This window comes from Quercus lobata, chromosome 8, assembly GCF_001633185.2.
Source record: "Quercus lobata isolate SW786 chromosome 8, ValleyOak3.0 Primary Assembly, whole genome shotgun sequence".
Taxonomy (NCBI): Eukaryota; Viridiplantae; Streptophyta; class Magnoliopsida; order Fagales; family Fagaceae; genus Quercus; species Quercus lobata.
In genome coordinates, this window is record NC_044911.1 from 62252539 (window position 1) to 62324627 (window position 72089).

The following is a 72089-nucleotide window of genomic DNA, read 5'->3' on the forward strand; positions in this document are numbered from 1 at the left end:
AAAAAAAAATTGTCACCACATTTATTACCATAAAAATTTGAATAGTATCATCTTTCTTAATTTGCAATTACAAGGGAAAACCACCTGGTACTAGAATTCTAAACAATAACAACTCAAGAAATGATATAACATATTATTTGGTTGTAGTCATGCTCACTAACCATATATCCTTAATCAAATGGTCCAAATTACAGTAAGAAAGCCCACCTTTAGTCACACTTTCTTTGGCCAACCTAGCCTTCTCAACAGTTGATTTCATGAAAATCTCTGCCCGCTCCTCCATTAGATGATTCACCATTTTTTCTACTATAACTCTATCACTTCCAGACCTCACTCACAAACCTACTATTTACTTGTTGATCAGCAAAGTAAGGCCAACAAATCATGGGCACCCCAACCACTATGCTCTCTAAGGTAGAGTTCCATTCACTATGAGTCAAAAACCCACCTATAGCTTGGTGGGCCAAAACCTCCTCTTGTGGAACCCAACCCACCATATACCCTCAATCCTTTGTCCCTTCAACAAGTTCATGTGGAATTTGACATTTGCCATCTTTTTGGTTCACCAAGTTAGCCTTATAGCCCATAAAAAGCGTTTCTTGCTATTAACCAAACCATACCAAAACTCCATGAGCTCTTCCTTTGTCATGATTGTAATGCTTCCAAAGCTTACATAGATTACAAATTTCAAAGGTTGAGCATCAAGCCATACCATGCAACTTTTGTTCACTTTGAAGAGGCTATTTGGAGACCGAAATAGCAACAATGTCATTTTGGATTCAAGTTTAGATTTGAGAATTGCATGGAGGGGTCCAATAGTATAAGTTTTGGGACATTTTGTGCGTATGTAAGAGAGTACAGGTCCTTCTAAATCTTCAAACGTGTTGAGTATAAGCGCATGGGCTTGAGGGGATTGCCTAGTCATATTTTTAACGTATTGGAGATTTGGGTCTACTAGGTTGCTTGCTTGGCAAAAACTAGGTAAGTCTTGGATTTGGAGAAAATTTCCCATGCCTGGCACACTTTTTATTAAGCAATCCATATCTTCATTTTCTAGAGTAATTACGATACTTCTCATTAGTAAGAAATTTGACATAAACATTTCTTTGTTGAGAAACAAAACAAATGTTAGTAACAAATTTCACTAATATTTATAATTTGTGTAAAAAAAAAAATCATAGAATTATTTATAATTTTTATCGGGACACAATTTGTAGCCCAAGTCCAAGATGTATGAGATCCAGGCCCAATGAGCCCAGTACAATAAATTTGTAGAGAGTGGGTCGAAGAACTAGGCCCTAATGAATTACACAATGGCTAGTATGGATTTAAAAGATGATCAAGCAAGAACAAAGAGAATAAAAGTGAATGAATTTACTGTCCGAGGAGGTATTTTGTCATACAAATCAATAACATTGCGATAAAAAATATAATTTTGATTGCTACAGTATTCTTTCTTTCTTTTTTCCGATCATTCCCTCATGGAAGGTTCCTTACATTATATAGTTCCCTTTGGATCATCTTAACCCTCTACTTGTTGGTCATCTGAGCCCTTACTTGAGTACCTGTCCCATCGACACCTTTTTTGGCTTTCTGTGAGTTGTGGTGGCCGAGACAGCACTGTTCAAGGGTCTTCTTCACATAAATGCGGCCAGAAAAGTAGATGCAGTGCATTTAATGTGGTAGTAGTAGCTTTTCCTTAGATATTTTTGGGTTCCCCTCCTTTTCGTATGTTCATGATGCACGTCCCTATTAATGTTTCTTGAAAGGTCACCCCGATTATTGGAATACATATTTGAGTTGTATTTATTGTATCCGAGGAGTTACTCCTCCTTGGACCGACTTCCCATTTGTGTCTTGCTCATTAAATCCTGAACCTGAATCATTCATTACCATTTGTTCCTCCTCGATCTACTCATGCTCTCGGGTAAGACCCAAGGCCCAATATATAATTTGGGCCCTTAACCCTACACTTTCAAATTGAGGAAATTATAGCTATGTTAAAATAAATAAATAAACAGATATATATATATATATATATATATATAATTGTTTTGTGCAAACAAGTGATCATCTGCAATAGCGACAATACCAAGAAATGAAGGAATGGAAAATTAAAAGAAAGATATTGAATATACTATGAAAATCAAAGGTCAACAATGGAGTTTATAGAGAGTTTGTGAAGAAAGATACTTTTTGATTAGATTGATAAGATTATAAGGCTCTTGATAATAGCTTGAAAGTACAATATTATCTTAGTTTTGGTAGGTATTATCACAACTATTTTGTATTTATTCCCACACTCACATGTAAATATGAGAGTTTGTAATTTTTCTTTAAAATATACTTATTATGTGTATTTTTCTCTTGTAAGAGATTTAAACTAATGAGCTAAACATGCAGACATGAAGTCAAGAGAATCCAAGGGTAATGATCAATTGAGAAGTGGCTTTTGAAAAATTTAGTGAGTCAAAGTGGAAACATAAAAGTAAAGAGAGAAATTCGTTTGAGCCAAAGAGGACTGAATTTTTACTCTAATATCTTTTTACTCCAATATCAAATTAACTTGATTCTTGTGGCCACAAAAAGAGGACTTAAAGATCTAAAACTTTGTAGTTTACCAAAATTTTAGAATCTGCCGCATTAAAGGCCAAAACCAACCTGGAAGTTGACCCACTATTGAAAAATGGGAATGACATTTTTATGTTTTTTTTTTTTGGGAAGCATGTGTTTTAGGGTTTTGAATGTTATAAATATTATAGGGATTCAAGAGCAGCCATGTTTTTGGCTACTGAGAAACCTTATTTTTCATCAATTTTTAAGAGTTTGTTTTCTATGGAAACTTAAGAACCTAAGCTAGGGTTAGGGGTGAGTCCCCAATGTTGTAAGTTGTCCACTATTCAATCCAAGCATGTTTTTCACGTTTTGATTATTGAAACCGATTGTTCTCGTTTAGAATTGTTTTATTAGATTGATATTTGATTTCTATTTCTTTTATAAGTCTATTCTTGAATTTTCTTATTGTTAGAATAGGGTCTTATAATCTCTTTAGTAAAACGTGATAATTTTGTTAGATATTACTTTTGCCATAGTATTGCCTTTAGGGTATGTGATGTTCTTAAGTTTTTCTAGCAAAGTTATTATTTTCTAGACTAAAATTTTGGAACAATTGATGAATATAATCAATCAAAGAGAGTTTTATTAATAAAGCTTATTTCTAAATCTTCCAATCGAATAGTTTGTGTTTACTTACCCGATTGTGTACTAAATTGGATTAGTAGTAAATGCTTAACAATATTGGTGGACAAACCCTAACGCCCTAGTGATATTAATTTATTGAATTTTGCTAAACTCTATTTTTCCTAAGTTTCAATCATATTTTTCTATATATTATTGGTGCTTTTGACAAGTTCTTATTTTCCTTTTCTTGGTGAAACGACAACCTTAACTACACTACAATTTTCATTACAAAATTGGACATCAACTCTGCATATTAATACTATAGCAGAGAGGCGGGAAAGTCTAACTAACCAACTAATAAACTGCCAAACTATAAGGATCAATAAAAGATTGACATCTGTCACCTAAAACTGTAACTAAGCAACTATAAAATACAGCTTATACGACAAATAGTTTTACATATACAATCATAAAACGATTAGTAGTTCCAGTTGTATTATATACTTTCACTGCTTGTCTTTAACAAAAGAAACTATCATGAATTGATTTCTCGATAGGATCAAATATTTCCATGAGTGTTTCTAAAAAAATTATATCCATGAGCTTTCTTTTTCACTGCTGATGTACGCAGTGACGTAGCTCATCAATTTTATTTTTTTGGGTTGGACAATGACCATCTTCTTAATTAACAGCAAGACTGTAAAAGGGTAGCTCGAGACAAATAAAAGAGGTCGCTGTCTTGAACCATGACAACCTACCTAATTCTTAGAAGGGATTTATTATTGTGTGGGTATTTATTAATAAATTATTTTATAAAATATTTTATAAAAAAAAAAACAAAAAAATAATCAACTGCTTTGACAATTTCTTTTAATTTTTCATAAAAATTTCCTTAAAATAGATGATTAATGTATGCCAACCCTACTTAGAATAATAAAATTGTGGTGGTCCGTTGTAGTCCTATAATATTATATTTTTTATGAAATTATTAATAACATAATATTTTTTATACACCAATAACACTTGTGGGGGCCAATTAATTAGGAATTACTGTTAAGACATTGTTAACTGGGCCTATGGCCCGATCCGAGGACGTTAGACCATCCGAGGTAGTCTAGATAAGATCATAAGGAGAACAGAATGAAGAGCGAAGTAGAGATGATATGAGATAGGTCAAACAAGTGTCCGAGGACAAAAGCCCTTTCGGCAACATATGTCCGAGGTCGATCTGAGTGCCACATCATCACAGACTTACTTCGGAGTTACATCATCACTAAGGGTTAGACGTCAAACAAAGGATAAGAAAGGAGAAGGGCAACAAATATCTTCAAAAAGATGCTACCTCTGCATTAAATGACTCCCAACCAACTCTCTGGCCACATTAATGTGGAAGTGACGCCTGAACAGTGACTAAGCAGCCTTACAGCTACTAGTTGATGGTTTTAGGAAGTGCTAGATGGGACAAGAACGTGTTCTTCGAATCTAACCTATATGTGTGTGGTAGGGACAGCACCAAGGCTGGAATATATAACATGAAAAGATGTCCCAAAGAAAGGGGAGCATAAAAAAAAACAAGTAAAAGACTGGAACTCTTGTACAATTGGATTATTCAACAAAACCATATGATACGTACTATTGGGACTATTCCGAGGATAGATTTTCTAATCTGAATTACGTCTTACAGTCCGAAACCACTAAATCTAATCGTTTTTCTTCTGGGATAGATCTAGTTCTTCCATCCACTCTCTACAAATTTATTGTTGGGTCTCTTGGGTTTGAGCCCAATCCTGTTTTGGGACCAATCCAATTTTAGTCCCTACAACACTAATATTCATTTCAATAATTATGAAAAAGATTTTAAAAAAATTTATGTGAACAAGAATGCAAATACGAATTTGGCTAGAGTGAGAAATGAGAAAGATTACCTCTAATGGGAGCCAGCACTGATTGTACGGAAAAGAATGACTGGAATGCCAATCTCATTGCCAACATCAATAGGAAAGCTCAAGATTCCATCTGCTATGATGCAAGTCACCGACTGTCCAGTAGCTGAATTTAATTGACTAGAACACAGCATTTCTCTAAATATTGGCTTAGTTACCAATTCTAAGGAATCAAACAATTCCATGAAATGGTCACCAGCTCGTGGGTGATCAACTAGAAGGCCATCTGGGATGGTCTTGAATTGGAATCCAGGAAAGCATGCAAAACAATGTAGAATATTGGTGTGAAGGACAAGGCGATTGTGGTTGTGATCGGTGTTGAGAAAGGTGATGTTGAGGCCAGCAAGTGAAAGAAGCTGAGCTAGATTGAGCATGGAGTTTGCATGTCCTTGTGCTGGAAGTGGAAAGATGAGAACATGTGGAGCTTTTGATTTTGGTTCCATGTGAGCTCGATCTATGGTGCTAATTGCTAAGACGCCAGATCTACTTGGTATCATCTCTTTTCTCGCATATTTGGGATCTGTTTGGATTAAGCTTATTTTTTCTGAAACTAAAAACTGAAAACTGAAAACTGAAAACACTGTAGCAAAATAATTTTTAAATGTGTGAATAGTGTCGTGGGACTCATGAACAGTGTGTGAACAGTACATGAACAATGCGTGAACAGTGTTTTTTGTCCCCTGCACAGTAAAATCATGTGATATTACTGTTCACGCGCAAGGAAAAAAAAAAGTTTGAAAACGCAAAACGTAAACGCCACATTCAGTTGAATCTAAACGGGTACTTGATTTTGCTCTCTCTCAACTCTTAATATCTGCATTTTTTACTGTATCTTACTTTGTTTTATGGGATGGTGGTAAAGATAGTAATTTCAATTGAGTTAGTGTGGTCATGTGAGTGTGTCATGAGTGATGAGTGGTTCTGTGACTGTGTCCATCAATGGGTGTGAGGTGGTATGTTTTTCACAGGTAGATGCAATGTTGTTTCTTCTCGTTGTGGTTAATAATGTTTTCTTCAGGTGCCTTGTTTTCTTCTTTGTTTGTGTCCTGCGCCACTTCTTGTAAGGTAAGTCTTTGACTTTTCAAACTTACTCCCTTTATTCACCTACAGGTAGTTGTAGATTTCCTCTATCCCCACTTGCTGAGCTTCTAGGCCAAGAGCTTCACTCTTTACTTAAGATAAGTGCTAACACGCCACTTTGTTTTGTAACAGCATGCAATATTACTTCACTTGCTTTAAGAATTTCACTTCTTCCCATGGTAAACTTTCAGGAACTTTTTTTTTTTCCCACAATACTTGTGATGGCTATTTGCTTTAGGTGTGGGACCCTATTCTCCTTCAATGGCATTCAACCACTTTGTCTTCTTAGCGATACATCTTTCATATTTTCTTCTATTTTTTGTTATTCGCTTCAAGAGCTATGAATATTTGCTTTGATCCACATTTGTTGAAACCCAAGGGCGGTGAGATGATGGTGGTGAAATGGAGGGCTGGAGGAGATCTTTGTTGGTGGAAAGCATAAATTTGCAGAGCTCAGCACCGTCCACTGTTCAAAATGTGGATTTAGGTGGGACGAAGTGCCATCGCTAAAGGAAGAGGAAACCCGTCGACAAAGAGTAGAGTTGTTCCATCGATGATGTTAGTGGAGGTTTGCGATAGATTGCCGCCCATGGCCGTTGGACCATCTATACCAATTTTGGCTAAACAATGTTGTTGACGAAGAGGCAGGAACCTTCTTCACTAAGGAGTGAGGATTTTGTTGTAAGAGATTGTTCCCAAATGTGGTGACAAGATGTTGAATCTGTTCTTTGTGCAAGCTCGATAAAGTTGGATGCGACGCTCACCTCGGTGAGTTAATTTTTTTTTTTTTTTTTGGTTGATCTCTCGGATGTACTTGGCGACATGATGAATGAATAGTGTCGTTGATTGTGTAGGTTGGCTCTTCCTTAGGAGATCACAAAATTTCTGCGAGGTTCTAACCCATAAGGTTGAGTCATTGTAATTGAGGCTGAATTTCATATTGAAATTGACTCTCCATTGATTCTTATAGTTGCAAAACATGAAGGTCAATTTGTAGTGCGGTTGTGCTTGATCTTGAGTTGGCCATCTAGTTGGAAGTAAATTGTTCCCATTGTTTATTGTAAACTCGAATGAGCGAATTGGGTCCATATGAGGAGATGATGATGAAAGGACAAATTGGGGATGATTCAATATTTTAGTAGCTTTATTGTTGGCCAATTTGGTGAGATCATGTTTGCCAAGATTAATTTCGATGAAGTCGTAGCCATGAGCAATATTATTAGTTGTCTTGGGATAGCTTATTTGAGATAGGATGGAGTTAAGATATCACTGGGCGATGTAGTATAAGGGTGTGATGCAGCTGCTACATTGGTTGGCAGCACCCTGTATTGCATTCTTACAATGAACGCAAGTGAGAATGAGAGTTACTGAGTGGTAGTCGCTTCTTGATTCAACAAGCTTGAAATGAAAGTGTAGGAATAAAACTTGGATGTCTAGTGTAGAGGTGCATGGTGGTTGAGTAAGCCTTTAGCCCCCGGTAATGCCGATGAATGAGTTATCAGGTTGTTTGCATAACCACTTAATCATTGTGAAATACTAGGTGTTAGTATCATTGAGAGTAAGCCATGTGTTCCAGGGCTTTGTGACTAGAAATTGTTGGCGAAGTTGAGATTGATGATTCCATAGAGTGTTTTAATTACAGTGCTATCCATCCATGATAACCCTTGCATCTTGGGCCTTGATAGGGCAAATTAGACCATGATGGCATGAGATGATGTCTTGTAAAATAGCCGTTGTGTATGTTAAAATGATGAATGACCCAACTTGTATGCGAGTAGGAGATTCCTCTTTGCTGGGTGGCTATAAAAGATGTTCAATAAAACATCATTGTATTGAGATGCTTTCGCTTGTGGTGATGTTGCAGCTCCATTTGTTTGAGAATGAAGTCGTAATTTTTTTTTTTTGGGAAAATCAAATTTGTTGTGGCAAGCCAAAGCTCGTTACCACTCTTTCTTGTCATGCCAATAGGAGTTGTTGAGTGTAATGCTTCTCCATTCTACATAGAATAAATGTACTCTGGCAGACTATGTCATCGTTGAACGGGAACTTGCAATTTATTTGGTAAGTCACATATCTTCTTCATTTCCTTTTCTTGGTTTCATATAATAGTATATTGAGTTTGTGAGAGTGCCCTTTTTTAGGATACTCAGGCCCAAGGATCTCGGGCCTAAATAAAAGAGAGGGATTTGGTGGACCGGGCCTTGACTCACCGCAGCTAACGAGCTGTTTAAGAATCAAGTAGGTGCAGAGAGTACTCCTGACAAAAATGACAAACAAGGATATCGTAGAATGCCAAAAATGTTAACAACTTAAATTCAAAAGAAAGACAGGATTAGCAAAACGATAAAGAAAAGGTGCTGTGGGATCCTGGGAGTTATGAAGCAGTATTTCATTAACAAATTATCTGTTTGATTACAGAAAGCTCACTAGGACGTGATACAAGGTCCAATCAAGCTCAAAAATTGCAGTCTTGAATGGCTATTTCAGCCTTCAAAACTTACAAAGTTTGATTCCCGTTGGATCCGAGTATGTGCAATAGTGGCCTTTACAGGATATCGGGAAAAAAGTATTTCGTTCTTTCCTTAGTATTTTCTTTCTGGGTGGATTTTTCTGATGGTTCTTTCTAGAGAGTTTCTTCTTTTTTGTGCTTCTTTCCTTTTTTTCTCGCTGCCTTCTTCACAACCCGTCCCCTCCTTTTATAATGGAGTTTTTCTGGGTGTCCCGGGTTCCACTGTTTTGTTCTTTTGCAAACAGAGCATGTTCTGTCTCTGTCGCCTCGGTAAGTCCCTTTGCCTTTTTCTCTCACTCTTTCCTTCTCTTGGTTCTGATTCCTTCGAAAGCTTCTGGTTGGCCATCCTCTTTGGGACGTACTGAGGTATGCCCTTCTCGGTATCCACATTTCTGGCGTATTCCTTTCTTTCCTATTTGGGCAGAATCCTGTTCTGCCATTTTTGAAAGTCATTCGTTGCCATTCTTTCTTCCCTGTCCTGGTTTCCCGAGGCCCTTTTGCTGTCTGTGCCATGAAAGGTCGCTCGCGTTTCTTGTTTTTTTCTTTTCCTGTCTTCTTTCTACCGATCTGTCCCAGTCTTCCTTTTTTATTTGTGCTTGAAGGGATTTGAGGATCCTTGTTTCTTTATATATATTTTTTGCCGTGGTCTTTTTTGGGATGTTTCTTCTTTTTCTGGGCTGCAGGATCCTCTGGGCCTTCCTTTTATCCCCATGGATCATCCGTGCCTATTATTTTGGGCTTAGCCTGAGATTCTTCCTTTTGGGCTTGACTTGCTCTTCCATTTTTTCTTGGGCTTATTTTTATTATGACCCCTTTTAGACCTCAATAGAGTTCATCATAATATGGTTTCTTGTAGGATGACTTTGGCTTAGGCAATTGTGATGCCATCGTTAGGACTTTCATCCACGAGGCTGATCTCATTACCAATACATTATTTTTTGAGGTTGAAGCTGTTGCGGATAGCAACATAGAACTACAATAGATGGAACCATGGCTGCCATTAGTAACTTTGAACCATTTTGGTTCATCTCTCACTTGCGGCTTTGAAGTAAAGAAGAGAGTGATTGCAAGCCAAAGTCCTAAAGATGGTGACGTTGGATGGGGACTACAACATTGCTTCAACTTTTTCCTTCACCTCCTCTCTTGCTTTCCTTTTTTTTTTTTTTTAATCCAATTGTCTTGTATTGAGCCCCAAGCTTTGAAATTTCGAACTAGTTGAAGTGTGTAATATGGGCTGCTTCCTTGGAAACATTTTCTCTTATATTTCACCATTGTAGACAGCCCACTTATGTATAGAGCAACTCTTGTCTAGTTATATTGGTGCCACTTTGAGTTTGTACTATCATGGTTAGTAGGCACAATTTGTATTTTATACAAAGAAACACATATACAATGTCTCAACATGTAATTTGAATTTTGGAATAAAAATAATGATTTGTACCTCAAGGATGTGAATAGTTTGTATTTTGTATCTTGAGAATGAGTTTCTACCTTTCTTCAATAAGCTATGAGCATGTTTTTGTTGCGAAAACAACTCTTGTATGGTTGTGACCATTTGAATATGTTGAGAAAAGCTTGCTTGGAAGGGTTAAGTGCACCTTGCGATGAAATAGCATAATTTCGATAGATTATATGCACTTAGTCTCTTGAGAATAAGTTGTGGTTGATTGGATAATTTGTGAATATGGCTTTGCCTTTGCAAGGGAAAGTCAATAGACATGTTGCTTGGTTGTCATGTCTTTGCGAACAGGCTTTGACTAAGTACACGTCTCGTTATCTGTGCACCATTTTTCAGTGCTCTATTAATGGGCAGATTTGGTTTCACATACAGTAGCTCATAAATATTGAAGCTTGGCTTGTTGCTTGGTAGTCGACTTATTCTCGACATGTATTAGGTTGCTATTTCATTAGTTTCAAGAAGCCCCCACATATGGGCTGCGTTTTTGCGCATTGCGGCTTATGATGCATTTGTTCGTCACCATTTCATAGGGCAATCGCGTTCTCACATACAATGCATAAGCTTGCTAATTTCTTGTATCCCCATGTATAGCAAATTACCATGTGGCAATGAGATAGTGATTTGTTGTGTCGATTTTCCCATAATTTTTTAGGGATGATTATGTCCACCATGCTTGAATTATAAGATGTTGTGTTGGCTTCAACACCGCTTCATAAGGCCTGCTTTTATGAAAATGTTGGCTTTCCCTACCTTGTTGAAAGTGTTGCACCATCGCAAGTAGGGGTCTTTCCATGTATAAATAATATGACATCTCACTAGCTTCCTAATCATTCGGTAGGACTTACCTTTGAGTATGTTTTGACTTTCCTACCTTGTTGAGGGCTAGTTATGCCCTCGTAAGTAAGGGTATTGCCATAGTAAAACTTCCCATTGGCTTTTCCAAACCATTTGATAGGACTTACCATTGAGAAAATATGTGATTGGCTTTCCCTACCTTATTGAGAGTATTTTCACCCTTGCATGTAAAGACTTTGCCAAAAGAGTAATTTGTTGGCTTTCTTGCCACTTCGTAAGGTTTTTTTATTAGGAGAAAGCATTGGCTTTCCCTACCTTATTGAAGGAATTGCACCTTCACATGTAGGGGTGTTAAGGACATATTGTGTGTAATTGGCTAATCCTTTGACAAAACGCACTTTACTTGTAATTGGGTAGATCTAGGATGTGTTTAATACTTCAAGAAACATGTTGTTCAAGTCTAGTATTAAAACCATGAAGATTAGACCAAGAAACGAGTGAAGAAAAGCTGTTCATTAAAGCTGGACAGATAGCTCGACACCTGCGGACAGATAGCTTGACAGCTGCTCGACATCTTTCGACAGCTGCGAACAGATAGCTTGACGCCTCTCGATAGCTGGTGGATTGATCAAGAAAGCTTCTGTCTCCTCGACAACTCCTCGATAGCTGTATCTATCGAGGTTTAAAGCTCGACACCTTCTCGACACTTGCTATCTATCGAGGTTACGGAAATTAGAATTTTCAGATCTGATTTTTGAGCTAGGCTTTTGTATTTGTATAGGGTTTCTTTTCTCACAACCTTAGACCTATATAAAGCTTATTTTAGAGGCCGTCACATAAGAGAATAATAAGGAGAACATATGCAAAAGGTGACCGAAACCTTATTCTCTCTGAAAGAAGCTACTGGGTCTTTTGCGTCTTAGGGTTTTGTAACCAAGTGCTTCTTGATCTTCATTGTTGATGAAGTGAAGAACTTTGCAGCCAACATTCTTCTTCCTTAAGTTGGTGAGTGAGTCACGTACTGAGATTCGTGCAAAGGAGTTAGTCACGTACTAGGATTCGTGCATCAAAAGGGCGGCGTTCATATATTGAAGAGTTCAAAGGTTCTGAAGCGGTAGAAGGTTTCTGCTGTGAGTTCATCTACGGGGATTGTAGAGTTTAGGGACAAAGGTTTTGTACTAGATCTGAAACTTCTCTTTACTATAGTGAATTGCTTTTTGGGAAGGTTTCCCCCCAAGTTTTTTACTATGAAACTATTTGGTTTCATTGGTTTTCTTGGGTCATCATATCTTGTCTTATTTATTTTTCCACTGCATGATATTGACATGATATTGATGTTTGTTTGTTTTAACAAGTTTTGTTCATAATAAATCTAATTAACAACTTGAGTTTAAAACTTGTTAATTCTATCAACCGGAGTCTAAATTTCCCAACAATACCATGCTTGGGTAATACGATAGTTCGTTGGCTTTCTAACATTTTATAGGGCTTGCCTCCAAAAATTGGCATAAGGGAGATGTATTGTTGTTGCTTATGAGTGAGATGTCAAAGCGACAAATAAGATGCTTCTTGATGAGTTTGGTTATGACCATTGCCGTTGCTTTTATTGAGTGAAATTGCTTCCATCCACTTAGTGAATTACTTAGTGGGGCAAAAACTTGAATGCACTAATTCAAGGGTGGATGGATAAGTCCAATGAGATCAAGCCCCCAAGTATAAAAGGTTATGAGGCGCTCATGTCTTGAATGCTTATAAGGTGTGTGCATACAAGCTTGGAGTGCATTTGGAAGTGCGGCGAATTTTAGTGAATTTGGTAATGTCAAACCAATGGTATGCCATCGCAAAGAGTTATTTGGTGGCATTTCTTCCTCCCTTAGTATTCTCAATACTACTCGAAGATAAGTTCTGAAAATTGGGGTCCTTCCATTTGCTATATAAAGGGCAGAACATGATTTTTCTTTGCTGAAGATATGTTGTGCCGTAGACAAAGACTCCATGCTTTTCTAACTTGGCTTCTAATTTTGAAAGGATGATTGACTAAGCATCGGAGATATCGATATAGGATTGCTTCATTCCCAGCACAACAAATTTTTTTTTTTTTTTTTGGCGCTTTGGTTAGCCACTTTGTTGAAGATATATGTATATGATATCGCAAATAGTGGCTCCATACTTTGATTGCTTGACTTCTTACTTTGAGATAATGATGGGCTAAGCATTAGAGACGTCGGTGTAGGGTTGTGGCATCTCTAGCACAACAATTTCTATCATTAGCCTTTATGCTGCTTATTCTAAGTTTCCACATTGTACTAAGATTCCACTCGAAAATCTTTGGAATGGATTTTCAGCAACTAGCTTGCGATTTTTGAACTGTTTGACATCAATGTTTAGAGCGAGCTCTAGCAAAGCATTTTTTAAAGGTGCGCACGAACTCTCCTTATTAGTTGGCTTGGCCACGGATTTCAATTGCAAGAATTGAGTGACAAGAACAATTTTCTTGATGATGGCACCGTTTGAACTTCCCTCTTGATGTATAATCTCAAATTCAAGAAGGATTAAGGCGTTGTCATGGCTTAGAATGCATGTGCTTATCATGACTCGAGATATATGAACATGCTATGGCTAGGCATGTGCGAATCGACCATGATTTTGGATGTGTGAGCTTTTCATTGCTTAGAATGCATGCACTTGTCATGACTCGGGATATATGAACATGCTATGGCTAGGCATGCGCAGATCGACCATGATTTTGGATGTGTGAGGTTTTTCATGGCTTAGAATGCATGCACTTGTCACGACTTGAGATATATGAACATGCTATGGCTTAGCGTGCACGAATCGACCATGATTTTGGATGTGTGAGCTTGTCATGGCTTAGAGTGCATGAACGTGTCATGGCTTCGATGAGAGGAAATTGAGTTTGGCTTTCCTTCTTTGTTGGATGTTCCGAGAAGGTTTTCGCTTTGTCCCCTAGTGTAGTTATGATTTATATTAGTAAACGATAGTCATGGCTAAGCATTAGCACAAACAACTTGTAGAAAATATTTTGATAAAAAAAAAAACTTGAAGGATTGAAATGGTTCAAGCGATATATATAAAAGATGAATTAGTAAAGAGAAAGTTTGACAGTCTTAGCTTAAGCGTGCTTTGACGATAGCATATCGCTCGTATGACTTCAAGACTTGGCGTATGGAACATCGCTACCTCATGGCTTAGTATATAAAATATCTAGCGACTTATGGTGGGCCATTTAGATATAGCCTTTAGCTATTTGGTGAAGACTTAATTTAGTGGTGATGCCAAAAAAGAAAAAAAAAAACAGCTATGAAGGGTTGCACACAACAACAATTATTGTTGTGCCAAAATGAGTTAATCACCTGTGGTAGCCCCAATATGCTCGGCGCTGACTCAGCAACAATACAACTTGATGTATGGTATGTCGCTACCTCAAGGCTTGGTGTATAGAATGTCTAGCGCCAAAAAATAGTTATGGCCCTTAGCTATTTGGTGAAGACTTCATTTAGCGGTGACTCAAAAAAATATTCAGCTGCGAAGGGTCACACACAATGTCCACTATTCTCGTCCCAAAATGAGTTAATCATCTGCGACGGCCTCCATATGCTTTAGCACTAACCCCGGCAATAATACAAACTCAACAATAAAATATGCTGAGGAGATGTTGACAATGAGCTTTTAGCGTTGTCGTTGGGGCTTCTTGGGTTGGAATTGATGTTTAGAACTTCGATTTGTTGATTATTAGTTGCAGCCTTCCTTCCCTTTGCGGTTAGACTTGCGGCTCACCATTTTTGCATTTTCAAGCTACAACAAAAATATTCATGAATCTTATATAAAGCAAGAGATGTGGGATAATTCCTATATAAGAATGATAGCTAAAAAATAATATAGATGAGTGGAAGAAATTTTTTCCCTTGAATAAGAAAGTTGGTTCTCCCTCCATCCTTCACTTCTTGAATGGCTTCTGGAGGTTGTAGCGATTTCCTCACATGATTTGGAGACCTCCAGCGGCTCAAAGAGCTAAGGATAGAACTTTTTTCAGCCTGACTTCACCATGCTCTTCTTCCGTGGCAAAGCATCATACGATTTCTCTTGGAATGACAAGTTGCTGTGAGAAACATTCTCTTTTTACTGGTTTTGCATCTTCGAATACATGACTTCTCTTGTTTCAGTTGCTTGCCTCCCCAGTGGAGTCGCCAAAATGTCGGGAATGTTTTTGCGACAAGGGCCGAAAATACGAAAACGGCCCAAATCTCCCCTTGGGCTCTTTAGAAGTGTTTATTTGTGGAGAATCAAGCCCAAAATTCACAATGTACAGAACAAAGGCTAATGGTGCTTTGACAAGAGAGAATCAAAATGCTAATAACAAAAGTGCAAAAAACGTATAAAGACATAACATGTTTGAAACTTCGACCTATAATCACCGAGAAGAGGAAATTGAGAGAGGTAGTGAGGAAAAGAGGGAAGGTTCCCCTGTACCCATATTTCCACCCCTAAGGTTCTGAATTGTGAGAATGTTTCTTGGCTCAATGGGTTTTGGCTCTCAAGTTTCAGCTCTATGAGGGAAACATGATTCAACAGGTCTGAAACTTTGACCCACAGTCACCGAAAAGAGGAAATTGAGGGAGGTCATGAGGAAGAGAGAGAAGGTTCCCCTGTACCCATATTTCCACCCCCAAACTTCGAAATTGTGAGATTGTTGACTGGTTAAATGTGTTTTTGCTCTAAAGTTTTAGGTATATGAGTAGAACGTGGTTAGTCCATTTTGTATCTGATTGGGGCCTTTTGTACTAAACTTGGGGTGCTCTAAGTGATTGTTTTTGGTCAATAGAAGAGGCTTTGAACCTTAAGGTATGAATCAAAGAAGTTATAGTCAGATTTGATTTAATTGGGTAAGAGGGATGCCTTACTTTTTGCATAATTTGGGAAATAAAGTAGCCTAAATTCATGGGCTGATGTTTCCTAGACATGGCAGGTTCTTGGAGATTGCATTTGGTTGTTGCAGCAAACCAAGCCAGCCACTTAGGGTTAGCTTTGTGTTTTAGGCAAAAAAATGGTATAACAGAAAAGTTGGGCCACAGTCACCCAAAGCATAAAAGTTGTTTTGGGATGGAAATTTTGGATACAAGACCTCCTCCATGAGCTTGAGGTGCTACTAGTGTCCCTTACCCACTTGGTAGCACGCATGAACTGGGTTCATGCAAAAGGTCCAAAAAGAACCGACCCATACCCTCCAAACAACACTTACTCAATTTCCACCAATAAGTCGCATGGGCTTGGGTCATGCTTAAAAGAATAAAATAAAACATAATACATGAATTGAGCCCACAAGGAAGTTGGGCTTGGTTGAATCGGGCTAGTAAAAACAATGTATCGCGAAAGTGGATATCAACAGTGGGTGATTATTAATAAATGAAAAAATGATGTTAGTGGCAGACCGATATGACAACTATAAAGAATTGGTCAAATTAATAATTTGTAAAAATATTGTAAAATAATTTGTTCTTATAACATTACTCCCCTACCATATTATAGTTATAGAGTTGAGAAACAATTTGTAGTCTAATTTTTTTTTTTTTCATATTATTATCGTTGTATTATTGTATAAGTAGATTTCACATTCAGGAATTTATGGGCATGTTTGGTACATGTGTTTAAATACACATTTTCAGTTTTTAAATAACATTACACGTATTTCTACACATTTTTTCACCTACACATATTTTCAAAAAATACAAACAATATTACTAGAACAATATTATCAAACATACCCTATATATAACTCTTACATAAGCTATATTTATATTTTTTTGTTCAACTACTCCAAATGTGGCGGTCCTGAGTCCACGTGGATCATTTCAACTCTTCAAAAGGAAGAAAGTCTTATAAAAAAAAAAAAAAAATGCTTGGGCAGAACTTTTATGAGGTATTAAAAAATAATAAATAGTGGGTCTAGTTGGTTTAATGAAATAAGGACGACTCAATAGGAGGTGCTATAAATAGGAAGCCTGAATTATATGGTCCTCCAACTATGGGTTAAAGCTAATTTGATCCCACATGTATTATGGTTCTCCAACTGTGGTTAAAGCTAATTTGATCCCTCATGTATTAATTGTTTGAATTTAGTCTTTTTTAGCACCCAAAAAAAAAAAAAAAATAGTCTTTTAAATATTAATTGTGCCAAATTAAATGCTTCAGCTTTCAAAATAAAGACAATTTCATCTTTAGAACCCATCTTCAATTCTTCATATAAACCTTAATAACATAATGTCACATGCCCTTGCATAAGAGCATTTAGCATCTGGTCTCTTTTAAAAAATAAAAAATAAATTAAAAAAAAACCTACTTTAACACCCAAAATATTTAGTTTTTCTACTTTAACGTACGATTTCACAATTAATTTACCCTATCACTCCATCTTCTTCTTTTTATTTTTTATTTTTTTATTTAACTCATTAAAATAATATAAAACAATTAAGAGAGAAAATTTCAAGAGGAGAGAGAGAAATGAATAAAAAAAAATAAGCAATTGCTAGTTGCTGCATAGTGCTAATGCTCATTCCATCAGGTCTATGAGCTATGGCTAATTCCGTGGTTTTAGACCCAAATCCCTGATGCAGTTGCAGCTTGCACTTTCCACTTTTCAAATTCTAGCCTGCTTACTTTTTATAAATACTACCCTCCCCTTAGCACACCTTTTTCTTTTTTCTTTTTTCCTTAACCCAGATCTCTCTTAATTTCTCTCTTTCTCCCTCTTTAATCTCAGTTATCAATGGGTTAGGCAATGGGCGGGTGGGGTTTCTATTCTTGTTCTTAGATGGGGAACGACGAGTTGTTTGTTATTTTAATTTCTGGTTTTTTTTTTTTAATCAATGTTTTTAAAATTAAGAAATAAATAATAAAATAAAAATTAAATATTAAATTAAGGGCAGGTTAACGACAAGAATGGATGAAATGTTAACGGATGACTAAATTGAGGAGGATTGAAACTAAGAGGACTGAAAATGACAGGATGCAAACTTAGAAGACTAAAATGATAAGTGGTGAAATTTAGACGGTAGGTTTTGCATTTAGACCTAAATTTTTTTTATAAAAAGACTAACTTATCCTTTACATGGATTCATTAGTGACACCATTTTTATGATACATTAATTACAATAAACTAGGTAATTAAATATGAAAAAGAAAAAACATTGTCACAACATTTATTACCATAAAAATTTGAATAGTATCATCTTTCTTAATTTGCAATTACAAGGGAAAACCACCTGGTACTAGAATTCTAAACAATAACAACTCGAGAAATGATAGTACATACTATTTGGTTGTAGTGATGCTCATTAACCATATATCCTTAATCAAATGGTCCAAATTACAATAAGAAAGCCCACCATTAGTCACACTTTCTTTGGCCAACCTAGCCTTCTCAACAGTTGATTTCATGAAAATCTCCATCCTCTCCTCCATTAGATAATTCACCATTTTTTCTACTATAACTCTATCACACACATCCTTCATGTCCATTCCCAACTTCCAGACCTCACTCACAAACCTACTATTTACTTGTTGATCAGCAAAGTAAGGCCAACAAATCATGGGTACCCCAGCCACTATGCTCTCTAAGGTAGAGTTCCATCCACTATGAGTCAAAAACCCACCTACGGCCTTGTGGGCCAAAACCTCCTCTTGTGGGACCCAACCCACCGTATACCCTCGATCCTTTGTCCCTTCAACAAGTTCATGTGGAATTTGACCTTCGCCATCTTTTTGGGTCACCAAGTCAGGCCTTATAGCCCATAAAAAGCGTTTCTTGCTATTAACCAAACCATACCAAAACTCCATGAGTTCTTCCTTTGTCATGACTGTAATGCTTCCAAAGCTTACATAGATTACAGATTTCAAAGGTTGAACATCGAGCCACATCATGCAACTTTTGTCCACTTCGAAGAGGCTATTTGGAGACCAATGTTGCAACAATGTCGTTTTGGATTCAAGTTTAGATTTAAGAATTGCATGGAGGGGTCCAATAGTGTAAGTTTTGGGACATTTTGTGCGTATGTAAGAGAGTACAGGTCCTTCTAAATCTTCAAATGTGTTCAGTATAAGCACATGGGCTCGAGGGGATTGCCTAGTCATATTTTTAACATATTGGAGATTCGGGTCTATTAGGTTGCTTGCTCGGCAAAAACTAGGTAAGTCTCGAATTCGAAGGAAATTTTCCATGCCTGGCACGCTTCTTATTAAGCAATCCATGTCTTCATTTTCTAGAGTGATTACCATACTTCTCATTAGTAAGAAATTTGACATAAATGTTTCTTTGTTGAGAAACAAATCAAATGTTAGTAACAAATTTCACTAATATTTATAAATCATAAAAAAGTAATAAAACTATCATAGAATTATTTATACTTTCAAACTGAGATAATTATAGCTATGTTAAAATAAATAAATAAATAAACATATATATATATATATATATATATATATAATTGTTTTGTGCAAACAAGTGATCATCTATGATAGCGACAACAACAAGAAATGAAGGAATGACAACTTAAAAGAAAGATATTGAATATACTATGAAACTCGAAGATCAACAATGGAGTTTATAGAGAGTTTGTGAAGAAAGATAGTATTTTATTAGATTGATAAGATTACAATGCTATTGATAATAGCTTAGAAGTACAATCTTATCTTAGTTTTGATAGGCATTATCACATCTATTTTGGGTTTATTCCCACACTCACACATAAATATGACAGTTTGCAAGTTTTCTCTAAAATATACTTGTGGGGCCAGGGAACTTATGATCCGGCCTACGCTCTACTAGGGCCTAGGGCCCGTGCCGAGAAGGGTATTTGCCGAGGACGAATAGGGAAAGGCCAAAATGCCGGGGGCACAGCCGAGGATGACCCTGTCCTCGGCACTCCAAGACTTCAAAGGGAAGAGCAACATCTCGTTGAAGGCTGCCCCCAAAAAGCCCCCTGAAGAAGAGGCGAGTAGAATGAGACCCACGTGAAGGTACGGTGCAAAACTGGTTCAAGGTAAATATGTCCCCTCCACATTAAATGCACCCGCCAACGTCCTAACCATATTAATGAGAAAAGACGCCTGAACAGGGTGACTTCGATCATCGCAACTAACAAAAAGTAAGGGGAGGCAGCTGATGGGACGGGTGCTGAAGTAGGCACCTGCCTGATTAACAAATGGAGGGCTAAGATCAACCAAGAAGGGCTATATAATGTGAAAGTTGATGCGCCAAAAAAAGGAGGCTAGGAAAAAAGGTCAAGAACCAGAGCCTCCTAGACCGCCTCAAGGAGAAAGACTCTTTGAGCGAACACGGTTTAATTCTGTATAAACACCATGACTAACCACTGTCCGGTGACCAAGGCCTAGTCTTTCAAACCCACACTCTACAAATGATATTGTTTGGGCCTTTTTTACGTGCAAACCCAGTATCATTTTGGGTCGTTACAAATTGAGTCCTTACAATTTAAGATCTAGAGCCTCCCAGACCGTCTCAAGGAGAAAGACTCCTCGAACGAACACGGTTTAATTCTGTATAAACACCATGACTAACCACCGTCCGGTGACCAAGACCTAGTCTTTCAAACCCACGCTCTACAAATGATATTGTTTGGGCCTTTTTTATGTGCAAACCCAGTATCATTTTGGGTCGTTACAAATTGAGTCCTTACAATTGGCGCCGTCTGTGGGAAAGGCTTGTGTGTTGAGACAGTTCCCCCGTCATTTCCAACAGCCGGTTGTAGTGTTCTAGCGTAAAGTTCCACTAGGGGCTACGTTTCTTCACTAGGGGCTGTGCTTCGTAGTGTCAGCAGCACGGATGGTTCTAGGGGCTTAGCCGAGGAGCTAATCCCCCTAAACCAAGGTCCCACGCCATAGCCGAGGGGTTAATTCCCCCAACTACTTAAGAATCAAGTTTTGGACAGAACCAATGTATTGCATGGTCCTCGGACTCAAACTTATGGGGAAATCAACTACTTAAGAATCAAGTTTTGGACAGAACCAAGGTATTGCATGGTCTTCGGACTCAAACCTATGGGGAAACCAACTACTTAAGAATCAAGTTTTGGACAGAACCAAGGTATTGCATGGTCCTGGGACTCAAACCTATGGGGAAACCAACTACTTAAGAATCAAGTTTTGGACAGAACCAATGTATTGCATGGTCCTCGGACTCAAACCTATGGGGAAACCAACTACTTAAGAATCAAGTTTTGGACAGAACCAAGGTATTGCATGGTCCTCGGACTCAAACCTATGGGGAAACCAACTACTTAAGAATCAAGTTTTGGACAGAGCCAAGGTATTGCATGGTCCTCGGACTCAAACCTATGGGGAAACCAATTACTTAAGAATCAAGTTTTGGACAGAATCAAGGTATTGCATGGTCCTCGGACTCAAACCTATGGGAAAACCAACTACTCAAAAATCAAGTTTTGGACAGAACCAAGGTATTACCTGGTCCTCGGACTCAAACCTATGGGGAAACCAACTACTTAAAAATCAAGTTTTGGATAGAACCAAGGTATTGCATGGTCCTCGGACTCAAACCTATGGGGAAACCAACTACTTAAAAATCAAGTTTTGGACAAAACCAAGTTATTGCATGGTCCTCGGACTCAAACCTAAGGGAAAACCAACTACTTAAAAATCAAGTTTTGGATAGAACCAAGGTATTGCCTGGTTCTCGGACTCAAATCTATAAGGAAGCCAACTACTTAAAGGAAATCTGGATACTAAGTTGGACCTAACAATACACGGAACGTCTCGGATGATGCCTACATCCCAATTGAAGGAGGTTCAGACACGAGTTCAAAGCTCTATAGGTGCGGGTAAGCTAACGTTCCGAAACATGATTCTAAATATATCGCATGCACAACCATTCATACATGTTAAGATAATTAGTTCAAAAATCATAAACAATAGTAAGTATCGACGAGGGCAACTAACAAGTAATTAAAAGGAGAGAGGAAGAAAAGAATTTCATATATGTGTTCAACAGGTTCAAACTACCAACAGACTACAAAGTTTTCAAAAAAAAAAGAAAAAACTAGTTAATCATTAAACTAAAAACAAATACGAAGGCTGGCCGGGGTTTCTACTTCTTCAATTCTGTGTCGGCCACATCTTGGGAAGGCAGAACAGGACCAGCTTCAACGCCCTGGAGAACAGTCCCTTCTGGGGAAGATTGAGCAGGTTCGGTGTTGGTACTCTTGGGGACCACGGCGAGGGGAATTGCCTGCAGGGGCTGGGCAAGTATGGCTGGCTCTTCGGCATCAGGGATCTGAGCGCTGACCATAGGCTCAACATCCTCTTTGGGTACCTCGGGATCCATACATTCAGGTGCTTCTATTACATCATGAAGCTCTCCCCCTTTAAGCGACTCGCCAGGAGGGACGCCGACTTGTGCAGCTACCGACTGAGTGACCCCTTCCTCATGTTGATCGCTCACAGCCTCAGAACTGGTGGAGGCGGCCTTACGGATGGTTGTAGGGTAAAATATGCTCTCCACTTTCCACAAATCAGACGAAGCATCCACCTCAGCTCGCTTTAAGGCCTCTTCCCAAACCTGGGAGCAGTATAGTCTGCATACTCCGGGAATTTGGGCTTTAAGGGAGGCTTGGGTTTCAGCTACCCCCGCGTTGTAACCCTCATCCTCAGCCGTTTCCTTAGCAGCTTCAGCCTCGTTTCTAGGAAACTCAGCCTCCCACTCGGCCCTTATGACTTCGTCCCGGGCATACTCCACCACGCCTTTATCATTCTCTGCCAAGATCAGTCTCTTCTTTAAATCACTGATCTGCTCCTTGGCTATTCACAACTGATCCTCGGCTTTGAGTAGACGTTTTGTTTGTTCCTCAGCCTATTTTTGAGCATCATCTAAACCCGTCGAGGCACTATCTCTTTCTCGGATAGCCTCCTTTAAGGCGTCCTTAGCCTTTGCGAGGTCATCCTCGGAAGTTTTGAGAGTCCGTGAGGCATCTAGGCGTTTGGAGCGTTCATTCTCGGCGGCCTTACTCTGCTTGTTAACTTCCTCCTCCATTCTATATGTGGCCTGGAGAGCCTGTCAAGTGAAGGAAATACATTGTGAATGACAAAATAGGGAACAAGAGTTAATAAAGTTTTAGGTTTCAAGAGCCTTACCATTCCTAAGTACCTCTTCGTACTGAGGAAAACCTCCTGCATCCTCATTTTTTTCAACTCATCCATGTCATTGGGAAGCAGCATAGTTCTCCCTAATGTGTCGGCCACATAACCGCCTTCGCCATCTCCAAGGTCCCTCATGGACGCGGTTTCCAGCAGTGGCCCCCCGTGGAGCATTGGGGCGGGAAGCCAAGCGCTTGGCAAGGATTGGGCTTCGATCCCCATTCCCTTGCTTTGGGCGGATTGGGTTTCGGTCTCTTTACCCTTGCTTTGGATCCCAATTTTCAATTGCTTCACACGCGAGGCTTCATCCCTCTCATTGGAAGATTGAGATTTTCCCCCATCCATGACTTCCTTACCCTTGGGACTCCTCTTTCTCTTTGAGTCAGTGGGCCCCGGCTAAGGAGGCAAAGCTAGTTGGGGAGGAGCAGGAAGTTTGGGGTGGGGGGATTGTGGCTGCAACTTTGTGGAGGATGACCTAGTCTGGATGGTCTGGGGCTGAGGTGGTGGAGACGAAGCCCTGGACTGCGGTGTTCCTTGTGCACCCTTCCCCGGTTGACCCTCGAGGCGGTCGAATAAGCTGGTCAGGGGCTTTCTCTTAAGTCCCATCTCGGTTTGGGAAGATGTGCCTACTAATGATAATTCCGCCTCAGACAAGGCCGGGTCACCTATATCACCAGAAGGATTCTCGGATTGGTCGGCTAGGTCAAATACCCCAAATCCCTCCTCGGATCGATCTAACTCACCTTCGTCCTCCGCTGCTTGGTGAGAGGAGGAGAGGTCCACTAGTGGGATGCCCTCTGGGGTAGATGATCCTTCAGAAATTAAAAATCCTGATTCGACCACGGTAATTTTTGGAAGCCGAGGACGGCTGGCGCTGATCACGTGCCTGGGGTCGGCAAATGACTTTTGAAGGGGAGCGTACCCTAAGATTTTGTGAGCGGTTCGGACTTGACCATCTCCATCATTTACGAAAACTGCCACTTGAAGAATAGTCTCCAAGTCCACCCGGTTAACTAGGTGAAAGTGCCAGTAAAAAGCGTGTGGATCTGCAAAAAACACATGCGCATGGTTAGTTACCGAACCACATCAAATTAGAATGGCGCAAAGGGTCAGCTCCCTTCCATTCTCTATACCCCACCTGGTTCTCCTTCTACCGTGGGGCACGGATCGCCATCATGCCATTCACCGAAGACGATAAGGAAATCCTTGTTTAATCCCTTGTTGGAATCAGGGAGGTATTGAATTAGTCGAACCCTCTAGTCTCTCGTCTTCATAAAGTAGGATTTCCCCTTCAAAATTTGGAGATTATAGCACCAATTCACGTCGTGGTGGGTCAATCTTAGCCCCATCTTTTCGTTTAAGGCATCCACACAACCCAGAATCCTAAACATGTTGCCGGTGCACTAGGTGGGGGCTAGTCGGAAGTGCCTGAGGTAACCCTTCGTTACCAGCCCCATGGGGATTCTCATACCCCCCTCTACGAAGGCGAGGACAGGAATTACCACCTCGCCCATTCCCCTCAGATAGTATCACTCCCCCATCTTACAATGCCTCAGACTTACGTTGGGAGGAATCCTGTAATCGGCAATGAACTTTTCCATCGCCTCCTCAGTATCAACTAATTTCCTCAGTTTCAATTTAACCATCTCTACGAGTTACTAAACAAACTCAACCAATGGCGGGAGAAAAAAGGGAACCAGAGAAAAATAAACCCAGAAAAGAAAAAGCACGAGTTAATGGAGGCAGGGAACTTACAGAAAAGAGGAAAGACGTTTCAGACATGCTTTTTGTGCTAGAGATAGACTTGAGTTTGGACGAAAGTTCAGATGAACCCAGGGTATACGCGCTAGAACTCTTATGTGCAAAACTGAAGAGATAAATCCGTTCCAAAAATCATTTATGCTTCTATTGAGAGTAACTGCACGAATTTTCCCGCCCATAAAGGCCAAGGAATCCCCACCGTTAGATCTCCATCATGCCGTAAAACGTGGGAAACACAGAGCCGCCCGCATTTAATGACGCCACGTTTCACCTTCCAAAGTCTCCAGGAACGTGTCTCGGGCAGACGAAAAGTCTCGGGAACCGATAGGTGATAAGGATTGACAGGCATTGACAGATGTCTGATGTCATCAAAACTCTCATATCCGTACGAGGAGCCAAATAGCAGGATTTTGAGGGGCTATTGTGAGGTCAGGGAACTTATGATCCTGCCCACGCTCTACTAGGGCCTAGGGCCCGTGCCGAGAAGGGTATTTGTCGAGGACGAATAGGGAAAGGCTGAAATGCCGGGGGCACAGCCGAGGATGACCCTGTCCTCGGCACTCCAAGACTTCAAAGGGAAGAGCAACATCTCGTTGAAGGCTGCCCCCAAAAAGCCCCCTGAAGAAGAGGCGAGTAGAATGGGACCCACGTGGGGGTACGGTGCAAAACTGGTTCAAGGTAAATACGTCCCCTCCACATTAAATGCACCCGCCAACTTCCTAACCATATTAATGAGAAAAGACGTTTGAACAGGGTGACTTCGATCATCGCAACTAACAAAAAGCAAGGGGAGGCAGCTGATGGGACGGGTACTGAAGTAGGCACCTGCTTGAGCAACAAATGGAAGGCTAAGATCAACCAAGAAGGGCTATCTAATGTAAAAGTTGATGCGTCAAAAAAAGGAGGCTGGGAAAAAAGGCCAAGAACCAGAGCCTCCCAGACCGCCTCAAGGAGAAAGACTCCTCGAGCGAACACGGTTTAATTTTGTATAAACACCATGACTAACCACCGTCTGGTGACCAAGGCCTAGTCTTTCAAACCCACGCTCTACAGATGATATTGTTTAGGTCTTTTTTATGTGCGAACCCAGGATCATTTTGGGTTGTTACAAATTGAGTCCTTACAATTTAAGAACCAGAGCCTCTCAGACCGCCTCAAGGAGAAAGACTCCTCGAGCGAACACGGTTTAATTCTGTATAAACACCATGACTAACCACCATCCGATGACCAAGGCCTAGTCTTTCAAACTCACGCTCTACAAATGATATTGTTTGGGCATTTTTTACGTGCGAACCCAGTATCATTTTGGGTCATTACAAATTGAGTTCTTACAATACTCATTACGTGTATTTTTCTCTTGTAGGAAATTTAAACTAATAAGTTAAACATGCAAACATGAAGCCAAGAGAATGCAAGGGTGAAGATCAATTGAGAAGTGACTTTTGAAGAATTTAGTGAGTCAAAGATATGTGGAAACATAAAAGGAAAGAGAGAAATTTGTTTGAGCCAAAGATGGAAAAAATCCTGGCATGGAAATATTCTAATCATTTTTGGTATTTTGGCCATATCTTTTTACTTTAATATCGGATTGACTTGATTCTTGCGGCCACGGAAAGAGGACTTAGAGATCTAAAACTTTGTAGTTTACCAAAATTTCAGAATCTACTATATGAAAGGCCAAAATCGATCTGGAATTTGACTCACCGTTGAAAAACGAGAATGACATTTTATATTTTCCTTTTTGGGAAGTATGTGTTTTAGGATTTTGAATGTTATAAATATTAAAGGGATACAAGAGCAACCACGATTTTGGCTACTGAGAAATCTTATTTTTCATCAATTTTTAAGAGTTTTTATTTTCTATGGAAGCTTAAGAACCTAAGCTAGGTTTAGGGATGAAGCCCCAATGTTGTAAGTTGTCTACTATTCAATCCAAGCATATTTTTCACGTTTTGATTATTGAAACCAATTGTTCTCTTTTATAATTGTTTTATTAGATTCATATTTGATTTCTAATTCTTTCATAAGTCTATTCTTGAATCTTCTTATTATTAGAATAGAGTTTTATAATCTCTCTACTAAAACGTGGTAATTTTGTTATATATTACTTTTGTCGTAGTATTGCCTTTAACGTATGCAATATTCTCAAGTTTTTCTAGCAAAGTTCTTATTTTCTAGACTAAATTGTTGGAAAAATTGATAAATATAATCAACCAAAGAGAGTTTTATCAATAAAGCTTATTTCTAAATCTTTCAATCAGATAGTTTATGAGTACTTATCCTATTGTGTACTAAATTGGATTGGTAGTAGATGTTTAACAATATTTGTGGACAAATCCTAACACTCTAGTGATTTTAATTATTGAATTTTACCAAACTTTATTTTTCCTAAGTTTCAATCATACTTTTCTATATATTATTGGTGCTTTTGACTTGTTCTTGTTTTTCTTTTCTCGGTAGAATGACAACCTTACCTACACTACAATTTTCGTTACAAAATTGGACCACATCAGCTCTGTATATTAATTGATGCTATAGCAGAGAGGCGGGAAAGTCTAACTAACCAAACTAATAAACTGCCAAACTATAAGGATCGAATAAAAGATTGACATCTGTCACCTAAAACTGTAACTAAGCAACTATAAAATAGAGCTTATACGACAAACAGTTTTACATATACAATGATAAAACGACTTGTAGTTCCAGTTGTATTATATACTTTCTCTGCTTGTCTTTAACAAAAGAAACTATCATGAATTGATTTCTCGATAGGATCAAATATATCTATGAGTTTTCTGGTTATTTTTTTGCATGTTAGTGTTTAAGAATTTCAATATGTATAAAATCAATAACTCATACAAAAAAATTCTAGTTTAGGAAAAAAAAAAAAAGGTTGAGTATTTATAAGTCAAGGAGTTTCATAATCTTTGACATGCAACTGCGCAAGGCTAATTTTATTTTGAAATTTAAAATGATACTATTTTACCAGTCCAATCGTCTGCCTGTTGTGTAAAGGCAGTACTGCTGATGTACACAGTGACGTAGCTCATCAATTTTATTTTATTTATATTTTTTTGGGTTGAACAACGACCATCTCCTTAATTAACAGCAAGACTGTAAACGGGTCCCATGACAACCTAACGAATACTTAGAAAAATAAAAGGTCATATTTTTTTTTTTTGGCTGAAAATAAAAGGTCGTATAATACATTAGTAAATATGTTTAAATATATATTTTTAGTTTTTAAATAATATTAAATATTTTTTTATATATTTTTTATCTGTACATATTTTTAAAAATACCAATAATATTACTGAAGTAAGTTACTAGAAGACCCTTAAAATTGAGGTTGTATGTTGTTGTCCTATAATATTATATTTTTTATGAAATTATTAATAACATAATGTTTTTTATACACCAATAACACTAATATTCATTTCAATAATTATGAAAAAGATTTTACAAAAATTTATGTGAACAAGAATGCAAATACGAATTTGGCCAGAGTGAGAAATGAGAAAGATTACCTCTAATGGGAAGTTCGCCAGCTTCTATCATATCTTGAATACAAAAATAAACCCAGAAGGAGCAAGCACTGATTGTACGGAAATGAATGACTGGAATGCTAATCTCATTGCCAACATCAATAGGAAAGCTCAAGATTCCATCTGCTATGATGCAAGTCACTGACTGTCCAGTAGCTGAATTTAATTGACCAGAACACAGCATTTCTCTAAATATTGGCTTAGTTACCAATTCTAAGGAATCAAACAATTCCATGAAATGGTCACCAGCTCGTGGGTGATCAACTGGAAGGCCATCTGGGATGGTCTTGAATTGGAATCCAGGAAAGCATGCAAAACGGTGTAGAATATTGGTGTGAAGGACAAGGCGATTGTGGTTGTGATCGGTGTTGAGAAAGGTGATGTTGAGGCCAGCAAGTGAAAGAAGCTGAGCTAGATTGAGCATGGAGTATACATGTCCTTGTGCTGGAAGTGGAAAGATGAGAACATGTGGAGCTTTTGATTCTGGTTCCATGTGAGCTCGATCTAGAGTGCTAATTGCTAAGACGCCCGATATACTGGGTATCATCTCTTTTCTCGCTTATTTGATATTGCTCTCTCTCAACTCTAAAATATCTGCATTTTTGGCAGTATCTTAATTTGTTTTTTGGGATGGTGGTAAAGATAGTGATTTCAATTTAGTGCGCGTGGTCATCATGTGAGTGAGTCATGAATGGTTCTGTGACTGTGTGGGTCAGTGGGTGTGAGGTGGTACGTTTTTCACAGGTGGATGTAATATCATTATTAAAGCAACTATATCAGTTAATACAAAAAATTTGCAAATTCAAAAATAAAAATTATTTTTTTATTTTACATATTTATTTTTACAAATATTCGTGTTAATTTGTCCATTGTACACATTTATTCAATAGTATATACAATTTTTTTTTTAATTTTTTATTATTTTCTTCACCCTTCACACTTCTCTTGAAATCCTCTCACACACGACCCAAGCCACCATCATCAAGCACAGTCACTACAGGCCGTGCACCATCATCAGCCACTAATTAAAACCCAGATCATCAAGCTCTCCCTTCACCCACTGATCAAACAAAGAAAGGAGTAGTCATACATTCAAAACAAATAAAGGGTACAAAAGAGTTGTTCGGCTTGTTTTAAATGTCAAGCTCGATAACTTTAAATCGAAAGAGGCACAAGCCCATATTCTAGAGTCTTACTTCTTCAATGGAAAAAAAAATCAGCTTTACTCCTTTAGGATTTTGCCTCTGGCAAACAGCGGCTTCACATCACAGGGATGAGATGAAAAAATGAAAAATCCCTCAAAATCCTCTCTGTTCCTTTCAATGAGAGCACTCCGTACATAAATTAAGTAGGCAAAAAAGAAGAGAGGTACTTTTTTTTTTTTTTTTTCTTTTGGGGGGGGGGAATTGATCTGGGTTTGAGGTTGAAACAACGATTGTTTTTTCTTTTTTTTTTTTTTTTTTGTGTTTTCTGGGTTTTAGGAATTGTCCGGTTCAGAGGAAGAGGGAGAGGGAGAGGGAGAGGGAGAGGGAGATGGAGGGGGAGAAGTCAAATGGAGAAAGAAGAGAGGTGAGAGAAAAAAATATAAAATAATGATATGTACAGCTATAATTGTGCATAAAAGCACAATTTTTCACCCATTGATATGGGTGTTTTTTTCTCAAAAAATGTAAAATGTGCAACTTTTTCTATTTTGTAAAACTGGTAGATGCCATGTTTTTTTTTTTTTGGTATCCTAGGTAGATGGAGTGTTGTTTCTTCTCGTTGCCGTTAATAATGTTTTCTTAAAAAATATATATACAATATTAATGAGGGATTATAACGCTACAAATCACTTCACAATTTTTTTTGTTACAACTTAAATGATATATTGTGACTAGTTATCTATCATTTATAATTCTTTCTCTCACATCCTATGATTAAAAAATAAAAAATAAAAACAAAAAAAACACTAAAATTACAAATTATTTTACAAACTGTTAATGTAGTGAGCATTTATTGATAAATAAAAAAAATGATATTAGTAGCGGACTAATATGACAACCCGTAAGAATTGGTCAAATCAATAATTTACAAAAATATTGTAAAATAATTTGTTCTTGTAACATTACTCCCCTGTTATGTTATAGTTATATTAAGAAGTTGGTAAATAATTTGTAATCCTAATTTTTTTTTTTCATATTATTATTGTTGTATTATTGTATAGTCATATTTTTTTTCATATTTTTTTCCAACTACTCCAAATGTGGCGGTCCTGAGTCCACATTGATCATTTCAACTCTTCAAAAGGAAGTAAGTCTTATCAAAAAATGGAAATGCTTGGGCAGAACTTTTATTAGGTATTAAAAAATAATAAATAGTGGGTCTCGTTGTTTTAATGAAATAGGGACGACTCAATAGGAGGTGCTATAAATAGGAAGCCTGAATTATATGGTCCTCCAACTATGGGTTAAAACTAATTTGATCCCACATGTATTATGGTTCTCCAACTGTGGGTCAAACCTAATTTGATCCCTCATGTATTAATTGTTTGAGTTTAGACTTTTTTAGCACACACAAAAGAAGAAGAAGAAGAAGAAGAATTTAGTCTTTTAAATATTAATTGTGCCAAATTAAATGGTTCAACTTTCAAAATAAAGACAATTTCATCTTTAGAACTCATCTTCAATTCTTCATATAAACCTTAATAGCATAATGTCACATGCCCTTGCATAAGAGCATTAAGCATCTAGTCTCTTTAAAAAAAAAACTACTTTAACGTACGATTTCACAATTAATTTACCCTATCACTCCATCTTCTTTTTTTTTTTTCTTTTTTTTTAACTCATTAAAATAATATAAAACAATTAAGAGAGAGAAATGTCAAGAGGAGAGAGAGAAATGAATAAAAAAAATAAGCACTTGCTAGTTGCTGCATAGTGCTAATGCTCACTCCATCACGTGCTAAACATTTTGCAAAACTTTTGTGAAAAGCACACCAGTTGGAAGCCTCTTTTTGGTATTTGGTGCACTAAAATGGTATTTGGTGTGTTTTTTAGCAGTTATCACTTAGCACACTAGATACTAAGAGCATTAACATCCGGTATCTTCAAACTATTCTATTTTACTATCTCAAAAATTACTTTATCTATTATACTATACCATTTTACAATACACCTAACATATTAACTTTTATTTTATCATATAACATATTAGAATAATATATCTATACAATAAAATAATATAACCCAAAGCCATACCTATTCTCTCCCATCCCTCTCCTCTCTCTAATTTTTGTCTCTCTTCCTCTGTCTTTCTTCCACTGCAACCACCTGCTACCACCACCTCCACCATGAACAAACCCAAAAAAGCTACTGAAACTCAAACAAACCACCCTTGCCTCACTATCCATCACCCACCACCACCCAAAAAAAAAAAAAAAAAATCCACAAATGACCAACAAAACCTAGCAAAATCAAACCCACAACAATCTAGCAACATCATCGAAATCGGAACCACCAAAATCGGAACCAAAATCAAACCCACGCCTCCATCACAAGACCCACACCACTGCGCCTCCATCACAGGACCTACCAAACTGTGCCCCCAGTGAAACGCAACAACCTTGCCACACCACACTGATCGCCGATCTAGAAACTAGAAACTTCCACACCACCATTGGACCCACGACCCACGCCAAATAAACACCACCACCATGAGAGAAAGATGTGAGAGAGAAGCTTGGAATGTTGAGAGAGAGAGGGGGGAGAGATGAGAGATTGATGAAGAGAGAGAAAGAGATAGATATTTAATGGTGGGGAATAAAAAATAATAAATTGGTTTAGAACATTGCTACAGTACCATCATAATTTAGGATGGTATAGTAGCATAATTGTAAATTTTTTACAATTAGAAGACCGGGTAATGGGTCTTTTTGGTGCTTTGATGCTAAAATATACCTATGTATATACCATTTGCATCACCGGATACTGATGCTCTAATCATTTTTACGTAAGTAAGAAGCATGCTAAAGCAACGTCATGTCATTAATGCTATGATGTGATATGTTAGGGATAATTTATTTTTCCCGTAATTTATCTCTGTAATTGGATTAACTTGTTGATGAGTACCAATTAGTTTAATTAGTAAAGTCTCTATTGTCAAATATAAAATCTAAGGTTTAAACACTACATTTACCAAAAACCAATTAGTATATTGATTTAATAATAAAGATAAATCATCATATAGTGAATGCCATAGGTTGATTTTTATTCTTATTTTTCAACGATATAGAGCATATTCATATGTTGAAATTCTATAGTGTAAAAAAAAAAGGACCAACCTACCATTTTACATGAATTTATTACTAACATCACTTTAATGATACATTAATTACAATAAACCAAGTCATTAATTATGAAAATGATGGAAAATAAAATGTGTCACCTTTTAAACAATGCCATCTTTCTTAACTTGCAATTACAAGGGGAAACTAGTTGGTACTAGAATTCTAAGCAATAACAACTCAAGAAACAATAGCACATACTATTTTGTTGTAATCATGCTCGTTAACCTTATATCCTTAATCAAATGGTCCAAATTACAGTAAGAGGACCCACCTTCACTTACACTTTCTTTTGCCAACCTAGCCATCTCAGCAGCTGATTTCATGAAAATCTCCCTCCTCTCCCCCATCAAATGATTCACCATTTTTTCTACCATAACTCTATCACACACATCCTACATGTCCATTCCCAACTTCCAAACCTCACTCACAAACCTACTATTTGTTTGTTGATCAGCAACGTAAGGCCAACAAATCATGGGCACCCCAGCCACTATGCACTCTAAGGTAGAGTTCCATCCACTATGAGTCAAAAACCCACTAATAGCCTGGTGGGCCAAAACCTCCTCTTGTGGGACCCAACCCACCATATACCCTCGATCCTTTGTCCCTTCAACAAGTTCAAGTGGAATTTGACCTTCGCCATCTTTTTGGGTCACCAAGTTAGGCCTTATAGCCCATAAAAAGTGTTTCTTGCTATTAACCAAACCATACCAAAACTCCATGAGCTCGTCCTTTGTCATGACCGTAATGCTTCCAAAACTTACATAGATTACAGATTTCAAAGGTTGAGCATCGAGCCACACCATGCAGCTTTTGTCCACTTCGAAAAGGCTATTTGGAGACAGAGATTGCAACAATGTTGTTTTGGATTCAAGTTTAGATTTAAGAATTGCATGGAGGGGTCCAATAGTATAAGTTTTGGGACATTTTGTGCGTATGTGAGATAGTACAGGTCCTTCTAAATCTTCAAACGTGTTAAGTATGAGTGCATGGGCTCGAAGGGATTGCCTAGTCATATTTTTAACCTGTTGCAAATTCAGGTCTGTTGAGTTTCTTGCTTGGCAAAAACTGGGTAAGTCTCGGATACGGAGAAAAGTTTCCATGCCTGGCACACTTCTTATAAAGCAATCCATGTCTTCATTTTCTAGAGTGGTTACCATACTTTTCATTAGTAAGAAATTTGACAAAACAAATGTTTGTAACAAATTTCACTAATGTTTTTAATTCGTAAAAAATAATAAAACTACCATAGAATTATTTATACTTTCAAACTGAGAAAATTATAGCTATGTTATATATACACAAACAAGTGATCATCTGCGATGGTAACAACACCAAGAAATGAAGGAATGGCTACTTAAAAGAAAGAAACTATCACATGATATCTTGGTAGGATCAAATATATCTATGATTTTTCTTTTATTTTCCGGTTATTAATTTTTTGCATTTTAGTGTTGAAGAATGTCAATATGTATAAAATCAATAACTCATACGAAAAATTCTAGTCTTCTCTATCCTATTAGTTTAGCCAGAAAACAAAAAGGTTCGAGTATAGCTCATGAAAGTTTCGTCATCTTTGACATGCACCTGCGCATGGCTAATTTTATTAGAATTTTAAAATGATATTTTACCAGTCTAATTGTATGTTCCTTAATTACTAAATGGGTAGTTCATGATAAACAAAAGAGGTCGCTGTCATTTTGAGTCTAAAATATAAATTGCTTAGCTGCCATGCTATCAAGCATCACACTTCATAGCTACCTAAATGGTCCATATTATTTTAATATCTATGATCCCTAAATGGTCCAAACACTACAAATTTGTAGTGTTTGTTGTATTAGACAGAAAAAGAGGTCACTGCCTAGACTCTTGACAGCCTCCCTGATAATTTAGAATAATAAAATTGTGATCGGTGAAATATTATATTTATATGAAATTATTAATAACATAATGTCTTTTATGATAGTGACATTCACTACAATAATTATGAAAAGGATTTTAAAATTTTTTATGTAAACAAGAAAGCAAATACGAATTTGGCCAGAGTGAGAAAGATTACCTCTAAGAGCATCCACACCAGCTCGTGGATACTCATCTAAAATACAAAAAGTGCTCCAGTTTACACATTTTACCCCAAAATCCTTCCACATCAGTTCATGTAAAAATGTCTAAATATACAAGATGTCTTGCAAAATGAACAGTAACTGTGCATATATACACAGTTACTGTTCACCATGTAAAAAATTTTTTTATATTATTTTCTCTCCTCTGTCAAACCACTTCCCTTCCCCAGCCATTGCAATAACCCAGCGCGCTAGAATAACCACCCAACCACCAAACCCAGAGCCACCACCAAACACCGCAATCTAGCACAGAGTATTAACCAAAATCGACTGAAAATTAACCCAAAATCAACTGAAAATTAACCCAAACACATCCACAGACAAATCAACATAGAGATACACTTGCTCAAAAGTGAAAAAAAAAAAAAAAAAACACAGAGATACACTTGACTGGAACGATTGAAGCTCGTGGGTATGGGTCTTGCCTGATCGGAGCTAGGAAGATACAATAACTGATCGGTGCTTGTGGATCGGAGCTAGGGAGATCTCGGTCAAATCTGATCTGGTCGAATCTGATCGGTGCTTGTGGATCAGAGCTAGGGAGATCGGTGCTTGCCTGATCAGAGCTGTGGATCGGAGCTAGGGAGATCGGTGCTTGCCTGATCGGAGCTATGGATCGGAGCTATGGATCGAAGCTAGGGAGATCGATATAGAGATGATCGGAGCTAGGGAGCTGTGGATCAGTATAGACCGAGAGGGAGAGTTGATTCAGAGAGAGAGAGAGAGAAAGAGAGAGAGAGAGAGAGAGATTTAACAGAAAAAATGAGAAAGAAAAATGGGTTCACAGAGAGAGAGAGAGAGAGAGAGAGAGAGCTTTATCAGATAAATGAGAAAGAAAAATAGGTTCAGAGAGAGAGAGAGAGAGAGCTGTATCAGAATAAATGAGAGAACGCGCACGTAGGTTGGTTGAGGAAATAATAAAAAAATTGAGAAAATTGATTATTTAAATAAAAGAAGTGATAAAATAGATGAACTGATGTGGGTATTTTGTAAAAGTGAAGGTGTAAAATAGAAAAAGTAAGTTTTTAGTGTAAAAATGGATGTGTAAAATACATGGACTGATGTGGTTGCTCTAATGGGAAGTTCGCCAGCTTCTATCATATCTTGAATACAAAATAAGCCTAGAAGGAGCAAGCACTGATTGTACGAAAATGAATGACCAGAATACCAAGCTCATCGCCAACATCAATAGGAAAGCTCAAGCTACCATCTGCTATGATACAAGTCACCGACTAGGGGTGTGCATGGGTCGGGTTGGGTCGGGTTGAGGGAATTTTTTGACCCAACCCACCATGGTGGGTCAAAAAAAATTCAACCCAACCTAACCCACGTGGGTCGGGTTGGGTCGGGTTGAACCCATAGGTTTGACAATTTTTTATTTATTATTAAATTGAGTAGAAAAAAAAAATATTAATATTAATATATTAAAAAAACCTAAAGATTAGTATCAATGTAACTCCTTGAAGGCTCAACACTAATGACTAAACAACAATAGTAATTTATTAGAATTTGTGTGAACTAATTGGCTTTTATATAGGATAGGAAAAATTGGTTATTTAAAAAAATTTATTAATTATATAATATTATATATATATATATATATATATTAAATTAGTATTAGTAGAAGGAATTGAGGAAATGCAAATTATTAAATATATAATATATATTTAAATATATAAATATATATATATATATATATTTATATAAAAGTGCCCTACAATTGATTTTTTTTTAAATTATTAAATATAAAATATATTTTAAATATATATATTAAATATGGGTGGGTCGGGTCGGGTTTGGCAGGTTTGTAATTTTATGACCCAAACCCAACCTGACCCGCTATAATAATCTTTTTGGTAACCCAACCCAACCCACCAAGCCTTAAAAACCGACCCAACTCGGTGGGTCGGGTCGGGTGGGTCGGGTTTGGCGGGTCGGTGGGTTTTCTGCACACCCCTATCACCGACTGTCCAGTAGCTGAATTTAACTGACCAGAAGACATCATTTCTTTAAATAATGGCTCAGTTACCAATTTAATGGAATCAAACACTTCCATGGATTGATAACCAGCTCGTGGGTGATCAGTTGGAAGGCCATCTGGGATGCTCTCGAATTGAAATCCAGGAAAACACGCAAAACGTTCTAGAATGTCGGTGTGAAGGATAAGGCGATTGTGGTTGTGATCGGTGTTGAGAAAGGTGATGTTTAGGCCAGAAAGTGAAAGAAGCTGGGCAAGATTGAGCATGGAGTTGACATGTCCTTGTACTGGAAGAGGAAAGATAAGAACATGAGGAGCTTTTGATTCGGGTTCCATCTGAGCTCGATCTAGGGTGCTAATTGCTAAGTTTTCACTGTGTCTTTGGCAAGAACTAGTGCCATATACATGCATATATATGGGGTGGTATATATGTTTTTGACAGGTAGATGCATGTGACTAAAACTTGTTGCACATGTGTGTGTATGTTGGTAATCCCCCTTGTTCCACCTCGCATCAAATTTCGGTTTGTTGTAGTGTGTTCTGGGCGTTTTGGGGCGTTTCGGTCAATTTCGGCCGAAATACAAGATACGGCCAGTATGAGTTATGGGTCTGAATAGAAGAGAGAGAGAGAGAGGTTTTGAGGTATAGGGATGATGTGAAAGAGTGCTTGTGAATGACATAGAGAGAACGAAAGGGAAAACAAGTTTAATACATACTTATCTTCTTTTGGAATCAAGAAAAAGAGGCAGCGAGCTGAAGGAATTGTTCTTCCTCTTCAAAGGCTTGAGAGACAAGATTTTGAACTTGAAAGAGTTGAGAGAGAGAAGCATAAGTGTGTAGAATGGGCTGTGGGGTAGGTAGGGTAATAAATGGGGGATATATTTAAACAAATTTGTTATTTTTTTATTCTACCATATGATAGATCAAGAGATTTTATCTATTTGTTTAATTATATTATTGGGACGTGTATTGCATACGTGGTAGATAGCTAATGTTTCACACAAACTCAATAATTAATGTAGTGGGTAATGAAGGGAAAAAATAAATAAGAAAGAAGAGAGAAGAATAAAATTTTATGCGTTGAAGCAAGTTAGGTCTTGTTTGATATGTTTTCAATTTTTAAACAATATTACATGTATTTTCAAACACAACCACACGTATTTTCAAAAAAATTGAAAACTGTTATTTAAACACACGTACCAAACATGCCCTTAATATTTAGTTGTTTGACTTTATCATGATATTAAAAAAATAATAATAATAAACGCAATTAATTAAGCATTTTTTATATTTATTTCATTAACTTGTATTATTATTTAACTAAAAAAAAAAAAGTAATACATTTTTTGATGTTAAGATGTAAGACTAAAATAGCTTGTAAGACTTTGCATTGTTTGATATTTAGTTAATTTTATGTTGTATAAGAATATATATATATATATATATATATATTTTAAGAATCCCAAAACAGCCGAAATAAGCCGGTACCGGAATATTTAATTCCACTGGACGAACTGAAACAGGTTCCGAAACGGTATTCATAGCATTGCAACAAATGCTGCCAATATGGATGCAATATTATAATCATTGTGTGGGAATCATGTTTAATTAGAGCTATCTATAGTTTTTTCAAAAACTCCAAATCCAGCGGTCCCAAAATTAAAATAAATAAATAATGTGGTCGTTTAGAATCCACATGATGCAGTTTTGATTTGATAATAAAAACCAACTGGCATTATTGTTTGATAATAAAAGACAATTATCATGGAGTAGGTGCTATAAGTTGATTTTTTTTTTTTCTATGAACCATATGAAGCAAACATCATAATTTGAAATACGATCATATTTTTCAAAAAAAATGATAAAAATAAAATCAGACTAATCTTTTACATGAATTCATTAGTGGCATCAATTTTATGGCAAATTAATTACAATAAATCAAGTCATTAATCATGAAACAGTAGGTAAAAAAAAATTTGTCACCACACTTATGACCTTAAAAATTTGAATAGTGCCATCTTTCTTAATTTGCAATTACTAAAGAAAACCACTTGGTACTAAAATTCTAAACAATAACAACACAAGAATTGATAGTACACACTATTTTGTTGTAGCCATGCTCATTAATCTTATATCTTTAATCAAATGGTCCAAATTACGGTAAGAGGACCCACCTTCACTCACACTTTCTTTTGCCAACCTAGCCTTCTCAGCAGTTGATTTCATGAAAATTTCCCTCGTCTCCTCCATCAGATGATTCACCATTTTTTCTACCATAACTCTATCACACACATCCTTCATGTCCATTCCCAATTTCCAAACCTCACTCACAAACCTACTATTTATTTGTTGATCAGCAAAGTAAGGCCAACAAATCATGGGCACCCTAGCCACTATGCTCTCTAAGGTAGAATTCCATCCACTATGAGTCAAAAACCCACCTACAGCTTGGTGGACCAAGACCTCCTCTTGTGGGACCCAACCCACCATATACCCTCTATCCTTTGTCCCTTCAACTAGTTCCACTGGAATTTGACCTTCGCCATCTTTTTGGATCACCAAGTCAGACCTCATGGCCCATAAAAAGCGCTTCTTGCTATTAACCAAACCATACCAAAACTCCATGAGCTTGTCCTTTGTCATGATTGTAATGCTTCCAAAGCTTACATATATTACTGATTTCAAAGGTTGAGCATTAAGCCACACCATACAACTTCTGTCCACTTTGAAGAGGCTATTTGGAGACTGAGATTGCAACAATGTTGTTTTGGATTCAAGTTTAGATTTAAGTATTGCATGGAGGGGTCCAATGGTATAGATTTTGGGACATTTTGCACGAATGTGGGAGAGTACAGGTCCTTCTAAATCTTCAAACGTGTTGAGTATAAGCGCATGGGCTCGAAGGGATTGCCTAGTCTTATTTGCAACAAGTTGAAGATCTGGGTCTGCTAGGTTGCTTACTTGGCAAAAACTAGGTAAGTCTCGGATTCGGAGGAAAGTGTCCATGCCTAGGACACTTCTTATTAGGCGGTCCATGTCTTCATTTTCTAGAGTGGTTACCATACTTCTCGTTAGTAAGAAATTTGATTCAATATTTCTTTGTGGTGAAATGAAACAAACGTTAATTGGTAACAAATTTCACTAATATTTTTAATTCGTAAAAAATAATAAAACTATCAAAGAATTATTCATATTGTCAAACTGAGAAAATTCTAGCTATGTTCAAACAAAATTGTGAGATGTAAAACCTGCAATTGTTCTTTGAAAACCAGTGATCATATGTGACAGCGACAATACCAAGAAATGAAGGTCTGGCTACTTAAAAGAAGCAAACAAAGTAAACTATCATGATTTCAAATATATCTGAGTTTTCTTTTTTCTTTTTCTTTTTTCTTTTTTTTCAAGTTTGTGTTGAAGAATGTCAATATGTATAAAATTAATAGAGTAATACTACATACACAAACTATTTTACAATATTTTTACAAATTGCTGATGTGGCTTTAGTATTTTCCAAATAGTTATTGTAAGTAAAAATGTAATATTAGTGATGGGCCCATATTAGAACTAGTAAGAATTTACTATATCAGTAATTTGTAAAAATGTTGTAAAATAGTTTATGTATGTAGCATTACTCAAAATTAATAACTCATACGAAGAATCTAGTCTTCTCTATCCAATTAGTTTTAGCCAAAAACCAAAACAAAACAAAAAACAAAGGTTTGACAGTATGGCTCCTGATGAAGTTTTGTCATCTTTGGCAAGCACTTGCGCATGGCTAATTTATTTGAACTTTAAAATGATATTTTACTAGTCTAATTGTCTATTTATTAATTATTAAATGGGTAGCTCATGACAAACAAAAGAGGTCGCTGTCATTTTGAGTCTAAATAGCTTAGTTGCCATGCTATCAAGCCATCACAAACCTTGTGTTTGGTCTGTTAAATTACTAACGTTATGTTTGGTAACTGTTTTTATTTTTTATTTTCAAAAACTTGTTTTTGGGAATATAAAGAAAAACCAACTTTCTTGTATTTTTTAAATTAAAAACATGTTTGGTTAGTTGAAATCAAAAAGATAGTATTTTGAAGAAAAAAATAGAAAATACTAAAATATATTGTTATTAGGATTTGAACTCAAATACTAACTCATTAAATAAGATAAATTCATTAATTAAATGTGTTTTTTCATTGACTTTTAAAAATTGGAAATTGAAAACAGTTTTTTGCATGTTTACAATTTCCTTTACAAATTGAGTTTTAAGAATAGTTTTTGTTTTCTGTCCATTTTGGGTTGCCAAACAAGTTTTTTAGTTTCAAATATCGAAAATTGTTTTTGAAAATAGAAAATAAGGGAAAAAACAGTTATCAAATATATCTTAATTGTTCTAAAAGTTTAAACTATTGAGATATAGTAAATTTAATTATTTAACCATATAATTCTAACACCCCTCCTCACGTGTGGGCTGAAACTACCTTTTAATAGGTAAAGCCCAATACGTGGGAATTTAAATAGGAAGTAGAGTAGAGAAAACAAGGATCGAACTCAAGATTTCATATACTTTAATACCATGTCAAAATTTCAAGCATTTCACAAAGACAATCTCTGTTATGACCTCCATAGCCAAAGCTTGAAACTTTGACATGGTCTATTTGGCTTTGTTTGATGATTGGCTTTGGCCTCCCCTGTGTCTAGTTTATGTTATCAGGAGGGTGGTTGCTGCTTGCCTGTTTTCAAAACAGTGTTTTGTAGTGTTGGAATAAAACTATTTCATTCACAAAAAAAAAAAAAAAAAAAAAAAAAAAAAAAAAAAAAAGAGAGAGAGAGAGAGAGAGCGATGTCTTGACTTTTGACGGCCTGCCTAATACTTCATAATGATAAAATTGTGATTGCTGTAATATTATATTTATATGAAATTATTGATAACCCAATGTTTGTTATGCACTAATAAAAATAGTCACTACCATAATTATGAAAAAGATTTTATATTTTTTTATGTAATTAAACAAGAAAGCAAATACGAATTTGCTAATGGATGCCACATGACAGAGTGAGAAAGATTACCTCTAATGGGAAGTTCGCCTGCTTCTATCATATCTTCAATACAAAAGCAAGCCAAGAAGTAGCAAGCACTGCCTGTACGGAAATGAATGACTGGAATACCAAGCTCATTGCCAACATCAATAGGAAAGCTCAAGATTCCATCTGCTATGATACAAGTCACCGACTGTCCAGTAGCTGTATTTAACTGACCAGAACACAACATCTCTCTAAATAATGGTATAGTTACCAATTCAAAGGAATCAAACATTTCCCTGAATCGGACACCGGCTCGTGGGTGATCATCTGGAAGGCCATCTGGGATGCTCTTGAATTGGAATCCAGGAAAACATGCAAAACGGTGTAGAATATTGGAGTGAAGGACAAGGCGATTATGGTTGTGATCTGTATTGAGAAAGGTGATGTTGAGGCCAGCAAGTGAAAGAAGCGGAGCTAGATTGAGCATGGAGTTGACATGTCCTTGTGCTGGAAATGGAAAGATGAGAACATGTGGAGCTTTTGATTCTAGAGGTTCCATGCTTGTGAGAGTTCGATCTAGGATTCTTCTAGTTCTAGGGTGCTAATTGCTAAGTGTGGCTGTCAGGGCTCTATATGGGTGTACTTCTATATGTGGTGGAATTTATTTGACAGGTGGATGCATTATTATCATCATTGTATAAGTTGAAATGACGACCAAGTGGGCTCACTAGATAGGAGACAATAATTTTTTGAGATACTATCTTCTATACTTTTTCAAAATAAATACAAATTTGGCAGTCTATGTCAGTGCTATTTATATTTTTTCAAAACTAATACAAATGTGGCGGTCCATGTCAGAGTATTCTAATCAAGCAACCAGTGGTTTTGCGGTAGCAACGTATTCTATTTTTCTAGCTCATGGGATGGAACAAAAGTCGTGGTACAGGATTAATTGGGAGTCGGGAGTTTGGCATCTTATTAAGAATAACTCTTTTTTTTTTTTTTTTAAACTGATAAATTTATTTAAGGGTAGTTTTGTAAACTTATACATTTTTATAAGGCAGACAAGATAATAAATAATGTTCCCTTAATAAGTTTGACTTTTTAAACAGGACAAACAAATTGGGACAGAGGGAGTATAAAAGTAAATATTTTCCATTTTTAAATTCTAGAGTCCAGAAAATTATCACAAATTCCTAGTATGATGTATGGCTAAAGGGAAACATGCATGAAGTTAATTATTTATTTATTTTTTGAAAACCAAGTAAATTAGGTAATAAATAAATGAAATAAGCATTATGCCATCTATCAAAACTGTATTTATAAGATATTTGGTTGGAACTGAAACAATTGAAGCATTTAGCTAAACCAATCTAGCTATGCATTGGAGATTTTAACCAAGTTTTGTCACATGAGGACAAATTTTCTTTTAACAATAGGAACATTGTAGGAGCTGATTTATTTCTAAATACCCCAAATGAGCTGGAATTGTGTGAACTTGAGGCTAAAGGCCAAAGGCTTACCTGGATGAATAGAAGAGAGGATGAAGCTTTTGTTATGGAGAGACTAGATAGAGCCTTTGCTTCTGTGGAGTGGATAAATACATATCCTCATTATGTACTTTGAAATCATCCTATCCTAAGATCAAATCACAGGTCTATCTTGTTGGATTTTGAAATGCAGCAACCATTTAGAAGAAGGCCCTTTAGATTTGAAAGGATGTGGATGACACATAGTGATTCTTAGGCAATGATTCAAAATGCATGGAAAGTTTATACAGAAGGGTCTAAAGCATTTAAACTTCAACATCAGTTAGGCAATGTTAGAAAGAAAGCCATTGAATGGAATAAAACAGTTTTTGAGAAGGTAGAGAAAGACATCAAGGAAAAACAACAAAAACTTCAAGAAGTCCAAAACACCATTCAAACCTTAGCTGATGTTAGAAAAGAAAGAGACCTTAGAGAAGAGATTGAAAGTTTGATGATTAGGGAAGAAATTATGTGGGCTCAAAAAGCTTGAAGTGATTGGATTATTCAAGGTGATAGAAACACTAAGTGTCTGTTTGGCTAGCTTATTTTTTGCCAACTTATTTTACTATTCAGCTTATTTTTTCTACTATTTATGGGTCCCACTACACTTTTTGGTACTATTCATGAGTCCCACTATACTATTTCAATTAATATTTACCTTTATCTACAATACTTTCAATAAAAAGTTTTCAGTTTCAGCAAAATAAACGGATCCCAAATAGACACTAAATATTTTCAAACACTAGTGAAGCAAAGAAGAGCTAGAAGCAAAATCTTACACCTCAAAACTAATGAAGGAATTATCACTGAGGACTATGAGGTTATTGAAAGCACCTTAGTCAATCACTTTAAGAACCAATTTTCTGAAATAGGAACAAGTTCCTTTCACTCTTAGGCAATGGAACAAGAAACACTTCCTATCCCTAAAATTGACCAACATCAGCAAGCTACCCTTGACATGCCTATAACAAATGATGAAATTGAAAGGGAAATCTTCCAATTTGGTCTTCATAAAGCACCTGGACCTGATGGGATACCTGCTTTCTTCTATCATGAATACTAGGACATTGTGAAGCAGGACATCCTCAACTCTATCCAGGCCTTCTTTCATTTTGGCTACCTTCTCAAATCCCTAAACCAAACTTTCCTTACTCTTATACCCTAGCTTAGTAACCCTGAGGAGGTAACCCACTTTAGGCCAATTAGTCTTTGCAATGTCACATACAAAATCATCTCCAAAATCCTTGTGAATAGGTTAAAACCTCTCATGGATAGACTTATCTTACCTTCCAAAATGCTTTTATCCAAGGTAGGAGTATCATTGACAATATTCTACTTGCTCATGAAATCTTGGATACCCTAAAAAAGAAAAAAAGGAAGGAAAAAAGGGTTTGGGGCTTTGAAAATTGATATGTGCAAAGCATATGACAGAGTTAATTGGAACTTCCTCAAAGCTATCATGCTAGCCATGAATTTTAGCAACACATGGGTGAATTGGATCAAGGAATGTGTCACTACTGTCAAGTATACCTTGCTTATTAATGGCATCCCCACACAAACCATCCACCCAACTAGGGGTAACAAACAAGGTGATCCCATTTCCCCCTACATTTTTCTTCTTTGTGCCAACATTCTCTCAATTGCACTCACACAAGCTGAAAACATAAGACAAATCAAGGGTATTTCCATTGGTAGACAGGGTGTCTCTTTCACTCACCTCTTTTTTGCAGATGACTCCCTTTTCTTCTTCCAAAAAGATAAATCCTCCCTTACCAGGTATTGCTCTATTTTGTGGTCAATGCATAAACTTCACTAAATCAGACCTATACTGCTCTCCTAACATTCCTCAAAATGAACAAGAAAATATCGCAAGCTCCTTATAGGTCAACCTTGTTCAGAATCCTAGTAGGTACCTAGGCATTAACTTCAAACTTCAAGGTAGGAGAGTGTTTGACTTTCAGGATCTAGTAGATAGAGTCCAAGCTAAACTAAAAGGACGGAAAGCCAAACTCTTGTCTCAAGCTAGTAGAGCAACATTAATCTCATCTGTTCTTCAATCTATGCCCTGGTATACCTTTTCCTGCTTCAGAGTCCTTGAATCTATGTGCAACAAGTTGGATGCCATAATAAGAGCATTTTGGTGGGGGCATGATCTTAGAACTAGGAAGTTACATCAGGTGAATTGGGAAAAAATCTGCAAACCAAAGAGAATGGGAGGCCTTGGGATCAAAAAATTTAGCTACATCAACCAAGCAATGGTGTCAAAACAATATCAGAGAATCCAGAACAATCCTAACTCTCTGATGGCCAAGACATTCAAAACCAAATATTTCCCTAGAAGTTCCATAAAAGAGTACAAACCTAAACCTCATCATTCATGGATCTGGAAAAACATCACAGAAACCCAATTTACTCCCCTTCATCAAGGTCATTGACTGATTGGAAATGGTCACCAAATCCCTGTCTCTCATCCTAATTGGTTTCACTGCCTAAACCAAACTGTTAGGACATATGTGATTTAATATTAGGGACATATGTCAAAATAGAATTGGTTGATCCTTTGACAAAATGCATTTTACTTGTAATTGGGTAGATCTAGGATGTGTTTAATGCTTCAAGGAATAAGGTTTCAAGTTTAAAGTTTTAAAGCCATGCAAGTCTGTCCAAGAAACAAGTGAAAAAGTGCTAGATTTTAAAGCTTGACAGCTAGCTCGACAGCTAGTATCTAAAGAGGTTTAAAAAGCTGCTGAAACCCAATGCTCAATAGCTATCTTGCCAGATAAGCTATCTATTGAGGTTTATGAAATTCAGTTTTTCAGAGCTGATCTCAATCCAATTCGTGAATACATGTTTGGGTTTTCTTTTCTCACAACCCTAAACATATATAAGGATTGTTTTAAGGGCCGTCAAAGGTTGCGCAAGTTTGAAGAAAAGTTGTGTTTGTGTGAAGCAAAGTTGTGTTCATGCAAATTGTGACCGGAGACAAAATTTGCCCTAGTTCACCTTTCTCTTTAAAAAGCTGCTGTGTTTGTACACCGTAGGGTTCTGTAACCAAGGAGCTTCATGATCTTCATCATGTGATGAATTGAACAACTTTGCAGCCAACATCTTTCTCAAGTTGGTGAGTAAGCCACGTACTGGGATCCGCGCATCAAATTGATTAGTCACGTACTGGGAGCCGTGCATAACAAGGAGAGATTGTCACAAAACAAGTCCAATTGAGTATTAGGGTAAGGGTTCAACTGTAGGTTAGTATAAGATACTAAGATTCCTTTAATTGTAACCTTTTGTTATGATAATAGTGAATTCTCGGGAGTAGTGACCTTAAAATCACCCGATGAGGTTTTTGTCGTGTAAGTTTTCCCAATTCGTAAACAAATCACTGTGTCAATTTATTTTGCACTGCATTTTAACTTAGTTGGTGATTTGTTTGTGCTACCACGCGTATTGCATGCTAATTAAATTAATTAATTAACTTGGCTAATTAATTTGTTAATTCATCACAAGGGGTCAACACATTCTTGGCCTATCACAAACCCTTAGGGAGCACAGGCTCACCAATGGCACAATGGCTGATCTTTTTGATAATCAAACGAAATCATGGAATTGTGACTTGGTTAGGAAGCTTTATCATCCATCCATTGCTAAGAAGATTCTACAGATTCCAATACCTAAAACTCAAGGCAATGATGACAAGCTAATTTGGAAACACTCCACTTCTGGTGATTACAAAGTTAACAAGGCTTACAAGTTAATCCACCAACACTAGAATCATTCATGCACAACACTATAGAATACTTCTACCTTAGCCCATCTGTTTGGAGTTTCTTTTGGAAAGTTAAATTACCCTTAAAAATACTCCTATTTATATGGAAACTCTTGCACAATAGCTTACCTACTTTTGAAAATCTGAGCAAAAGAGGTATCTAGGTTACTAATAGATGCTTGATGTGTGATGAAGAAAAAGAAACAACAATACATCAATTCTTGAACTGCCCCTATGCAAGAGCTATTCAACATGGCTCAATCCTAGGACTGAGAACTTCTGAGCTTCAGTGCAATTCTACAAAACAATGGCTAAGTCAATGCATAATCTCAAGCAAAGTTTTGGAGCACAACAAAATGAATTACTTACAAGCTCTTTTCACCACCTTTGGTCAATTTGGAACCATAGGAATATGGTTCTGCATCAAGGATAGATTCCTAACCCTATTGAAGTTATTCTCATATCTCAATTTCTTACTTGCAGGTATCAGGAAGCTTTCAACCAAAGCCAAGTGCAGAAAATCAGATTAAATCCAAAGCAAACCAAAAGCATCCCCCATCAGAGCTGGCAAATTCTCATCAAGGTGGCAGCAAACAGAAACAGAAAGGTTGTGAGATATGGTTTTGCTTTTGAAGCCACTACTCTGGATGGGAGTACTCTTTTCAAAAGGTGAAGCCAATAGAGGTAGGCAGTCTATCTACATGGCAACTTAGGAAGCATTGGTGGAATCAATTCTCAAAGCCAAAGATCTTGGATTCTACAGAATCTTGGTATTGTGCAACAACAAGAAACTAGTGCAGACCTGTAACCAGGTCAACAATCCCTCTTGCCAAGATCAAGCTCTCTTATCAGACCTATATCAATTGTAGCAACAAAGTCTAATTATATATGTCTTTTTTGCTCCTAGACTTGTCATATCTCATGTACTTAATCTTGCTACTAGAGCTGCTAACTGTATAGGTCAATTTTGCTACATGGACCTGAGCCCAATATAAGGCTTATCTTCTGTATAGCTCCTTTTAGTTCATGAATGTTTCAGTTGGTATAAAATTTAAAAAAAAAAAAAAAACTATATTTATAAAATTTGATGATCTTGAATCTGTCTAAGATTTTTTTTAGAATGATTTTGTCTAAGAAATGAATGGACATATTCCCTCCAATTTCTAGTATTATAAAAGTTAATAGATGCCCTAAAGATATTGATTTAAAAAAAAAATTTCAAAACTTTTTATTGAAAACAAAATAATAATTTTTTTTACAAATTTATATATATATATATATATATATATATATTTATTTATTTATTTTATATAAAAGTTGTATCAAACTTTCCTAAAATTATCCATTAACAAATAATCTAAAAACACCATTAACCATACCCTATTTTCTTGATATAAAATACTGAACCATCTCAACTCTTATCAAGTTTTGGTGATTGAGTGATACTATTCAGTTCTTCCTTATTTTGTATTTATAGATACAATAAAATTTAAACCTATGGCATCTACTTTATGGTGATTAATCTCTTTATCATCAAGTCAAGACATCAATTGATTTTTTGTGTATACAGGGTTAAAACCCCAAATATCTTATTCAAAGATAAGAGTTTTTACTAGTTGAACTAACTAGAATCCACAATCCTCCTTAAATTAGAAATTTAGAATCATAATATTATTGCAAGTAACTACTTCGGATATAGCTCAAAAGCTCTTAGCATTAAGGTCATGTGGGCTCAGCAGCCTATTATTGTAAGTTTCTTCAAAAAACATTCTCCCTTCTCCCCGTGTGCGTGTGTTAAAAATACTTAGTATTTTCAACCAAAAAAAAAAAAAAAAACTTTCTTTTGCTAACCTAGGCTTCTCATTCTCTAATCTTAGAAACTCCTTCCTCCTTTCTACTATTAGATCATTCAAAATTGAATTTATAAAATTTGATGAATGGACATATTACAATTTTAATATCATATTTTCTTATCTTAGTATATAGTATTGAACCTTCACAACTCTCATCAAAATTTTGGTGATTGAATGATACTATTTAGTTCTTCCAAAAATTAAAATTTTAGAATCTCAGTAATGATGGGACTGACGAACTCAACTTCCATGGACGATGTCATCGTTACCAACGAGGTCATCCCCTAAGATGAGCTAAGCAGATGTCCACATCATTGACGAAGGTAGCAAAGCCATTCAATACGGGCAATACTACCTCGGGTGGTTACAAAGACAGCTGTATGGACTGTTCGAAGCCCATTGAAGTCCGCATTATTGAGCACAAAGCATTACCAAGAGAGGCATTAAAGCCACAATAACTGCCACAATGGCTAGGGGCTGTAGAAACATATATAAGGCCCTCACAAACACCAGCACAAGGTAAAGAGATACACCTGGAAATACTTATTGTTGTTCCACTACATTGCATTATTTTTTCCAAAGAACTTCCTTATACTGACTTTGGCATCAGAGACGTTGTGGCAAGCACCACACCGATGACCACTCTGAGGGAGCTACCTTACCATTTCTATAGTCACAAAGAAGAGGGCTTGGCTCCATCTGGACGCACTTACTTCGACTGACGAATTTGCACTTCATCAATTTGGCGCCGTCTGTAGGGATGACATTTTCATACTCATATTCGAAAACGTAGTTTGTATCAACTTCTATATTCAGATGGAGTCCAATCAGGATTCTGCAGCCTTAGCTCTGCAAGTCTAGGCTCTAGCAGCCACCGTTGAAGAGCTCACCAAACAGAACCAGGAAATGAGGCTACGGCTTCAGCAAGAGGAGAACCAGTCTAAGGCCAATCGAGAGGACGAAAGGGATAGCCATAGAAGGAGTGACCGTCGAGGGCCAATTACCCTAGAGAACAAAACACGGATCTTCTTTGGGAGATGAGAAAAGAGATGGATGAGTTGAGGAACGCCATTAAAGAAAAAATAGATCGAAGCCTGGATAGAATGGTCAAGGCAACAGATTCGCCCTTCACCACGGCAGTCTTGGAATGTCCTATGCCATCGAAATTTCGCTTGCCTCAGCTTGAGCCGTTTGACGGACTTAAAGACCCGCAGGACCACCTCAACACCTTTAAGACGACACTAGGCCTTCAACAGCCTCTTGACGAAATATTGTGTCGTTCCTTCCCCCTACCACTCTTAAAGGAGCTACTAGGGAGTGGTTCACAAAGTTACCAACATCATCCATTGACAACTTCGAGCAGTTGAGCAACACCTTTTTGCACCACTTCGTTGGAGGACAACACCCGAAGAGGCCAGCAAACCATTTACTCACCATTAGACAATGAGAGAAAGAAACCATGAGGTCGTACGTGAAACGCTTTACTCGAGAGACCTTGGAGGTGGACGAAGTTGACGACAAAATGCAGCTGACAACCTTTAAAGTGGGGTTGAAGTCCAGAGAATTCATGGTTTCATTCGCAAAGAATCCTCCTAAGACGATGGTGGAGATGCTCATGAAGGCACAGAAGTACATGAACGTTGAGGATGCGTTAGCCGCCATAAAAGATGTGGAAAAGTCAGAGGACAAGGGAAGGAAGGATGACGATCACAGAGGACAAAAAAAGGAGCATCTAGATCGTCAGACTAATGACGGGGGTAGAAGGAAAGACGAGAAAACTCCCAGAACGGTAAAATTCACTCCTTTAGTTATGCATGTTGATAAAATTTTGACGCAGATTAAGGATGAGCACTACCTCAAATGGCCAAGGCCATTACATTCATCCCCTAACATCCGTGACAAGAAGAAGTACTGCCGGTTTCACAAGGATCATGGCCACTACACAGAAGATTGCCGAGACCTAAAAGAGCAGATAGAGGAGTTGATACAGAAAGGAAAACTGCAAAAGTATGTAAAGAAAGGGGAGTCTAGCAGGTTCAGGACATTAACAAAAACCAGCACGAGTCCTTGCCCAGAGATGAGGATCACACGCCCCAGTCTCTGCAAAATGTGATCAGGGAGATAAAGACGATCGTAGGAGGGCCATTCATAGGCGAGTCATTCAGATCCCTCAAGAAAGCATGTCAAAGACAAGTGAACAGTGTCCACATAATACTCCCGTTTAAGCAAAGACGAACGGACCAGGACATGTCTTTCAACGAGAAAGATGCTAGGGGAGTAAAGCAACCTCATAACGACCCCTTAGTCATAATGCTCACGATAGAAGGATTCAATACCAAGAGAATCCTCGTGAACAATGATAGCTCCGCAGACATCATCTACCTTCTCGCTTTTTGGTAGCTGAAGCTAGATCCTGGAAGACTGCGCCCATTTGACTCCCCCCTCGTCAATTTCAGTGGAGACAAAGTATATCCCAAGGGCATAGTGACATTGACAGTAATAGTGGGGACCTACTCGAGGCAGTTGACCTATTAGTTAGACTTCTTAGTGGTAGACTGCCCCTCATCTTACAATGTGATTATTGGAAAGCCCACGCTTAACCGATGGAAGTCAGCCACGTCCACCTATTGCCTAAAGGTAAAGATCCCAACTGAGAACGATGTTGCTGAGGTAAAAGGAGATCAAGTCCTAGCCAGAGAATGCTACCAGGCCGTGTTGGCTGTAAATGAGAACCATACATGGATGATCGAGAAGAAAGAAGAAGATAAAGTGGAAGCCCTGAAGACAGTGGAATTGGTCAAAGGAGAGGCAACCAAGATGACAAGAATAGGGACGACACTAAGTCCCGAGATTAGAATAAGGCTCATCCAGTTCCTTAAAGAAAACCTGGACGTCTTCGCGTGGAGTCACGAGGACATGCCAGGCATATCTCTAAAATTCATTCAACATAAGCTGAACGTGGACCCGAAGAGAAAGCCCGTCCAGCAAATATGACGAGTCTTCGCCCCAGAGCGGAACCAAGCAATTACAGACGAAGTTAACAAACTATTGTTAACAGGCTTTATCCGAGAGGTCTACTATCCTAATTGGCTCGCAAATGTTGTCCTAGTGAAGAAAGCAAATGGGAAATGGAGAATGTGCATAGACTTCACGGACCTGAACAAAACTTGTCTGAAAGATAGTTTCCCTCTACCAAGGATAGACTAGCTAGTGGATTCTATAGCCGGGCATAAGTTACTAACATTCATGGATGCTTTCTCAGGATACAACCAAATAAAAATGGCTAAAGAAGATCAGTAGAAAATTGCTTTCATCACAAATCAAGGGCTCTATTGTTATAAGGTAATGCCCTTCTGACTGAAGAATGCAAGAGAAACTTACCAGAGGTTAGTGAACAAAATGTTCAGCAAGCAGATTGGCAAGAATATGGAGGTATACATGGATGACATGCTCCTCAAGAGTAAAGAAGAACTTTCCCATCTGGACAACCTGAAGGAGACGTTTGGCACCCTCAAACAATACCAGATGAAGTTGAATCTTGGCAAGTGTGCCTTTGGTGTAGCCTCGGGGAAATTCTTAGGATTTATGGTGTCCCAAAGGGGGATAGAAGAAAACCTAGAGAAGGTGCAGGCTATACTTAACATGACATTGTCCAAGACCGTCAAAGAAGTCCAGAAGCTCACAAGAAGGATTGCAGCTCTCAATAGGTTCATCTTTAGAGCGACGGACAAATACTTGCCCTTTTTCAAGACATTGAAGTAGGCCTTCGCCTGGATTGACGAATGTGAGGTAGCGTTTCAGGAACTCAAATATTACTTGAGTAATCCACCCCTCTTGAGTTCATCCAAGGAAGGGAAAACTTATATTTGTATTTGGCCGCATCAGCCACGGCCGTGAGCGCAGCCCTCATTCAAGAAGAGGACAGGAAGTAGCTCCCAGTTTACTACATCATTCAAGCTTTCCAAGGTGCTAAAGCTAAGTACCCAAGGATTGAAAAGATTGCATTCGCGTTAATAGTAGCTTCGCATAAACTGCGACCATATTTTCAGGTGAACCCTATCCTGGTGATGACGGATCAACCCATCAAGAAGTCCATGAACAAGCTTGAAGTAGCAGGGAGAATGGTCCAGTGGGCAATCGAACTCAGCTAGTTCGACATTATGTACCATCCCAAGATAGCCATTAAAGCACAAGCCTTAGCAGACTTCATCACCGAGTTCACCCTCTCAAACAAGAATGGCCTCACCAACGAGACCAAATGGTGGATGATACAGACCGATGCTTCGTCAACCCAAAGGAGGGGGGAGTAGAGGCCGTCATAACCACCTCTAACGGAGAAATGCTTTGATATGGAGTTCAACTGCAATTCCCGGCCACCAATAATGAGGCTGAGTACGAAGGAATACTGGCGGGGTTAAGACTTGAGAAAGCACTAGGAGCAAAAAATCTCCCTATCCAGAGTGATTCTAAGCTGGTAATAGGGAAGATTCAAGAGGAATATGAAGCAAAGGAGGAAAGAATGCAGAAATATCTCAGGTTGACGAAGCATCTGACCCAAGAATTTGATAGAGTAGAATTCGTGCAAATCCCCAGAAGCCAAAACAGGGTAGCAGATGAAATTGCGAAACTAGCATCATCAGAAGAAGGATCAATCAGCCCGGGCTTGGAGATGGAAGTCCAAAAACGCCCCAGCATCGAAGAAATCTCCACATTTGCAATCTAGAATACAGGTAGCTGGATGTCACCGATCATATCCTTTCTCCAGGATGGACACCTCCCACAAGACACTGAGGAAGCCAGGAAGGTCAAGAAAAGGGCCGCCAGATTCATGATCCTGAATGACACACTGTACAAAAGAGGCTTTTTCATGCCTTACCTAAAGTGCGTAGACAAAGAGGAAGCCAGGTATATTCTCGAAGAGATCCATGAAGGGGTTTGTGGAGACCATGCAGGCCCCAAATCCCTGGTAAGTAAAGTTGTCAGAACGGGTTACTTCTGGCCCACGATGCAGGTAGATGCAAGGGAGCTCATCAGGAAGTGCGACAAGTGCCAGAGATTTGGCAATGTCCAACGCCATCCAGCCAAGAGACTAACGACGATATCCTTCCCCTGGCCATTTACACAATGGGGAAGCGACATCATTGGCCCATTGCCTCAAGGTAAAGGACAGGTAAAATTCCTTCTAGTCGCTATTGAGTACTTTACAAAAAAGGTTGAAGCAGAAGCATTAGCAACCATTACCGAAGCAAGAATCCAACGCTTCGTATGGAAGAATATAATTTGCAAGTTCGGGACCGGGATTCCACGGACGATCATAACAAATAATAGGCGGCAATTCGACAGCCAAGGCTTTAGGGATTTCTGTTCAAACCTAGCGATCAAGAACCAATTCTCATCCTCGAGGCATCCACAAGCAAATGGACAAACGAAGGTGACTAATCGAACGCTACTCAAGATTATCAAAGCCAGGTTGGACGATGCAAAGGGGGCCTGGCCAGAAGAATTGCCCAATGTCTTGTGGGCTTACAAAACTACAACAAGGACGCCAACGGGAGAAACCCCCTTTAGACTCACTTATGGCACCAAAGCAGTAATCCCAGTCGAGATAGGAGCAACCAGCATTAGGCGAGAGATGTTCCAAGAGGAGGGTAACGACAACCAGTTAAGAGTCAACCTGGATTGCCTAGACGAAGTTAGAGAAAAAGCTTCTCACAAGATGACGAAGTACGAGCAAAAGATGGCTGAGTACTACAATAAGAGGGTGAAGCTCAGACGACTTGACATAGGAAACCTCGTCTTGCGCAAAGTCACCCTAGCAACCAAAAACCCTGCCCAAGGGAAACTTGGCCCCACATAGGAGGGACCCTATCGGGCCGTCCATTACTCTAGGCAAGGCAGCTATCACCTAGAAACCATAGACGGATAGAGGCTCCCACAACCATGGAACATCGAGCATTTGAAGAAGTACCACTAATAAATGTAACCGACAAATGTATTCATTCTTGAAAGCAATAAAAGAATTATTAAGCCAATGTGTCAGTGCAAGCAAGTCTAGTCATTTGAAATCGCAAGGAAACAGAAAAAATAGCTAAGTAACAAGATTCCGCCTAGACGGATGTAAGTTACTGACGAAGCCAAAAAATGACAAGATCCCTTAAGAGGGTGTAAGTCATGAAAAAAAAATGACTAAATAACAAGATTCCGCCTAGATGGATGTGAGTTACTGATGAAGCCAAAAGATGACAAGATCCCTTAAGAGGGTGTAAGTCATGAAAAAAAAAAAAAAAAAAAAAGGCTAAGTAACAAGATTCCACCTGGACGGATGTGAGTTACTGACGAAGCCAAAAGATGACAAGATCCCTTAAGAGGGTGTAAGTCATGAAAAGAAAAAAAATGGCTAAGTAACAAAATTCAACCTAGACAGATGTAAGTTACTGACGAAGCCAAAAGATTCCGCCTAGACGGATGTAAGTTACTAACAAGGCTAATGTACGACAAAGTCCACCTAGACAAAAGTAAAGTACTGACGCAGGAAAAGAGTGAAGAAAAGTGCACAACAAGAAAAAGAGTGACAAGCAAGTAAGTATGCAATCATGAATATCACTAAAAGCCCAAAAACAACGAGCAGTTACCATTGTTTTAGCATTAAAATTAAAAGCCCATAAATGCTAGGCTAAAAGCATTGTTCTTAAATTAGAAATATTGTACTGAAAATGTAACTAAAAGCCCAAAATACACCGAGTAGCGAAATACGTAAAGAAAACAACAAATCGAACATAAGACAAGGTCAAACGTTAGCAGCAGCATCGTCACCATCTGGAAGAGGCATAGGAGTGTCCCCGGGAGTATCTTCAAGAGCAGTAGATTGAGCAGCCTCGTTTGTCTCTATCTCTTAATCAACCACTTCCATATCAAGATTCTCGAGGTTTACTCCAATAGGATGTTTGATCATGTACTAACAGAGAAGCTCGAAGCCCTTGAAGTACCAACTAAAGAGCACAATATTGTACTCCTCAGTTTGCTGGAAACCCTGGACGGCCTTTGCAACAATGACCTTCAGCTTCTCCCGAGTGGCTAGGAGTTGTTCATCCTTTTCCAACGTGAGCTACCTCTCTGCCCTGAGGTCATCTCCCAGAGACTTAACTTTCTCCTTGACAGAGTTGGCCTCATCCATAGCAGTGATCAAATCCTTCTTCAATTTAGAATTTTCCACCTCCAGCCTAGACATTGACAAGGTAATCTTTGCTTCCTGAGTAAGGTACTCGGAAGTGATATGAAAGCTCTCCCCAAGCACCTGAAAATTGAGACCAATGTTAGAGACGGCACAAAAGGAAGATAAAGGTAAGATCACGTAAATACAATACCTGTACAAGCTTATGGAGATGACGACCCACAACCTCGTTGGCCAACACTCCCAAAAACACCTTTATATCATTGGCGGTAAAAATGTCTTATGTCCAAGCCTGCGCCACCCTGGCATCATCCCAAATGTTAGAAGACTGGGAGTCAACTTTCTCCTTCTACTTATCCCCGGTCCTTCGCCTTTTACTCCTTTGAGGAGGAATCTCCTCAATGAAGTGGCCAGGGAAGCCGTCCTTGCCGATTCGACAGCAGGAGTGAATGGTGTTGCTGTAGTGATAGGAATCCCCTTTTCCATCACTCGCACGCCCTTGGTCCTAAGATTGGACAACGGCTCATTCTTCTTAGCCCTCATCCAGGGATACATTCCTTGGTTAAATTTAATAGTCATTCCTACAAAAGGAGAACACTTGAAAAAAAAAAAAAAAAAAAAAAGGATGGTTCAGCATGGATGAGCCTAACACTTACTCTTTTTTTCTTCAATGTCCAAGTTTCGCAGGACAAAAGCAGATGGTTCATGACCAAGGTATTAGAAGGCAAGAGTTCATGGATCCACTAGATCGTCAAAGTCCTCGATCGTCTTTGCGTACTCGATTGCCTTCTCAATACATCCCTTGTACCTACTTTTGAGCTTGGGTCGTCTCTTAACTGCATAAGACAATGGGAAAAAGAGTTAAGTGACGACAAATAAATAAAGAAAATTAATAAGCTAGGAGGAATAATGATGCACCTAAATTCGCAGTACTCCACCGACGGAGCAGCCTTAGGAGAACCGAGACTTCCAATATCTGAATGACGAGGGTAGATTCCGGACGATCCTAGTCCTCCTCTCCCATGGCACCAGCTCATAATACCCATGTTCCTTAGATGCTTTCAAATGGTACTGGTAGACGAGCTCATCCACCTTGATCATATCTCCGTCTGTAGCAACCAGCCATATCCCCATACAGCTGACCACTATCCTCCACGAATTGGGCATAAGTTGCCCAGGAGCAATACCAAAGTGGCCCAACAACTTCATGATAAAGGGATGGACGGGGAACCTAAGCCCATAAAGAAAGGCAACCTCTTAAAAGCATACCTCCCTAGGGAAGAAGTGGCAAGCCTGATCCTCCTCACTAGGTAGACGGGCCCTAACCCTATCTGGGAATTGAAATCTGTCCTTAAACCTAGAAAATGTATCGCCGTCTAAACCACACACCTCATCGAGAGCATAGAAAGATATAACCTCTCAAGGGGTAGAGACGGCAGTATCCCCCTCCATGGATCTATCACTAGATGATAACCCAGTCTCTAACTCGCTCGACCTTACCTCTGACATCACTCCCCGCTCCCTTATCAAACCCTCAAACCAATCGATTGATTGACGAAGTAGCAGTAGCAAGTCACCCAATACTATACACAAGCCACTACCCTCTAATGCGAACTTCTCGAGATGTGGGAAAACACCTAAAGACCCCCTTAAATGGGCGAAAAGGAAAGAGACAGGGGACAAAGGGCCCTAACTTCAGAGCTACCAAGCATAGGACTCAAAAAAGAAGAAGGGTAAAAATCCTGGAAAGACCAAAAAACACAGAAAAGACAGAGAAAAATCAGAAATTGCCACAGAGTTATCTACTTAAAGAAAAATAATGGGAGGAAAGAGGCCATACCTCAAAAGCGGTGGAGAGAAAGGGTAAAACGCAGAAGGTTCATAGCAACAATGGCAGCACAAGGTCAGCAATGGAAACTTGAAAAACACAGAGTAAAAGGGAAAGTGAAAGTGAAAAGTAAGGAAGAAAGAGAAGGAAGGAAGTTTAAAAAGCTAAGCACAGAAAATTGAAAAAAAAAACGGGAAAACCGAGAGTCACATGGAGTGGAGCATTAAAACCACCCCTCAGGTTGCACCACGTGGCCACAACACACCCAACGCTGCCACTGCACATTGAATACGGAAGGAAATCCTAAGAGACAAAAAAAAAAAAAAAAAAAAAAAAAAAAAAAAAAACACCTTTCGCCTCTTGGTGATCGCCGCCACACGAACGACCACAGAGCCTGGGGGGCAACTGATGGGACTGACAAACTCAACTTCCATGAATGATGTCACCATTACCAACGAGGTCATCCCCTAAGACAAGCTGAGTAGATGTCCACATCATTGACAAAGGTAGCAAAGCCATTCAATACGGGCAATACTACCTCGGGCGGTTACAAAGACAGCTGTATGGATCGTTGGAAGCCCATTAAAGTCCACATTATTGAGCACAAGGCATTACCAAGAGAGGCATTAAAGCCACAATAACTGCCACAACGGCTAGGTGCTGTAGAAACATATATAAGGCCCTCACAAGCAACAACACAAGGTACAGAGACACACCTAGAAATACTTATTGTTGTTCCACTACATTGCTTTATTTTTTCCAAAGAATTTCCTTGTGCTAACTTTGGCATCGGAGACGTTATGGTAGGCACCACACCGATGACCACGTTGAGGGAGCTACCTTACCATTTCTATAGTCGCAGAGATGAAGGCTTGGCTCCATCTAGATGCACTTACTTTGACTGACAAATTTGCACTTCATCAAGTAATATTTCAAATAATTAGTCAAGAAATAGCTCAAAATTTTTCAAAAGTAAGGCCTTGCTAGCTCATCATCTAGAAATCCTCAATTAAATGGTCCAAATTACAATACGAGTATCCACCTTCATTAACACTATCTTTTGCCAGCCTAGTCATTTCATCGATGATCTTAGACATCCCTCCCTCCTCTCTACTATTAGATCATTCACCATATTTTTTCACAATCTTTGTATCACATGCATCTTTCATGTCCAATTGTAAAAACAAATAAGTGCAAGATAATAATTGAATTTTCCAGCCTATCAAAACCAGTGTTGGTTGTGCTGCATATTTATAATACGTGTTTGAGTTACAAATTACAAGAAAATAAAGTTACAGATAGAAGAAGTTTAAAATACAAAAGAAGTCTATCTTGAAATACAAAGGAAGTCTACCTTTGACAGCTATTCTTATCACTAGCCTGATTGTTATCTACATAACTCTTTTGAATATTGGAATTCAAAGACTCCTCTTTATCACAACTAGCTTGAATTCGTATTTTGGAGTTGTCATTGATCTTATCTTTAACACCAACCCAACCTTCCACTCCTCCCTCATAAGCCTACCATTCACCATTTGATCAGTTGAGTAAGGCCAACAAATCATAAGCATAACAGTCACAATGCTTTCTAACATTGAGTTCCACCCACTATGAGTCAACAACCCATCAATTGTATTGGAACATATGTGATTCACTTGTTAGGAACATATGTCACTATTTTATGTAATTGGCTAATCCTTTGAACAAATGCACTTTACTTGTATTTGGGTAGATCTAGGATGTGTTTAATACTTCAAGAAACAAAATTTTAAGTTCAAGTATTAAAGTCATGCAAGTCTGTCCAAGATTCAAGTGTGAAAAGTGTTATTCATTAAAGCTCGATAACTAGCATCTATCGAGTCTTGAAGAGTTGTTCTAGCTGTGGCTCGACAACAGCTCGACGGATAGGGTATCTATCGAGATTTATGAAACTCAGAATTTTTGGTCTGTTTTTCATCCAGTCCATGATTGTATGTTTGGGCTTTCTTTTCTCACAACCCTAAACATATAAAATGATTATTTTAAGGGCTGTCAAAGGTGACACAAGTTACACAAGTGTTGAGCAAAGTTTGTTCAAGCAAATTATAACTGGAGATAGAATTTACCTAGTTCATCTTTCTTGTGAAGAAGCTAATGTGTTTGTGCACCGTAGGGTTTTGTAACCAAGAAACTTCTCAATCTTCATCGTGTGATAAACTGAAGAACTTTGCAGCCAACAACCTTTTCTAGTTGGTGATTGAAGTCGCGTACTGAAATCCGCGCAATTGGTTTGTCACGTACTGGGAGTCATGCATTAAAAGGAGAGATTGTCACTACAGAATAAGTCCAATTGGGTATTGGGGTAAGAGTTCAACTGTAGGTTGGTATAAGGTATTGGGATTCCTTTACTTGTAACCGCTTGTTGTGATAATAGTGGATTCTTGGGAGTGGTGACCTTAAAATCACCTGGTGGGGTTTTTGCCGTATAGATTTTCCTCATTCGTAAACAAATCACTGTGTCAATTTAATTTCCGCTGCATACTTAGTTTAATTGGTGATTTTTGTGCTACCACGTACTTTACATGTTAATTTGATTAATTAACAAACTTGGCTAATTAATCAATTAATTTATCACAATGGGTCGATACGCTTTTGGCCTATCAAATTGCATGGTGGGCTAGTAGCTCTTCTTATGGGATCCAACCCAGCCACCATATACATTCTCTTCCTTGTTCCTTCCACAAGTTCTTTTGGAACCTCTTTCTCTTCTTTTTCACGCACCAAGTCTGTTCTTATGACCCACAAGAACCTTTTATAACTATTCACCAATAACCATACCAAAACTCCGAGAATTAATCCCTTGTCATGAACGTGACACTTTCAAAGTTTACATAAATTATTGATTTTGATGGCTGATTGTCCAGCCATTTCATGCAACTTCTATCCACTTCCTAAAGATTATTCAAAGACTAAGTTGTTTTGCCTCCAAGTCTAGTTACTAAACTCATATATATGGAGAGGTCCAATGCTGTAAGTTTTTTGGGATACGGTTACGTATATGGGTGAGTATAGGAACTTCTAGGTCGTCAAACGTACATTGATGATGAGTGCATTGGCTCTAACTTTTTTTTGGCCCTCACTAATAACAAATTGGAGAGTTGGGTCAGCTAAGTTGCTGGTGCGCAATATCCAGGTAGGTCTCGGGGGCGAAGAAAATCCTCCATACTACCAGAAACATGTTCTTGTTATGAATAAGAGGTGAAGATAGGATAAGATGAAGTTTTTTGTAATTTAAACTCTCTGCTAAAGTTAATCCAACTATCCACAGCAGCTATGATAATCTCAAATACGAATTACAAATTGTAGATAGGATCTGCTGAAGATAGGATAAGATGAAGTTGTTTGTAATTTAAACTCTTTTATATTTTGAATCTCTGTATCTGTACAATCCTATATAAATAAAAAGTCCTAAGCCAAATTGGTTAGGCTGAAAATATTTCAAAACACTATTGTGTTTACATGGTATCAGAGCTTTTGTGACTCACGTCCTCTTCATGGCTTCTTCATCTTCCTCAGCCTCCACTGTCAACACCTCTGCCCTTCCCTCTCCCACCACACTCACCACTATTCATCATCTGATCACCATCAAACTGACCCGTGACAACTACTTACTGTGGAAAGCACTTAAGGGGTAGCATCTCTATGGTTTCCTCAACGGAACCACACCTGCTTCACCTAGAATCATCACCATTGCAGCTGATGGTGCCACTCAAGCTATCCAAAATCCAGAATTTCAGCATTGGCATTTGCAAGATCAAATGATACTCAACGCTATTATCTCTTCTCTCTCTGAGAAAATTCCGGCTCATATGGTAAAATTTACCAACTCTTGAGATGTCTGGCAAGCATTAGAACGCATGTTCACGTCCCAATCCAAGGCTAGAACAATGCAAATCCACTATCAGCTAGCCACTTTGAAGAAAGGAAATTCATCAATAGTTGATTAGTTTCACCAGTTCACAACACTGTTGACACACTTGCTACCACTGCTCAACCTTTGACCGATTTTGAAATCGTCTCTTTTCTTCTAGCTGGTCTTGGATCAGACTATGATTCATTTGTCACGTTAGTGACTACAAGGGTTGATCCTCTCTTCATTGAAGAACTGTATGGGCATCTATTAGCTCATGAACTTCAGCTTGAACATCAACAACCAATTGTTGACCTCTCACTTGGAGGGGCAAATTTTGCAAGGTGAGGAAACTCACATGGTGGTTATGGAGGTGGCCATTCCTCTTTGTCTTCTGGTCGTGGCTCTCCCTCCCCCAATCAGAAAAATAATAGAGGCTAGGGGCGTGGCCGTGGTAACACAAATTCTTCGAATCGTCCAATCTATCAAGTGTGCAACAAGATGGGACATTCAGCAATCAATTGCTATTATCGATGTGATAATTCTTATTCCAGTGACTCCTCCAATATGCATGCACTGCTTACAACTCCACAGACCCCCTCGAGTCTCAACTGGTATCTGGATTCAGGTGTAACTCACCATCTCACAGCTGATCTTGCCAATTTAAATGTGAAGGTAGATGAATATCATGGTCCTAATCAAATTCGAATTGGTAACGACCTTGGTTTGACTGTAAAACATATTGGTTCTACTAAATTATCCACTCCTACTTCTTCCTTTCTTTTACAGATGTTTTGCATGTCTCATATTACCAAAAATTTAATCTCTGTTCATAAGTTTACCAATGATACTAATACGTCAATTGCATTTCACCCCACTTATTTCATTGTGAAGGATCACACAACTAAGAAAGTTCTGCTGCATGGGCCGAGTAAAGATGGGCTGTACCAATTTCCTTCTGCTTTCAATAAAATTCCCTCGTTGTCGTCCATCTTTGTTGGTGAACGTACCTCTCCAGATCAATGGCATTCATGCTTAGGACATCCTGCTTTTCGTATTGTTCGTCATGTTCTTGCTAGATTTAGTTTGCCTTTTAGTTCAAATAATATTATTCGCCCTTGTTCTGCTTGTTTCAGTTCTAAGAGTAAACAGCTTCCATTTTCTTCATCCTGTAGTCAAATTAATTTTTCATTGGAATTAATTTACACTGATGTATGGGGCCCTTCTCCTATTTGTTCTAAATCTAGTTCTAAATATTATGTCTCATTTTTGGATGCCTATGGTCGTTATACTTAGCTTTATCCCATGACAAATAAAAGTGATGTTCTGTCTATTTTTATTAAATGGCAAAAATATGTGGAACGATATTTTAATAAAAAAATTAAAATGGTTCAATTTGATTGGGGTGGTGAATATCGCTCTTTACACAATTTTTTGCAAAATTGTGGCATTACTCATCATGTTGGGTCCTCACACACACCAACAAAATGGTGTTGTGGAACGTAAACATTGTCATGTTGTGTAAACAGGCCTAACCTTACTATATCATGCAAAAATTCCTCTTCAATTTTAGGATGATGCATTTCAAACGGCTTGTTATCTGATTAATAGGCTTCCTACCTCCACTATTAAAAATTTATCTCCTTTTGAAAAACTTTTTAACCGAGCTCCTGATTATAATTTCTTGCGTATTTTTGGTTTAGCTTCTTATGCCCATTTGATAAATGATGTGTCGTTATTTTCCGATTTATTTTCAGAATTGTCATACTCTCACATAAGGAGAGATGATAATAAAGTTGCTCATAGCTTAGCTAGGTTAGCTCTGACATCACCAAGTTGTACTGTGTGGATGGAGGATATTCCATTTCGCACTTTACCTTTTGTTTAGGCTGATTTGGCCACTCTTTAGTTTATTTCAATAAAAGTCTTCTTTCACCCAAAAAAAAAAAAAAAAAATTTACTAAAAACCAATTAGTATATTGATTTAATAATAAAGATAAATCATCATATAGTGAGTGCCATAGGTTGATTTTTATTTTTATTTTTGAACAATATAGAGCAGATGTCATATGTTGAAATTCTATAGTGTAAAAAAAATACTAACCTACTCTTTTACATGAATTTATTAGTGACATCACTTTTATGATTCATTAATAATAATAAACCAAGTCATTAATTATGAAAATGATGGAAAAAAAGCGTCTCACCACATTTATGGCCATACAAATTTTTAAACAGTGTCATCTTTCTTTAACTTGCAATTACAAGGGAAAACTAGTTGGTACTAGAATTCTAAACAATAACACATACTACTTTGTTGTAATCATGCTCATTAACCTTATATCCTTAATCAAATGGTCCAAATTACAGTAAGAGGACCCACCTTCACTTACACTTTCTTTTGCCAACCTAGCCATCTCAGCAGTTGATTTCATGAAAATCTCCCTCCTCTCCCCCATCAAATGATTCACCATTTTTTCTACCATAACTCTATCACACACATCCTTCATGTCCATTCCCAACTTCCAAACCTCACTCACAAACCTACTATTTGTTTGTTGATCAGCAACGTAAGGCCAACAAATCATGGGCACCCCAGCCACTATGCACTCTAAGGTAGAGTTCCATCCACTATGAGTCAAAAACCCACTAATAGCCTGGTGGGCCAAAACCTCCTCTTGTGGGACCCAACCCACCATATACCCTCGATCCTTTGTCCCTTCAACAAGTTCAAGTGGAATTTGACCTTCGCCATCTTTTTGGGTCACCAAGTTAGGCCTTATAGCCCATAAAAAGCGTTTCTTGCTATTAACCAAACCATACCAAAACTCCATGAGCTCATCCTTTGTCATGACCATAATGTTTCCAAAACTTACATAGATTACAGATTTCAAAGGTTGAGCATCGAGCCACACCATACAGCTTTTGTCCACTTCGAAGAGGCTGTTTGGAAACAAAGATTGCAACAATGTCGTTTTGGATTCAAGTTTAGATTTAAGAATTGCATGGAGGGGTCCAATAGTATAAGTTTTGGGACATTTTGTGCGTATGTGAGATGGTACAAGTCCTTCTAAATCTTCAAATGTGTTAAGTATGAGTGCATGGGCTCGAGGGGATTGCCTAGTCATATTTTTAAGTTGTTGGAGAGTCGGGTCTGCTGTGTTTCTTACTCGGCAAAAACTAGGTAAGTCTCGAATTCGAAGAAAAGTTTCCATGCCTGGCACACTTCTTATAAAGCAATCCACGTCTTCGTTTTCTAGAGTAGTTACCATACTTTTCATTAGTAAAAAATTTGACATAAACATTTCTTTGTTGAGAAACAAAACAAATTTTTGTAACAAATTCCACTAATATTTTTAATTCGTAAAAAATAATAAAACTATCATAGAATTATTTATACTTTCAAACTAAGAAAATTATAGCTATGTTATATATATATATATATATATATATATATATATATGCAAACAAGTGATCATCTGTGGCAATGACAACACCAAGAAATGAAGGAATGACTACTCAAAAGAAAGAAACTATCACATGATATCTCGGTAGGATCAAATATATCTATGATTTTTCTTTTTCTTTTCCGGTTATTGATTTTTTGCATTTTAGTGTTGAAGAATGTCAATATGTATTAAATCAATAACTCATACAAAAAATTCTAGTCTTCTCTATCCAATTAGTTTAGCCAGAAAACAAAAAGGTTTGAGTATAGCTCATGAAAGTTTCGACATCTTTGACATGCACCTGTGCATGGCTAATTTTATTTGAATTTTAAAATGATATTTTACCAGTCTAATTGTCTATTCCTTAATTACTAAATGGGTAGTTCATGATAAACAAAAGAGGTTGCTGTCATTTTGAGTCTAAAATATAAATTGCTTAGCTGCCATGCCATCAAGCATCACACTCCATAGCTACCTAAATGGCCCATATCTTAATATCTATGGTCCCTAAAAGGTCCAATTTGTAGTGTTTGTTGTATTAGATAGAAAAAGATTGAGGTCACTGTCTTGACTCTTGATAGCCTTCCTGATAATTAAGAATAATAAAATTGTAATTGTGGAAAAATATTATATTTAGGGTAAATTACAACTTACCCACATGTGGTTTGGCCGAAATTTAAGTTGCCTACTTGTGGTTTGAATTTGACACTTTACTCACCTAAGATTTGACCAAAATTTAAATTATTTACCTATGGTTTGAAATCTCATGATAAAAGTTTTCCACTAGATCCTTTTGATCTTGTATTTTTATGTTTTTTTGTGTTTTTGAAGGAGAGAGACACAAAAGTAGAGCAAAATTACATATTTAGCCATGTTTTTAACAAAGATATATTACGGAATTTTAACTGAACTAACCTCAAGTAGGTAAAGTGTCAAATTTCTAACCATAGGTAAGCAACTTAAATTTCGGTCAAACCACAGGTGGGTAAACTGTAATTTACCCTTATATTTATATGAAATTATTAATAACATAATGTCTCTTATGCACCAATAATGACATTCACTACAATAATTATGAAAAAGGATTATAAAATTTTTTATGTAAACAAGAAAGCAAATACGAATTTGGCCAGAGTGAGAAAGATTACCTTTAATAGGAAGATCACCAGTTTCTATCATATCTTGAATACAAAAATAAGCCCAAAAGGAGCAAGCACTGATTGTACGGAAATGAATGACCGGAATACCAAGCTCATCGCCAACATCAATAAGAAAGCTCAAGCTACCGTTTGCTATGATACAAGTCACCGACTGTCCAGTAGCTGAATTTAACTGACCAGAAGACATCATTACTTTAAATAATGGCTCAGTTACCAATTTAATGGAATCAAACACTTCCATGAATTGGTAACCAGCTCGTGGGTGATCAGCTGGAAGGCCATCTGGGATGCTCTTGAATTGAAATCCAGGAAAACACGCAAGACGGTCTAGTATGTCGGTGTGAAGGACAAGGCGATTGTGGTTGTGATCGGTGTTGAGAAAGGTGATGTTTAGGCCAGAAAGTGAAAGAAGCTGAGCAAGATTGAGCATGGAGTTGACATGTCCTTATGCTGGAAGAGGAAAGATAAGAACATGGGGAGCTTTCGATTCGGGTTCCATCTGAGCTCGATCTAGGGTGCTAATTGCTAAGTTTTCAGTGTGTCTCTGGCAAGAACTAGTGCCATATACATGCATATATAGGGGGTGGTATATATGTTTTTGACTGGTAGATGCATGCATGTTACTAAAACTTGTTGCACGTGTATATGTTGTGCAACAAATGCTACCAATATTATTAAGGGTAAACTACATTATTGGTCCCTATCCTATACATTATATTTCAATTTGATCCATAACCTTTTAATTGTGTCAATTTGGTCCCTAACATTTTAGTATTGTGTCAATTTAGTCTCTAACGTTATCTTTTGGATAAAAATTTATGACTTGTCTAATGATCAAAACAAAAATTGGCTTACGTTGATGAGACAATAAACTTAAATTTTATTTTGGCCATTTGTCATGTTAACAATTTCCATCTAAAATATAACATTAAGGACTAAATTAACACGACATTGAAAGGTTAAGGATCAAATTGAGACAATTGAAAGGTTAGGAACTAAATTAAAATATGGTGTAAAGGTTAGGGACCAATTATGTAGTTTACCCTATTATTAATTATCATTGTGTTGGAATCACGATCAATCAGAACTGAGTCCAAATCTTCTATCTCACTCTTCTTACTCCACTATATACTCCACAAATAAAAATATGCCACATATCCATCTAATTTATTAAATGCTAAATTTATGCATTATATTATTTCAATTACCTAAATATGATGGATTATTTATTTATTTATTTTAGGAAATTGAAATAATATAAGACATAAATTTAACATTTAATAAATTAGATCGACATGTGGCATATTTTTATTTGTGGAGTATATAGTGGAGCAAGAAGAGGAGTCCAAATCTTCTATCTCACTCTTCCTGCTCCATTATATACTCCACAAATAAAAACATATCACATATTCATCTAATTTATTAAATGCTAAATTTATGCCTTATATTATTTCAGTTACCTAAATATGATGGGTTATTTATTTATTTATTGGCATAAATGCTCTTTTCGTCCTTACATTTTAGGGTCATTTCTATTTTGGTCCCTACATTTCTATTTTATCACTTTTAGTCCCTAAATCAATTAATGCGTGACATTTAAGTCCTTACCGTTAGCCAACTAACAGAAAAAGCTGACGTAGCTAACAGAACACCTTATTAGCTGACGTGACTCTGATGTGGTTATTAAAATATTATTTAGCATTTTTATATGCCACGTCAACATTTTAATTTTTTTATAAAAGTTATGTTAGACAATTTAAACCAAAAAACAAAATAAATTAAAAAACAAAATTAAACTCAATCCTAAGACCCAGAAAAATTAAACTCAATTCTAGGACTTCTCAAACCCAGAAAAACTAAACTCAAATCAACCACTCCACAAATCTTAATCCCAAGACCCACGGCGAGCTGCTACACCACGAACCCAGGTCCACCCACAGCACCATGACCCCACGCTGATGTCCACCGTGACAACCTAAAATCTCAGATCGACCACCACCAAAACCCAAATCGCAACCTACATGTCACATTCCTCAAAACCCAAACCCAAATCAGTCATGCTCCTCCTCCACCAATCAAAACCCAAACCCATAGATTGGCTTCACCGGCGACAGATCGAAGATGTTGGAGGTGGGTATGGCTTTGAAAGTGGGGTGGAGCTGCGTCAGAGTGGCGTCGGAATGTGGGGTGGAGCTGCGTCGGAGTGTGGGTGGACATCGAACCTTCGAAGGAGTGTGGGGTGGAGCAACTTCGATCTGTCGTCGGTGCGTAGGGGTGGAGCTAAAGGGTTTCGTAGCGGTTGCTTTCTCTTGGAATTGGAACTGGAGGGCTTGTGAGGCTGAGGGTTGTGAGTTTTGGGGCGAGCGAGAGTGTAGGGAGAGAATAAGCTCGTTGAAGAAATGGAAGCAGCAACAGAAGCCATTTTTAGTTTTGGCCCAAATGAAATGAAAGAAGTGGCAAAGAAAAGTATTGGGAGTTTTTTAACCCAAACCCAGAAACGGTGCCATTGGATCTACTCCAAACCTAGATCTGCTCTTGATAAGAACATAAAAAAGGAAAGGAAAAGAAAAAAAAAAACCATTCAGATCTGGGTTGGTGTTTGTGTACAATTGATTTTTGTGGAAGAATTTGTGTACAAATTTTAGAATATTTTGGGTTTCTATTCTTTTGTTCTTGGGATTGAATATTCTGGGTTTGTTGTTCTTGTGTGTTCATGATCAAGATGAATTTGGAATAGGAATTTGATAATTTGAATGTGAAATTTATGAGTTTATGGGTTTCTAATCTTATTGTTCTTGTTCAAGGATCTGAGATCTCCATTCATATGATTTTTTGTTTTTAATTATGTTTGTAATTTTTTTATTTAGTTAAATTTTTTTTTTTTTTTAATTTAGATGCTGATGTGTCCTTTTTTAATGTCGAAATATATTTTTTTAATTATTATTTTAATGTACCGTTAGCCACGTTAGCTTTTTCTGTTAGTTGGCTGACGGTAAGGACTTAAATGTCATGCGTTAATTAGTTTAAGGACTAAAAGTGGTAAAATAAAAATGTAGGGACCAAAATAGAAATGACCCCAAAATGTAGGGACAAAAAGAGCATTTACGCCTTATTTATTTTAGGAAATTGAAATAATATAAGGCATAAATTTAGCATTTAATAAATTAGATGAACATGTGGTATATTTTTATTTATGGAGTATATAGTGGAGCAAGAAGAGTAAGATAAAAGATTTGGACTCATAAAAGAAACCAATCGGCATCTTGGTTTGATAATAAAAGACAATTATCATGAAGTAGGCGCTGTAGGTTGATTTTTTTTTTTTTTTTTCTGTGAACCATATGAAGTGGACATCATAATTTGAAATACTATTGTATTTTAAAAATAAATGATAAAAATATAATTGGACTAACCTTTTACATGAATTCATTAGTGGCATCAATTTTATGGCAAATTAATTACAATAAATCAAGTCATTAATCATGAAAAAGTAGGTAAAAAAATTGTGTTGCCACACTTATGACCATAAAATTTTGAATAGTGCCATCTTTCTTAATTTGCAATTACTAAGGAAAACCACTTGGTACTAAAATTCTAAACAATAACAACTCAAGAAATGATAGTACATACTATTTTGTTGTAGCCATGCTCATTAATCTTATATCCTTAATCATATGGTCCAAATTACGGTAAGAGGACCCACCTTCACTCACACTTTCTTTTGCCAACCTAGCCTTCTCAACAATTGATTTCCTGAAAATCTCCCTCGTCTCCTTCATCAAATGATTCACCATATTTTCTACCATAACTCTGTCACACACATCCTTCATGTCCATTCCCAATTTCCAAACCTCACTCACAAACCTACTATTTATTTGTTGATCGGCAAAGTAAGGCCAACAAATCATGGGCACCCCAGCCACGATGCTCTCTAAGGTAGAGTTCCATCCACTATGAGTCAAAAACCCACCTACAGCTTGGTGGACCAAGACCTCCTCTTGTGGGACCCAACCCACCATATACCCTCTATCCTTTGTCCCTTCAACTAGTTCCACTGGAATTTGACCTTCACCATCTTTTTGGAGCACCAAGTCAGGCCTTATGGCCCATAAAAAGCGCTTCTTGCTATTAACCAAACCATACCAAAACTCCATGAGCTTGTCCTTTGTCATGGTTGTAATGCTTCCAAAGCTTACATATATTACAGATTTGAAAGGTTGAGCATCGAGCCACACCATGCAGCTTCTATCCACTTCGAAGAGGCTATTTGGAGACCGAGATTGCAACAATGTCGTTTTGGATTCAAGTTTAGATTTAAGTATTGCATGGAGGGGTCCAATGGTATAGATTTTGGGACATTTTGTGCGAATGTGGGAGAGTACAGGTTCTTCTAAATCTTCAAACGTGTTGAGTATAAGCGAATGGGCTCGAGGGGATTGCCTAGTCCTATTTGCAAAAAGTTGAAGATTTGGGTCTGCTAGGTTGCTTACTTGGCAAAAACTAGGTAAGTCTCGGATTCGAAGAAAAGTTTCCATGCCTGGAACACTTCTTATTAGGCGGTCCATGTCTTCATTTTCTAGAGTGGTTACCATACTTCTCGTTAGTAAGACATTTGACTCAATATTTCTTTATGGAGAAATGAAACAAACGTTAATTAGTAACAAATTTCACTAATATTTTTAATTCGTAAAAAATAATAAAACTATCAAAGAATTATTCATATTGTCAAACTGAGAAAATTCTAGCTATGTTCAAAAAGAATTGTGAGATGTAAAGCCTGTAATTGTTCTTTGAAAACCAGTGATCATATGTGACAGTGACAACACTAAGAAATGAAGGCATGGCTACTTAAAAGAAACAAACAAACTAAACTATCATGATTACAAATATATCTATGAGTTTTCTTTTGTTTCCCGGTTTTTTTTTTTTTTGTTTTTTTTATTTCAAGTTAGTGTTGAAGAATGTCAATATGTATTGTAGGGTCACGATTCGTGGCGGACCGTAACAGTGTCGGGTTCGCACGTAAAACGGCCCTAACAATATCATTTGTAGAGCGTGGGTTTGAAAGGCTAGGCCTTGATCGATAGGCGATGGGTTTTTCATGGCGTTCATACAAGGTTAAACGATCGTCACCCCTAGAGTACTTCTCCTGGAGGTGGGCTGGGAGGCTCTCGTTTTTTGCCATTTTTTCCCAGCCCCCCTGTTGGTGCACCTTCCTTTTTATTATATAGTCCGTCTTGGTTGATCCTGACCCTCCACTTGTAGGTCAGGCAGGAGCTTACTTCTGTATCCATCCCATCAACCGTCCCATCTAACTTTCTATTAGTTGCGTGGATCGAAGTTTACACCGTCCAAACGTCTTTTCTCATTAATCAGCTCTGGGTGTCGGCAGGTGCATTTACTGAAGAGGGGACGCATTTTCCTTGGTCCAATTTCACACCCCGCTTCCCTATGGGCCCCATTCCGTTCACATCCCCTTGGGGGGGGCTGTTTGGGGATTGCCTACACCATGGTGTTGATCTTTCCATCGAAGCTCTGGAATGCCGAG

At 37.6% G+C, this 72089-nt stretch overlaps 4 protein-coding genes, 1 long non-coding RNA gene and 2 pseudogenes across 6 annotated transcripts in view; 1 reads left to right on the forward strand and 6 right to left on the reverse strand.

Annotated features, from left to right (window-relative positions):
* The first annotated feature begins 5806 nt into the window (after positions 1–5806).
* LOC115954632 lies at positions 5807–10104 on the forward strand. The gene is made up of 3 exons (XR_004083934.1): positions 5807–6971; positions 7058–8264; positions 9569–10104. It is a non-coding gene; the product is annotated as an uncharacterized LOC115954632 (long non-coding RNA).
* An 8051-nt stretch (positions 10105–18155) lies between these two features.
* LOC115954629 (7-deoxyloganetic acid glucosyltransferase-like) lies at positions 18156–29091 on the reverse strand. The gene is made up of 2 exons (XM_031072540.1): positions 28435–29091; positions 18156–19242 (listed from the first exon to the last, which is right to left on the reverse strand). Exons 1-2 carry the CDS (start codon positions 28997–28999, stop codon positions 18296–18298), a joined length of 1512 nt encoding a protein of 503 aa, XP_030928400.1. The 5' UTR covers positions 29000–29091; the 3' UTR covers positions 18156–18295.
* Positions 21661–25431, reverse strand: LOC115954631. The gene is made up of 2 exons (XM_031072542.1): positions 23144–25431; positions 21661–23063 (listed from the first exon to the last, which is right to left on the reverse strand). Exons 1-2 carry the CDS (start codon positions 23489–23491, stop codon positions 22863–22865), a joined length of 549 nt encoding a protein of 182 aa, XP_030928402.1. The 5' UTR covers positions 23492–25431; the 3' UTR covers positions 21661–22862.
* Positions 29092–32756: 3665 nt separating the features above from the next.
* On the reverse strand, positions 32757–37933 carry LOC115957200 (annotated as a pseudogene).
* A 922-nt stretch (positions 37934–38855) lies between these two features.
* Positions 38856–42540, reverse strand: LOC115958303 (7-deoxyloganetic acid glucosyltransferase-like). Its single transcript, XM_031076708.1, has 2 exons — positions 41942–42540; positions 38856–39927 (listed from the first exon to the last, which is right to left on the reverse strand). Exons 1-2 carry the CDS (start codon positions 42453–42455, stop codon positions 38981–38983), a joined length of 1461 nt encoding a protein of 486 aa, XP_030932568.1. The 5' UTR covers positions 42456–42540; the 3' UTR covers positions 38856–38980.
* Positions 42541–64182: 21642 nt separating this feature from the next.
* Positions 64183–67071, reverse strand: LOC115958384 (7-deoxyloganetic acid glucosyltransferase-like). Its single transcript, XM_031076800.1, has 2 exons — positions 66530–67071; positions 64183–65188 (listed from the first exon to the last, which is right to left on the reverse strand). The coding sequence occupies exons 1-2, from the start codon at positions 66969–66971 to the stop codon at positions 64242–64244; spliced, it is 1389 nt and encodes a 462-aa protein (XP_030932660.1). The 5' UTR covers positions 66972–67071; the 3' UTR covers positions 64183–64241.
* Positions 67072–70107: 3036 nt separating this feature from the next.
* The window catches only part of LOC115957201, a 10856-nt pseudogene continuing 8874 nt past the window's right edge, over positions 70108–72089 (reverse strand). Inside the window, exon 2 of the transcript XR_004084326.1 lies at positions 70108–71117. The product of XR_004084326.1 is annotated as a 7-deoxyloganetic acid glucosyltransferase-like (transcript). The remainder of the gene's footprint in view (positions 71118–72089) is intronic.

Excerpts from the sequence above, each read along its gene's own strand:
- LOC115954631 (XM_031072542.1), bottom strand. The coding sequence starts at position 23,491 with ATGGATGGGGGAAAATCTCAATCTTCCAATGAGAGGGATGAAGCCTCG. Across the intron at positions 23,064-23,143 it reads CGAAGAGGTACTTAGGAATG|GCTCTCCAGGCCACATATAG; the intron begins GTAAGGCTCTTG and ends TTCACTTGACAG.
- LOC115958384 (XM_031076800.1), bottom strand. The coding sequence starts at position 66,971 with ATGCTCAATCTTGCTCAGCTTCTTTCACTTTCTGGCCTAAACATCACC. Across the intron at positions 65,189-66,529 it reads TGGTGATCTTCCTATTAAAG|AAAACGAAGACGTGGATTGC; the intron begins GTAATCTTTCTC and ends TAACTACTCTAG.
- LOC115958303 (XM_031076708.1), bottom strand. The coding sequence starts at position 42,455 with ATGGAACCTCTAGAATCAAAAGCTCCACATGTTCTCATCTTTCCATTT. Across the intron at positions 39,928-41,941 it reads AGGCGAACTTCCCATTAGAG|AAAATGAAGACATGGACCGC; the intron begins GTAATCTTTCTC and ends TAACCACTCTAG.
- LOC115954629 (XM_031072540.1), bottom strand. The coding sequence starts at position 28,999 with ATGATACCCAGTATATCGGGCGTCTTAGCAATTAGCACTCTAGATCGA. Across the intron at positions 19,243-28,434 it reads TGGCGAACTTCCCATTAGAG|AAAATGAAGACATGGATTGC; the intron begins GTAATCTTTCTC and ends TAATCACTCTAG.